Source organism: Athene cunicularia (assembly GCF_003259725.1).
Source record: "Athene cunicularia isolate RWA chromosome 9 unlocalized genomic scaffold, athCun1 chr9_part1, whole genome shotgun sequence".
Taxonomy (NCBI): domain Eukaryota; kingdom Metazoa; phylum Chordata; class Aves; order Strigiformes; family Strigidae; genus Athene; species Athene cunicularia.
Window position 1 is genome coordinate 8,755,037 of NW_020799110.1, and position 71,692 is coordinate 8,826,728.

The window sequence follows — 71,692 nt, forward strand, 5'->3', positions numbered from 1 at the left end:
ATGTAAAATAGTGTCTTCAGTACTTTAGGTTGTCTTCCACCAGCATAAACTTTCAGACATATCTAAAATGAATTATTATGAAGATTTACATGTCACAACCTATGTAAAATATTGTTCCTTCCAGAACTGGTTGTGTGCTCGATAGGATTAAATTCATCAGCACAAAGCCTCTCTTGGATCATGGTCAAGTGTTCTTTGAGCACCAAATAGGGACTTAATCCTTTTTACAGCTCTCTGCAAAGGTGACTTCTTCACACATGCCCCTGTTTTGCTGTGACCTTTTAGGCTGTTGAACAGTCTGTCCACTTCTTTCAAAGTTGCATGAAAGAATAGTCTGCCTGCGTTCTCCAGGAGAAATAACTGTTTTGTTAGTAACCACAACTGATTTGCTCAGATTCTACATTTAGCTCATATACTGAAAGTGTCAGATTGTTGTCACAGGCTGCTTATCAGAAATGGTTCAGTGGTCTCTTGGATTCCCTCCAGAAAAAGAGAGAATGGTCTCCAAGAAAACCAAATTGTAAACAAAGTTTCTGAGACCCTAGAGTGACAACATTATATTTTTATTTAGGCTGGGTACTTCTGGGATTCTCTTATAGAGGACACATCCATGTCTCCCTCATGGGAGGAGATAATGCAAAAGGATTTGAAATACAGGATAAAAGAGCAGACAGCAAAGGTATAATGGACCTTAGATAAACCTGTGAAAGAGTAGTGGAAATTAAAACAAAGGTAATACATTTTAAATACAACTGTATTTCATGAATATTTTGATTACCAGATTTGGAGTTCTCTTTTAACCACTTTATTACTTGTGAACATAATTACAGATATCTGCCCTGTTCTCAGTGCTGTGAATATTTCAAATTCAAAGGAGCTGTATTTTTTAAAAATAGAATCTCAGGTAGGTGTTATGGGGATCAGAAATGACATGGCTAAATAGTATATCCTCTGCAGCGCTAATCATTGTGATATCTAGATGCTGAAAGAATGACTTCATGGTATATGTTAAGTGTGAGGGGCAGATAGTCTGAACGCTTCAGGTTACATATGTGAATCTGGGTATGCTCAATGCGATTTTTTTTTTTTTTTTTTATCCTCTCAAGGTTAGGTAAAGCAACAGCTGTATAGTTTATTAATGTTCATCTTTCAGCTAAATCTGAAAAGCTGAAGCTTGTATGTGTTGGTTACCATTACAAAAAGTGGAAGAGACGGGTATTTTCTAAAGTCTTGGGGTAAAATGTCATTTTCTGCTTCTCTCTCCGTGTTCTGTTCCTCAGCTCCATGGCTTTGCTGGCCACTGTGCAAGTGCCAGTATTTGTTGGTGTCTGAGGCAGTTCTTCAGTTCTGGCTTTGGTTGTAGTGATACAAATGAGCATGTTTGAAAGGGTAGCATACAGGTATGGATGAGGGCTGTAGGTGAGCTGGAAGTTTAGATTCCTTCAAGTCCTACGGAAATACTCAGGGCCAGTCTTTGAAACAGGCCGGGGGGAATTAGCTGGGTTTGGAGTGGCACATTCAAGCCTGGTTTTGAGGCAGCGGTGGGAAGGGAGAGACTCGTCAGCCCCTATCTGGTCTGTGCCAGGTATCAAATGAGTAACTGCCCAGTGCTATTAGCCCTTCAGCTTCCTTTTCTGGAAGAGAATAAGGTGTATTAATCTGGTGCTGGTTAGGAAAGTATTAGAGATCATCTATGATCTCTGTCAGACTCGACCTCTGCTACTTGTTCCAGTCCGCAGGACTGGAGAGAGCCTAACTCGTGCCATGGCTGCTGTGGTGGGATGGGCAGCTTTGTGCTCACTGAGAGGGGCTTGGCTGGGCTCAGAGGTGGAGCAGAGCCTTGGAGAGAGGTAGGCCAGGCAGGAGAGAACTTGTTATACTGGGCTGAATATGTTCCAGGTGTGGCACCACATCAGGTGGTATCCTGTCAAAGCAATTGTTGCTATAACAGTCCTCAGTATGTCATTATGCACATATATGTGACTTGTTTCTGGATAGAATGATTTTTTTTTTTGTTTTTTTCATTTTCTTCTAAGGTGCCTATGGATGAGTTCATGTTCTTTGGGGAATTTAACATGAGATGTTCTGTACTATCCAATAGCACAAGCACGTTCACAATAGAAGGAAGGTCACAGTGCTGCTGAAAGACTCAATCTTTGTTATGCACCACCTATTCAAAGCCATACATGCTAGAGAGGGCTTTAAAAATCGATTCACCAAGGAACCAGATGACTGAAAGTCCTCCTGGCAGTCTGAATGATGTAGGAGATATCTGGGAGCAATCTCAAAATGGAACAAGACCCTGGTAACAACCAGCATCAATACCTAGCATTCGGGGGAGCAAAACATGATAGGACTTCTGCCAAGTTACCGAATGTCAGTATTTGTGATCGTTACCAGGAATATGTATCTTTATATTTCCTTTGTAGTGCCCTCATTTCCAAGCACTCTAATTGCATGAATAGAGAGATCCCTGAAGAATGTTCACAAAACGTTTATAAATTTTCTTGTTAGCCAGTTCTAAGAGCTGTAAGATCACTTGAGATCTGTTTTTCTCAGACAAGATTGCGATCAGTAGTAGAAGTTGTGTCTGAATCCCTGGACCATCAGCTCTGCAGCTCTTCTGTTTTGGACTTTTGTTCTTGCAATGAAATGGCAAAAAAAAACCCCAAAAAATCTATTTCAAACAAAGATATGCGCTCCATTATTTCTATGCTTTACAAATTCCTGCACCTACAAACCTCTGTGGATTGGGCACTCAAGCAGAACTTTTAAGACTAACTTCTAGACCTCCAATTTGGACACTCACTAATCTATAGTTGTAGAGTAACACATTTCAGTGAGTTTCTATAGGCTGTGATGTGATGTGGAAGCTTCTTAGCAAATTGATAATGTAAACACCATAATGTGCTATGAAAGCCATGTTTTAAGTGCTTGTCTGCAACTGTTTTTTTCTGCTTGCTGAGTCTTCTCCGTCCTGTTCAGTTCCTTCTGTGCTGTAACTATTTGTGTCATTCTTTTTAGGATTCAGAAGGAGGTCTCTATGTGTGCATGAACACGTTTCTGGGATTTGGAAGGGAACACATTGAAAGGCATTACCGGAAAACAGGACAGTGTGTATATTTGCATCTGAAACAACATGTGATAGAGGTGAGACTTCTGGCTTCCCAGCTAACTACCCCAGCAGTGCTTGGGTCTCTTGTGCTCCTTTAGGTAATGCATTTCAGACATAGACCAAAACTTGAAGGACAGAAATGAACATGTTCACATTTGGGGCTAGATATCGAGGTCAGGTGCTTGGATCCCAACCAATCCTATGGCTTCAGTTCTGAGACGAATCAAAATCCCTAAAAAGTCAGATCTTAAAGGCAACTTGTTGCCTGAGTTCCACTGATCTTTTTCACTACATGCTTCTGTGTATCTCATACATACTGTCTGCGAATTACGTGCATACTGTAGGTAACTAAATACTTTTCTGAAACCTGCCTTTGAAGTGCAGATTTACTGGTTTTGTCTCAATTTGGCTAGAAGCTTCTGAGATTTTTATTTTTTTTTTTCCATATCTGAGGTTTCATCTCAGGGTGACAGGACTTCTTTTCACCCTTAGATTTCTGTACAATTAAATCATGAGCCTTAATTCTGACCTGGCCTGGGTTCTAAAGCTTAGTTTAAATTAATGCCGGATTCTAGAGCCATACACTGCCCTCATTCAGCCTTACACCCCTCCCCACGTGGACGTATATGTACAAACTTCATGTTCACTGTTCTTCCATAATATCGCTGTGTATGAACAGTAATTTATAACCTGTGCTTCACAAACATCTGTTGGTGTGTGGTTTGTCTGACGTCTTTAAAGGGCTGTTAATGACTTCTGACCCAAGCTATATGGAAGGCACAGGGTTTGCTTATAGCTCACTCTCACATAAGCTCTCTCTTTTGGCAAGTTAGAGGGCCTAAAATAGCTGCTTGGAGTGGTTTAGAATACTTCACGTTTCTCATTCTACAGCAGTGTTTCTCCTGGGTGATGAAGGCCCTGATTTATGTAAAGTGCCCTGACCACTTATTTTATTTCCAGTAGATGACTATTCATATTTTATCAGAATTATAATGAGGTCGATTGCATGTCTCCCAGGCTGAAATTGTTAATGATGTTTGTTATACTGTAGAATTGTCCTTCCTTGTGAGGGTGGTAGCAACATTTTCCTTCACGCTGTTAACTGAGTTTTTGGAGAGCCTAGTCTTGTTTTAGCAACAGTTTATCTGAGTGAATTTAACACTCCTGAAAGATGATCTCTAGGACTAGAGACAGGTGGGCAGAAATCCTGTCAGCTTTCCTTGTATGCAACTTTCTTCCAGCATGTGACCTGGGAATTTTCAATATTAAGGTAAACCAGGGTTAAAATGAAGCCTCAAATTTTTTTTCTGGATAAAGATTAGGCAGCGGAACTCCAAAAGGGAGAAACAAGTATACCAACTGTTACTTGATGTTGCACACCCCTTCAACTGAACTAGTTCAGTAGTTCCTATTTTTCTCCTTGTGAGTCATGATACCGCAGAGGCATCTATGTTTGAAGGTGGTGACGCACTGGTGCGCTGGGACTTGTGGTAGGAAACCGTGTTTGACTATACAGTACAGGTGAAGATTTTGTCATCTAAGATGGCTCATAGATACCGTGACTGTTCACTTCTTACGTGCTATCTGTGTTTTCCTTTGAGCAGCGTGAAACATACACTGGAACAGTGCTATGAAGCATCTGGCACATGCTGCATTGTGGTTTTGTTTTTTTAAGCCAAGCTTTTGATCGTGTAGGATACAGTAAAGTCAAAGGCATTGGATATGCTATCTTAAGATCCTTTTAGCGAGGCTGCTATTCTTGCCTGTGGTTCCCTTGGCGTCATCCTTGCAGAATGCACTGCATTGCTGTAGAAATCCCTGTTTGCTTCTGAAGGTGTTTGGAATAAATATGTCATGTATCTTGTCACAATTGAATTAGAAAATAAGGGTCAGATCTTCATCCTGCTGGTTAAAGTAGAGCTAGAGTATCTGCCAGTGGCAGATTAGCACCAGAGGCTTCTGCTGATTCCTCAGAAATGTGTTCAAGTGCAAGTTATGGAGCACCCTCTGGTAAAATTCTTAGCTAAAGGAAGAAAATGTATTCTTTCTTTTTCTCAGAATTTCACTCTTCAGAATTTTTAAATCCACCACTTTCCTGTCGTGTATGACTTGTATACAACTGTCTGGGTAGTATTCAGCCCTGGGCAGAGCTTTAGCTTGGTGCTAGAGTGATAGCCCTGTTGAAAACTCTGGGCAGAGACCCATGAAATTTCCTACAGTGAGGGATATTCCTGGATATTATTCAGTGATGGTGCTGCTATTGAAAAAAGTGGCAGTGGCGCAGTTAAAGAGAACGTGGAATAGGCTACACTGACACCTTGTATGGGAAGCATCACAAACAGAATTTAATGCCACTAGTGATGCATTGTGTGGATTCCCATTTGCTGGGTGTGTCACATCTGTTAGAAGCCAGAATTGTTTTGTGAATGGGGAATGTTCTTAGTGATTTCTGACAGGTGGAGAAACAAGGAACAAAACCTGTCAGGTGCTGGGTTTTTCAGTAGTATTGTGCATCTGCAGCTCTAGTTCAGATGTATTCAGCAGTTTGGAAAATCAAGCTGAAATATTTAATGTCAGTCCAGCAGGCATAAACACTCCTTGGGAATTCTTTGGCTTTGAAATCTTTAGTCTTAATGACTTTCACAATACCCCACTTGGTGACATCAGAATTCAATTGGAGCTTCCTTGTATTGGAAACAACATTTTTTAGTTCTGAAGCTATAATCCTTGGAGTATGTGTAATTTATTCTTAATATATTTGTAATTGGGTATGTTGTATCTTGCTGTTTTTTTAAAATAGATTTGGATTCTTGACTACTTCCTGTCCACTTGTTAAATTCCAGTAGTATTAAGGAAAAAAGTGTTCTGCTTGTTATTTTCACTTCACTGAGGAATTTTTTGTGTGTTTTTAAATGCTGAAGTTGCAACCCTGACTCTCCCTTTCCCTAGGGCTTGTATATATGGATAATAGGTTCTGTTCTTGAGTGCAGCCAAGGAGTGTTAGTTAGCATCTGCTCTAAGAATGGAAAGCTTTCCTATGATGTGTAAGACCTCACTGATGATTCAAGCATTCTGTGTTGGCCAAAGCTTTATTTACATGGTGAAGGGAACCACCCAAAATATGTGACCCTTTCAGCTATGAAGGAGCAGAGACAAACATGAACTTTCCCTAGGCTGACAGGTTCTTGGCTGCTTTCTCTCCACCTGTTGTATCCCAATATTATTATTAAAAAAAAAAAAAAGTTGCCGAACAACCTTGCCAGTTACACTAACATTATACACTCCCTAATGCATCATGTTGGCAATACAGCTGCAGAGGCTTATTTGATTTAATTTGATTTAATTTAATGATGCCTGTTAATAAACAGCTTAAGAAGCAAGTGCATTGACTTTTGCATTTCCTCAACTACTAGCATTTTCCCTAGTAGTCTGAGGTATTTTGAACTGGGAAATAGTGCTTGAAACTTAATGTCACTTGGAAGTTACTGTTTTCTACTGTGGAGTTTAGATTAAAAAATAAAGAAAATCCCATGTAAAAAAATTGCTTGGGTGTTGTCAGATTTCCTTCATATTTTCTGTTATTAAGAAAACATGGTTATAACTTGGATAGATCTTAATGGAAGCAAGCATGGATCCTGATGGAAAGGGCATTTTTTTTTTTTTCTGTCTAGAAGAAAATTAGCTGAACTAATAGATCACAGGAAAGTGGTCATACTGGAATTAGTTATGAAAGATTGAATGTTTTATGCAGATAATAGACTTTTCTTCCCCTTCCTAATTCCATGTAGGAGATCTAGTGGTGAGAGGTCTGAGTGATGCTGGATATCCCTGTCTCATGGATAGAACAGCAGTCACCCACAGTGGCCATGACACATGCTCTGCTTAATTGTTAACAGAGCAAAGTGGGAAGGATTCAGATGGTGGCTTTCTCACTCCATGAGCGTAGTAAGCAATGATGAGTGGAGTCCCATTGTTGGAGGTGAATGAAGAGGATTTACAGTCTTGCTCAGGAAGCACTGTGATTCAATAGAAGGACCATGAACAGATGTGTGTCAGAAATGGTATGGGGCTATTGCTGATGTACTGTTGTCTCACCTGATGGATTTTTAATTGTTTCTTTCTCTCTTTCCAGAAGGTACCAGGGGCATCTGGTGGAGCTTTACCACAAAGGAGGAATGCTAAGCTATTTTTAGGTATTGTGAGCAGCTGCTTTCGTGCAGTCCTTTTCTGACCCTGTCTGCGTGTGTACTTGGGTTCTGTCCACCATTGTGTCTGGCTTTGGGGTTCCTTGTGGGTTTTCTTTTTCTGTTGGGTTATTTTTTTAACTTTTGGTGCTAGTTTTTAAAGTTGGTCCAGACAAATAAGTAATTCTTAGTAATTTTGGTGCATATTGAGATATACATACATGTATGTATACATGAAACATTTTAATCCGAGGTAGGGTCTCAACTGTTCTCAAACAGCTTAGGGTTTGATAGTAATTTTTTGACTAATTCTGTCCCTTCTCTCTGATTTCCACAAAGCACCCTTTTATTAAAATGTTTATCAGTGCTTAATGTCTAGATATAATAGGGCTTCAGTGTGGCACTGTTCTGCTCAGCAGCTGGTCATAGGAAGGGTTGTTATTGTTTCAATGTTGTTACACAGGTAAATGTTCTTAAGTGATATCATTGGTTCAGATTACCCAGAAAACCTGAGTGCCTCATAAATATGGATGAGGGGAATGTGATGCAAAGCCTATATGCTTCCTCCTTTCATTGCTTGTGGTATTTCTCTGATGCATCTATTATTTATCCTTTCTGTATTAATAGCAAATAGTGAATTTTTCTTCTGATAATGAAGAGGTTAAGTGTTTTCTTTACAATTGCCAGCTCCTATGGCTGAAGGGAAACAATAGCATGGCCTCCCTTTGGAATTGCTTTGATCTATGGGGATGTGTCCCTAAGAGGCCTTTGCAGATTGTGATCGATTAAATTGTTGTTAATGTCTGGAGTAAGTTTTGCAAGGAGGGCTTAGAGAGGAAAAAAGTCTTAAAATTAGTCATAAAAAAATAAAACTTCTTTTGTAGGAGGAGGCTTAAGTTGCGGATGTTGGTCTAAATGGCATTTACTGTCAGTTTATGTTGAAAATAACGTTTGTCACTAGATGCTTATGATTGATTCAAGATCAAAGCTGGCTGCAATACAGCAATGGTTGTACAGTGTTAACAGTGTGGGTGTAAACAAGAAGTACAAAAACACGGTCAAATTTTATTCTTGCTGATCTTCTGCATATATTTTGAGGTTTCTGTCACTGTGGTATGCTCGCACACAGTGTACGTGGCATAGTCTCTCTGACGTGCCATGTTGGAGTCCTCAAATTCCATCCTTGCACACGAGCATTTTGGAACTGCTGTACCGAATCTACTCAGTAGGAACAAGTGTCCTGGTCCCAGGGAGCTTCTGAAGGTGGTGCAGAGTCACTGGGGGATGTTCAGCACATGGAACTATCACCATTTAATCCAGCATTTCTGGTATGGAATGCATTTTTGAAAATGTATTTCATCTGGTCTGTTGTTCTACTGCAGTTCTCTTCGCAGCCCTTGCTGCCTGGGAGTAAAGTGGTACCAACACCCACATCCACCCCACCCCTCGCTGCTCTGATCCTTGAGATAGTAATTCAATGCATTCAAATGCTTTGTATCCACTTCTTTGGCTCAGCAGATTTTATTATTTTTTGGCCGTGCTTAAAGAACAAAGAATGATTCCTGTCCTTGTTCATAGCTGAGGAAATGAAAGCACAGAGAGGTCAGCTGATTCAATAATTTCTCATGCAGCAGAAATGATTAGCAGAATTTGGCATTTTATCTCTTAATCCAACATCATCTTTATTGGTTTGGAACTGCTGAACTCTATGTCTTTCCCATTGGGCATCTTGGGCACCTATGATAGTGGTTTGCACCAAACTGTCCATTATTAGCCCGTATACGTAGCCTGCCATTTAGGGTTTACCCTGTCAGACAAAAGTAGACACTAATCAGTGGGTAACTGACATGGCTGTGTTTCTAGGTGTCACTGAATAATTCTCTGAAGGCCCAGAGATTTAACAAAGCCAATGCAGTTTGGGTATTTGTTACATCTTATAATCCTCTTTGATGTAAAGCTATTAGAGATACTAAACCCTTTTCAATCTCCTTAGTATTAGGAAAACATCTTTGGATGCTCACAGATTACTTTCTGCTATCCAGCAAGTGCAAGAAGAAACACAGGCTGGGTGGGTTAGTCAACTCGAAACTTTAGCTTTCCCTAAACGTTAAAAGATCCTTAGCAAAGTGTGTGTGTGTGTGCATGTGCATGCGTGTATTAAGTTTTGGGCTCGGTTTATTTTGATTTTCTTTTGGAGAAGGTTGGAGGGTGTTGGCTGTGTTCTATGTAATCAGGAAGTATAATAACATTGTGCACTGAAATGTATGAATTGCCTTTAATCTAGATTGTTTAGATATTGCTCAGCAGTGTGGATATGGTAACTTCAGCTCAGACTGTGCAAGCTTGCAGGGAATTTGGGGTGACATTTAAAGCAGACTGTCTGCATCACAGTGCATGGAGTTGTATCCTCATTGCACTGTTATTTAGGGTAGCAAGTTTGAAGATACTTTGTGCTTGTCCATAGGCCTGGCTATTGAACAAAGAAGGTTTAGATCCAGGCTGTAAAATTGGAAGAAGTTAATTGATGGGGCAAGATGGTAGCTCCCCATGACTTCACAAGGCTCTCAGATAAGAAACCACTGCATTGTTGCCTTTGGTATGCAACCTCTTGTTTAAATCAGCCACAAGTATGGTAAGTGTGGTACCAGTTTTGGAAAAAAAAGACACAATGGGACCAGGAAAAGTATCATCACTAAATTTAATTTTCATATTAGCCCGTCTGGAAGAAAAAAAAATGGATCAGAATTGATAGATAAGTCTATAAATATGACAGAATGGAAAAGAACCATTGTGAATTTTCCAAAGTGAAGTAACGGCTCTCCCAGAATACTCCGGGACTGTGTAGTAGTCCCCCTATGTGTGTAGTGACTATGTAAATAGGAGCAATTCGATTGACAGGATGTACTATGATCTTCCTTACAAGATCCTGTTCAGAAGGGGTGGTAGAATATGAGGGAAGATCTTTGTATTGAAGGGATTTGAGGCCCAGTTTTTACAGCAGTTACCAGCAGAGTCTCCCTGGACCTGTTACTCCCAGGAGTTATCAGCAGAGTCCTTCATAATGTTCTAATTATGAAGAATTAATGCGCTCATAAATGGTCTGGAAAGGGATTGAAAAATGAGGAGATAGTTTTGTGGTTGATTTCAAATTATCTAAGAGATTAAGTCTAAAAGTCTTTTTTTAATGTGTTACTGAGTAACTAAACAATAAATGAAGTAAATGTTGAAAAATGCAAAGAAGACAAGAGAAGTGCTTTACCTGTGCATGCATAGTGATGTGGTCTAAATTAGCTATTACTGTTCAGAAAGGTGGTTCTGAGAGGTGGTGTGAATGGTTCTCTGAGAATGTCAGCTCAGTTGTCAGCAGCAGTGAAAGAGTCAATAGAATTTCAGGAGTAGAACAACGTTTTATATTTTGTTCTCTATTATTTTGCTTTATAAATAAGAAGTGAAACTCTTTTGAAAGAGAAAACACAGCTGCATGCAGTATCTTCCCCTGTCTGTCTCTCTCTCCAAAGCCATCCAGACAAACACACCCACGTTCACCCCACCCCTAGCAAACACAAAACCCCAGATGGATATCTGGAAGCTAGGAGGTACGCGCTGAGGGAGGAATCGCAGCATTTTTGCCTTATTCTGGTACCTTCTTCCTGGGCATCTCTTGGTCCATGGACTGTTCAGCCCGGACTCCAGGCTAAACAGAGTGGTGGTCATAAAACTTGTCTGTAGACAGATGTCCAGATCAGTTACCACGGCACTATCTGCCTGTGCAGTGTGAGCTCTGTTTTGAGCAAAGTCAGGGCTAACTTAGACCATCAATTAAAAGTGTTTTGAAGTAGTCGTATGAACAGCTCTGTCAGCAGATCTGTGAGGATGGTAATTGCTGGTGAGAAGAGGGTCAGTGAGGAGCAGTATCCATGACAGACAGCTGGTCTCAGAGAAGGCTTTGGAAAGGAAGAGAAAGCTTCCAGTTAGAGTCTGAGAGAACGTGTAAACTTGCTGAGCTTTTCCTGGATGGCACCTGCCTGCCTACAGCAGTGAATGCACTTATGGCTACCATTTCCAAGCGTAAAGACCATTCATGAGTGTGGCAGTACTGGATTTGACGACAGCTCCACATAAGCTCTCCTAGATCTTGCAGCAGCCAGTAGTAGAACCCTGTTTTCAGTAAGGATGTTTGTGTTTGGTAAGCTTCTGAAGAGGACTTTTACCAGAAGTGGTTTAAGTTTATATTTGTGTAAGTAACCACATACAGAGTATATATCAATGAATGGAAGGTTGTGATTTAAGAGGATTTGAGTGTTCCTGTCAATATTTTCAAATTTTAGCTGAGTAAAGTTGTTCATATTCACCAGCAGTAGCAGTAGAACCGATGAGATGATGAGTTGAACCTGTTGCTTTCTGGCTTTGCCATCTAAGCTTGAGCTGAGTGTAGAATGGTGAGCAGATAGTTTACACAAATAGAGTCTTAATAGTTTGCTGGTTTAGATAGAACTGTGGAAACTAGGCTAGATTAACAAAGGCTAATGCTGATAGCAAAATAGTTAAGAATTTGAATTTTGGTGTTTTAGCGTTGCTTGTTTAACAGGACTGTACCAGAAATCAGAGGGGTGAGGTCTATAGCTAGTAATAAGAACAGCATCCAACTGCTTTGGAGATAGAGTAAGCAATTTGAATGTTATTTTACAAGTAGTGAATAAGCCAAATGATACTAGTAGAAAGTTTTGCTTTTCCTTTTGCCACAAAGAACATTATGACTGTCATAGCTGATCTGCTGAGGTCAGTTTTAGATGTGCCTGAAGACAAATGAACTGAATAACTTACAGTTTGCAAAGTGACACTGCTGCAATTCACTATTATTTAGAGGCTTCAGGAAGAAATTATTTGAGTTAAAGACTCAGTCCTTCACTTCCAAGTCAGTACAAATTTGTCCATTGCTTTCAGTGAGCGCAGGGTCAAGCCCAGATTCCTAAACTGTCTTTCTAGGGTTTCAAAATTATTTGTAGGCTCACTAGCCAACATCCTCATTCAATTTTCGTTTGTATTCCCTTTCAAACACACACAGACACATCCATGTGCACAGGAAATCCTGTTTGGGGGTCCTGCCTGGAGTCTCCTTATGCCACTATTATTAGTGCAATCAGTTGGTAAGTTATCTAAATCTGTTCTGGGCACATCCACTCCTTTTTTCTGCCCTCTGGTGGGTTGGTTTACAGTACTATGTCTTCCACTTCCAGCTGCTGTTTTCAGTCAGTTCAGCAGCAATGCATTTCTCACCGTCACTAAAGTGATGCCTGTGAGCTGGAGTAAATTTACTCTACTGACCATTTGCCCAAAATAACTACGTCAGTTGAGCCTCTGTTTTAATACATCTGTTATTTTGCTTTGCCTGTCGTCCTGGCCTCCCAACACAACACTTATGACTTATGGACACTTTGGTTTAGTGACCACAGTGTTTAATTGGGGGTCTGAGGAGGCACCATAAAGCTGTTAGTCCACTAGAAGGGGGACAATGTCACATGGAGATTCACAATCAAGCTGTCAGTTCTTTAAAAAGATTACAAACTGGTTGGTTGTTTTGTGGTTCAGACTTACAACTGAGTAAACCGTTTTTTTTCCCCAGAGATTCTTCTACTCCGAGTGCATCTTGAAAGAACATCCTTGTCCAGGAAACAGCTTTGTATGAAGTGTAGTGCTTGAAAGTTCATATTTTTATGAATTATAAGTGAATTATTTGCAGTAATTTTTAATCAAATATGCTCCATTTGCAAGTCGGTTTCCCTCTGCTCTTCTTTCCTATAGTTACTCTTGTTCTTCTCTCAAATTCTCAAATTTAAAATCCAAGTCCAAAACTGCATGCAGACTGCACATAATGCCCAGTGGTAGGGGGTCAACCTCTGCCTTCCTTTAGTGTGGGCTTCATTGCCTTCTAAAATAACAGTTATCTGTTTTTATTGTATCTACGCTCATGCTTTCTTAGCTGTGTTGGCCCTTGCACAGGCATGGAAAAAATAATGCAGATAGAACTTCTTACTGAACTTAGCAACTATGGCTGTCAGCACATACAAGCCAAGATTTAAAAATATGAGTAGTGATTTTGGGGGTTTCAAGTGGATGTTGTTAAGTGGCCTGTCTGACAGTCAACAAAAGGGATTAATTTATATGGGTATCAGCTGTATCGAGGGGTTTCAGTCAGTGACCTTAGAAGTCCTTTCCACTCTTACATACTGGATTGGAACCTGGAGAAACTGCCTTCAGAGTGCTAATTGCCAGAAAGCACTGGCAGTCGTTTTAATTCCTATTCAGAGGGAGTAGGGGTGTGGAGTGGAAGTGTACCAGCTTTTATGTGGTCACCTTCAAAAGTGGAATTGCCGGTTAAATCATCATGTTGTTTTTTTTCCTGGAACTGTTATGAAGCTGTGTGTATCTTTCTTTAAAATAAGAAGTGTGATGCTGCCATATCAGCGTGTCAGACATCCAGAATGCCATGCTGACAGGCCGTCATTTTCTGCTTTTCTGGTAACGTGAATGGTATGAAACCTGAGAAGGTAAAAAGGAACTTTTCTTCCCTACCCATCGCCCACAAAAGTATGATGCTCCTACGTGTGTGAAGTCCTTAGATGGCAGCAGATGATTGCTAATGGAATACTCAGTCTTTCATCCCTGGATCACTAGTTCAAGTGCAGGTCAGGTCAGTAGCAGTAAAGTCACTACTATCTGGCTGTTGTTGTCGTCTAGCTTGTGAGATGAGTTGAAGTGCATGTCTGAATTTTGAACCCAGGCAACCATATAATTGCCGTTTCCATATAGCAGATTGTAAATACTATAAACTTAATGTCAGTATCATAAGAAAATGAAAATACCAGCAAGTCTTCCACATGTCTGCAGATAACAGTGGCTGGTGTGAGCTGTCCTCAGGTTCCCTCTGGTGGTTGAGTGACGTGTGTGACTTCAGGCCCTGGAAGAGGCATTTGCAGACTTTAAACCCTGTAGGAGAGTTTTTATCCTCTCTGAGGAACCTCTGTCATATTTAAGTGATGATCAGTACTTATGGTTTTATTATGCTGGCCATCATCAAATTTCTGGGCATTAAGTGAAGATTTTCTGTTATTCGTTGCCATATGTACCCTCAGAGTGGAGATACTCAAGTTTCTTTGCTTCATAAAGCACAAGAGCTTACTGTTGCAGACTGCATCTGTTGAGATTCAATCCTTTATCAAAACACAGAATTGTAATACAAGCTGGGAAAGAAGCCTGGAGTAAAGCAAGGTCGCTGGTTATTTCTATTATGCTGCAGTAAGGGAAGGGATCGTTATGAATTAATATTTTCTTTAGAAATGTCATGCTTTCAGTATAAGAAAAAGTTCTTGCTTGTGTGTCTGTATTCAGCTGATGAAAACGGGCTTTTGTTGTTGCTGCTGAGAAAGAGATCATGCTGCTGGAAGTCACTGACAGTGGGTGTTGTCACCCCTCAGGACTGGCTGGTACAGCAGGTGAACCAAGAATTGAATGGAAACTGGATTATGTTCCTCTCAAGAGGTAGTCTTTCCAGGTCAAGTTAAAATATCTTTTGGTGCTTGTTTTGTCGCTTAGGATGTTCAGGCAGTTACTGCCCACTGGGTAAATAGAGGGCTTAGTTTTCTGAATCTGGCCTCTGTCATCCTCACCTCTCCCCCAGATATACATTAGAGATTTCAGGCATTCCCTGGGTGCAGTGGTTGCTGCCAATGCTTGTTTAGTATCAAGTGACTCATTAAGCATATGCATGTACTTGGAGTGAAAATAAGAGGCAGCTTTAGCTACTGCTGATGCATTTACTTTCTTACTTGAACTTTATTCTCTAAGTGACTGTTTGGTACCGGAATACAGGAAATCCAGCATCTCCAGATGGGAGAAGTATCCAGAAGATCCCGTCCTTGCCCAGTCTATGCTTGCAATTGAATCTTGTGAAATGTCTTGACACAACATGCGTGTTTGGTCTCAACTTTTTCAGTTGGCCTGGAAAGAACTGAGCAAGATTTAACTCAGTCTTGTCACTATGGGATAATTATGTTTTTCATGAATCTAGAGATAAAAACACTAGCCATGTAGTTACTATGCCTTTGCCTGGCTTCTCTCTGGGTCCACTTGTTTCTGGACAAGCATTTTAGCTGATGTTTCTTGATCAAGGCTCATATTTAAGCAAAAAAAGTAAGTCATCCTTACACTGGAATAAGAATGTATGCAAACACTATGGAAGGCTTGATCTTCAAAGGGAAGCTGTATTAGTTAATAAGTTCATTTCACTGGTCACAGAGTGGAGTTAGCAAGAGGGGGATAATGCTGGTATAACTGTACTTGCTGTACTAACTTTCCTTTCATGGGAGGAAAGGCCACAGGTTCAAGATGGATGGGAGCCATAGCATGTTTCAGCCAGGTCTGTGATCTGGAAGATACGGGGGTTGAAACAGCAGTGCATTACTCCTGCCATTTCAGTGTGGGTAGTGTGAACTGGTCTCCATATTGTATAGCATTCCAAGATCCTGGGTAAAAGACACAGCAATATTGCATCCTGATTTTTGTCCAAAATGAGCAGAATTTTGTTAGCTGCTTCCCAGAGTGTGATGTCTGCAAATGTGCACTGCTTGGAGGGGGGCCAAATCAACTGCAAGTGTGACTGGGGATGAGATTAAGATGAAAATTTTGGTCCTCAGAATTTTCTCTTTCAGGATGGCCACATTTTAGTTTAGATCAGGATTTTACAAACCTCTCTAGCCAGAAGAAACTCCTGACAGTGTCAACTTGTAGGCTGATGCCAGGCAAGCAGTGCTTCCACAATTTAGGAACCTTTATTTTGGGACAATCTCCTAACATTCCCCATCTTGTTTTCCAGATCTAGAGACGAACAGTGATCTCAACAGTGATGACTTTGAATATGAAGATGAAGCAAAACTTGTTATATTTCCTGATCATTATGAAATCTCATTACCCAATATAGAAGAGTTACCTGCACTGGTCAGTGAGTGTATGCAAATGGTGATAGGAATTGTCTCCTGTTTCAGATTTTATCAAGCTGATGCTTTGTTTTCTTACGTATGGTGTTTGTTTTTACATAAAGATCTTTCTTAACCAGCTATAATAGAGAATCAGTAATTTTGAAAGTCTGGTTTGTCTTTGCTTCTTGGATTTTATTTTTTTACCTCCTCTATTCCCTCCCTTATTATGATGCCAGCTTGTCCCAGGGAAGCTTGCGTAGTACAGGTGCTTGCTCTCCTACTAAAATAATAACTGCAATCTAGAAAATTACATACATATTTAAGTATATAAATAGTCTTACTGATGTCCAGTTCTGCACATTGTTAGCAAAGGGCTGAATACCAAGTTCTGCCCAGTCACTGAGTTGTTAGGTTTTGATTGACATATGTTTGTCTTCCAGGTGACGATAGCTTGTGATGCACTTCTCAGTGCAAAATCACCCTACAGGAAGCAAGAGCCTGACTCCTGGGAAGAAGAGCTACAGGCATCTAAACATGCCAAAGCACTTGTACAGTTAGACAATGGTGTTAGAATTCCCCCCAGGTGAGGGTAATACGGTTTGTTCATTGTAGGCTCTCTAATACAGTCCAGAGTACCAGAACTAAAGCCATAAACTTGGCCAACAGTTCTCTTGCATGACTGCAGGCTGGGTGTGTGTGTTTGGTTTGACCTACCTTGGAAATACAGGACTGGTTCCTGCCTTATTTCTGTTGTTTTTTCCTGTTTTCTCTTGCAGCGGTTGGAAATGCTCAAAATGTGACCTGCGAGAGAATCTGTGGCTAAACCTGACAGATGGTTCTGTGCTGTGTGGAAAGTGGTTCTTTGATGGCAGTGGGGGGAACGGGCATGCGATGGAGCACTACAAGGAGACGGGTTATCCCCTGGCAGTGAAGCTGGGAACCATCACTCCTGATGGAGCAGGTCAGCCACCTGGCAGGTTCTGAGATGGGCTACCTGTTGTGCCTAAGACTAACAGTATATGTCCATTACCAAGTGAGTCTGTGCTTCTAGTGCAAATGTCTGAGTGTATGATACGGAAAGGAAACCCTGTGAGTCTGTGAATCTTGGTCAGAGTTGGAGGGAACGGCACACACTCCATTTGGAGAAAGCTCTTACCTTTTTTATCTGCTCTTCTCCTGTTTTACATTTGGTGTAAATCGTTTTTTGGCTTTGTATAATAGTAGATTTATAATAGAAGAATGATATTATTTTGAAACAGCAGAATCTGGAGAAACAGTATTTTTCAGTTTGCTAGGGCAAATTGTTCAGTCTTATGTAACACAGAAACAATAACAGGGTAATGACTTTTACAGTCAGAAAAGTCCATTTGTAACAGTGTGGGGTTTTTAATCATACTGGAAACTGTGCTATTTTTCCATATTGTTTTGGTAGTATCGTGTTAAATTTAACAAACGCTCGTTTTCATGGGGCTGCAGTGATGCTTATTTGTAAAATGCCTGATGATCTTGGGGCTGGGGAAGCTATAGATCTATTCTTGTTTGCCTATTTTCAGAGTGTGATGTTCTGCAGTGTTGCTGTGGCAAGGTTTATGGTGTGTGAGGATTAGATGAAATAAAACCATGAAAAGCTTAAAAAGTCATAAAAAAGGAGATCCTTTTCTGCAGCTGTACGGAGAAATAATAAATGGAAGAACACATAGTATGATTATATTGTGGTTTTAATGCTTATGACCATATGGATGAAAAAGAGCAGTTTAGAGTAGCCTGTTTTATAAACAGAACAAAACAGTTGAGAGGTTTTCCTTTTTAAGTCCTATTCAGTGTCAGGAAAAGGAGGCTATAGTCAGATTCAACCAGCTGTTCCACAGAGACATTGAGCAAAATTCATTCTTTTCTTTCCCAAACAGAATGTTGTTTCTTGCATGAGCCTCGTCTTGGATGATTTCTATCTGAATCTCTGTTACTGAAGGTGTTTAGGATTTGCCCAGCTGTGGGTTTCAACTGCATCTACGAAATTACAGAACATTTTTTAGTGGTTTTTCTTTTTTTTTTTTTTTTTGTTCTTATTTTTAACAGCAGTACTTGTTTCCTTATGGCTGTTGTCCTTCTGCCTCCCACCGATTAGCTGCTTCCTCTCTTACGTGGCCTTTGGCATAACAAAGGACAGGCTGTCATCCTTCCTTCCGAATGAGGGGCACCAGCTGTTCTCCACAGACCTTTGTTCTTCTGGATGATGTTTACTTGGTTTCCCTATAGAAAATACTTCCCCAGTCCTCCTTCTTTCCTTTTCAGTAATTATTCTCTCTCTGATCTGTATTGCAGTGGTAGTCATAACCTCTTGATAGGGCTGGATGACAGATGAGCTTCAGGAAAGAGGCTCCGTGGCTGATTGTGACGCAAAGGCTGTCTGGTTTCTGCTTCCCTGGGCTGGAGGTGAAGAGGTGATGGAAGAGGAGTAATAAGTGTTAGTCCCTCTGCTGACATAACTTATTCCTTTTTCACACCAGTAAGAAGGAGAAAGAGGTGGTGCCAGTATTCCACTTACACTTACCCTATGTGTACACAGAGGGAGCAGAGCAGAAAAGATTCTCCTTGAGAAATCTGTGTTGTATACATTATGAAAGATTTCTGGGTCATTAGCCCCATTTTGTAATGTTCTGTGAACAAGCAGATCTGGGGTCAGGGTGGCAATTAAACCAAACTTCTGTCTTCTGCTCTTGGATCTTGGACAGGATGCACGAGAGACTCAGAAAAGTTTGCTTCAACAGGTTGAGTACTACTCAGCAGACTGTGCTACCTGCTGCCTCTCTCTCGACAATGCCATTAGATTTCGTTTCAAGTCATTGTGAGGTTGTGTGTTTAGTTTAAGGAATGGATGAGGGGTTTGACAGTGGGAAGCCCTCTGAGAGGTACTTGAGTGATTTGCTTTGTGGATGCCAATCTCATTAATTGTCAGATACTTCCTTGGGGAGATCCTGAGCTACTTGTTTCTTCAGGAACAGCGTTGCTGTTGCCTGTTACCCTTTAAGTAGGAAGGAGTGATGTCTACACAGCCAGAACAGGTGTAGAGCTGTGGAAGAAAAGGAGGTACAGGTAGCATTGTCATTTTTCATACCGTAATAATGATTATTCTCTGTTTAATAAGATTCTGTGTTGTCTGGTTTGGATTTTTCTTGGTTCTTTTTGGTTTTTTTCCCCTCTTATGTTGCTTCCTTTTTCCTCTTTCCTGCTCTAATGATACCAGCTTCTGTGTGTCACGTTTGCTGACTTGTCTATGTTCCTTATCTACCAGAGTCCATATGACAGCACTACAGACCTGTGTTTGGGGGCTCTCATCTTCTCCTTAAATTTGCCGCTCTTTGATTTTTATTTTTTTAAATAAGTGAATTCTGTCTCTCTTACATGAATTTAAGTTGGCTACACAGCAGAAAGTACTAAAGTATATGACACAAGCTGGGCTTGAGCAAAAGATTAATGTGTTATGTTCTATTTCTGCTGCTCTGGGTCAGTAGTCCCAGATGGCTGCTCTCTCTTCAGTTGCCAGAGCTGAGGAAAAACAAAATCAAACTTCCACATTGAAAGTAGTCATCCAAGCTCAGTTGATGGGTAATCTCACTCCATTAGGTGTTTGAACTTTTCAGGATCTTCAGGCTGCACTGTGACCTCACCAGAAGACTATGAGAATGCTGTGATCTCTTGTGTGTATGAACAGTCGTGTCTTCTGGGCATGATTGGTACTACACAGGGAATTCCAGCAGATGGGCAGCTACAGCCTCATGCATGCCAGCGAGGTCATCAGGACCAGTGTTAATTCTGATGGATAATGTAAAGTCTAATGGCTAATCAGCAGCTGGCAGCAAAACTCAAAAACATAATTCCCTGGCTTGAGAGAGTTAATATTTTTCATAGGGCTGGTAAATTTTAGAAGTTGCTTTACGTCTTTGAGTTCTTGGCTAATCTTCAACCTATCATTTCAGTGTGGGTTTGGTACCAGCAGACTTCAGTGGACTGCCTTTTTGTTAGAGTCTTATCTAGGGGATGGGCTGAGTCAGAGCCAGGGTCTGCAGTTGTCAGGAGAGGGCAAGGTGAGGAACTTTCAGAAGTGGTATTTGTGCTGTGAACAACCTTTGTCTGGGTTCATGCTCTCTTCTCCAGAGTTTGTTTCATCTTTCTCCTGGCTAAGTTTTTCTCTGTCAGCCTCGAGCTGCTAATACGGGGTGAGGTCATTGTGGGAAACTTGGCTGAGAGAAGTGCAGGCAGACTGGCAGAGGGATTCTGGGTTTTGGTATGAGTAGAGACCAAAGCAGGGCAGTAGTCATGCACTACAGAGGAAGAGGCCAGAGACAAGAAAAGATGAAAGACCTGTTCAAGTCTTACTAGTGCATGTCTTATCACTCAGGTCCTTTTATGATGCTTGAAGCTTTATAGTTATTTGCTCAAATAGGCAAAACCAGCTCTGGACTCAGCTTCATTACAGGACGTGGTTGGCAAACGCTAAAACTGAGTTTTTCCTCTCTCAATCATTTTGTCCTTCTGTTGAACTTATTAAACTCAATTTCCTAAAGAAAATATCATCACTAGACATAGTGCTTCCCTCCACAGTTTGAACTTTACCTGGACAGAATGCTTATGGGCTTTTAATTAGTGCCATAAGGACCTATCATACAGCTAGAACTGAAATCTAGATCTCCCATACATGACCTCAGTCACAAAATCAGCCTTTCTCCCTAGCCACAAGATTAATCTTTGAAGTCCAGTCCAATGGAGTCCAATCTAATAAACACCTCTTTATTTCTAATAAAGAATTTCTCAGTTCTCCTTGCACCCCTGTGGGAAAAGGGCAGATGTGGATTCCTTAAACTACACTAGAAATCAAAATATCATTGACAGTAGTCAGTTGGCCCCATATGTGTCTGCCTGTATCTAGTAGCTCCACAAAAATTCAGAATCTCTTGTTGCCATGTTTAAAATGTGGATTGGCCACATATCTGCAAATTTTTCTTGCCCTATTCCTTGTTTTCCCTACAAATTTATTATTTTGGGGGGCAAAATAGTATGATCACTATAAATATTCTTAGGATTTAATACTTTTGAGGAGAGTAGTTGAGGTAATTGTGTTTAGAACATTTAAAATACTTACTGAGCCATATGGATGTCTATGCATTTTTCTGCTGGTTGTAGCCAAACTTGAAGAATATGATTAAGGCATCTTGTGTAGGCAATCCTGTCCTGAGAATGCAGTGTTGGTAAACAAAGAGAAGGGATAACATTTGATACTACAGCTTATTGGTTTCTCTCTGCTTTTGTAGATGTCTATTCCTTTGATGAAGAGGAGCCAGTTTTAGATCCACATATAGCAAAACACTTGGCACACTTTGGAATTGATATGCTGCAGATGCAAGTGGTAGGAAATCCATCTTTTATTTAGTTTGTTGTTTACTTGTTGTTTGTCTAGTTGGGGGTGGGAGAGAAACAGGAGGAGAATGATGCTTGTAGCTTATATTTGTGTGATTCCTTCAGACTGTTATGATAGTATTTAGTTTTGTAAAGTTCAGCCAGGCAATTTGTGTGTTATTTTCTGAAGTCCAAGATGAGTGAATCATTACTCTCAAATCCAAAAGTTGCCTTCCAAAAGAGTTCCTTTGTGGTGTTTTGTTTACATGTTTCACTTCTCATGTGTTATGTACTGTTTTCCTTCAAGATGAAAAACTCATGCAATTAGAGAAGACTATCTAGACTATTTAATTACAGTGAGCGAAGGAAAGCCTATTGCATGTGTAAATAGATATGAATCTTAAGCAAAAGTAAGCTAAGCAATGGATAAGTAAAAAGGTTGTTGAAAGGATCTTTATGTAAAGTTAAAAATTTCAGTTTAGGTCTTGTTCATAAATACATTACCAAATGAAAAATTACATTCTCTCAAGTCTAGAAAACAGTGTGGTCTATGGCATGGTACCTTAGAAAGGGACTGGGGCAAAAAGGGTCCTTCTGTTCCTGAACGTGTTGTGGGTCTGTATTAGTAGAGAAGTCCTTTTATTAATTTGTGTCTTAGTGGATGTTGATTCCAGTTCTGTTTAAATGATCTAAGAAGTCTGAATGGGATATGGTTATAACAGCAGGTGGGTTTTTTTTTCTCACTCAAGCCTAGTATCACTACCTCAGAACCGGTACATGAAAACTGTTAAAAATTAACATACCTGATACTGGTTTAGTCTTATTACATTGTCCAAGTGCAGAGAAAACTAATAGTAAGTCTAAAATGATAGGGAAGAGTTAAACTGCAGTTTCAGAGGCCTTCATGGTATTAATAATATTTTTGGCGTACTAATTTCCTTGACAGTATCATGAATAAAATGTCTATTTTATCCAGCAGTCTTTCTGGAAAACCTGTTTTACTTGGCAACCTTGAAAGCTTAGTCTCATCTGTTGCAAAGGTTTTGCCTCCAGTCTTCAGACCAGTCTGAAAAATTCTTAGTGAAGTGATGGAGTAGGGCTAGTAGCCGTAAATGACACTGTAGTGATCTGTACCTGCAAGCTGTGAACAGTCAATATATCTGCAAGTGGAAAGCTGAGTTGTAAAGGGGAGAAACATTAGCATCAAAAATTTTGGCTTTTCCCATTTTAAAAAAGGGAAGAGTTCTTGGATCTGCAGCTTTTCATGTTGTTTGTTTGGTAGGACCAGCTCCTACAGCAGCAGCTATTCCTGGCCGTTACAAATGGAATATGAAACCTGAAAAAATGCGGTATTTTGATGCTGAGGCTTGAGGTCACAGCCCTGAGAGATGTGAAGCTCCCAGCTGGGGCTGAGATCATAAGTAGGAACACTCAAAGTGCCAGTGGTCTGTGGTAAAGAGCTAAGATATGTACTGGAAGATGCTAACCTTCTGATCTTCTCCCCTACATGCAGGATTTACCCTCCTTTGCCCGTTGGTTTGGATCTTATTTTCTAGGGTATAGATCACAAAGTTGGTGATGATGATGGCAGCAGCAGCATTGTTGCAGAAGTTAAACATAAAAAAAAAATAAAAAAATCTTGTTGCTTTCAGACAGAGAATGGGCTAAGAGATAATGATATAAAACCAAGAGTCTCTGAATGGGAAGTGATTCAGGAAGCTGGTGTGAAACTCAAGCCCATGTATGGCCCAGGATACACGGGCATGAAGAACCTGGGAAATAGCTGCTACCTCAATGCTGTCATGCAGGCCATCTTCAGCATCCCAGAGTTCCAGCGCACGTAAGTAGCTTCAACCTAGTTCTTGTCACTAGCTGCTGCTGCATTCTTCAATCTGTTGTTTCTCTAAGAAAGGTGGTATTTTAATTTTTGTCTCACTTGCAAACAAGCCTCTTTCAGTCAGTTCAGTGGCTGCTTAGAGGATATAGTGGTTGTATTGTTCTGCTCTGGAAGAGGTTCGAAGGCAAAACCCAATCTGCCTTTGAAATCAGAACTTCAGTGGTGGGAAGTCATATGCCACCTTATAACATTTATTGCTTGATCTCTGCTTTTTATACATATATGTACATAGCTCTGTTTATCTTGGTATCATCAATATCACATTAGATTTCTTTGTACTGACCCGTGCCTTCGTATAGCTGCAGGAGTCATTCTATTGCTCCAGTGTCATTTGTGCAAAAACTGTACTGGTACAAACATATTAATATTGATCCATGCTGGTGAAAAGCAGTGCACCTTTTGCATGCAGGCCTGGCTAAAAGAGGGAAACTATCAGAGGCTTTTTTGAATTAAAGTTCAATTACCCCCCCCCCCCCCCTTATTTCATTAAAAGGGTAGTGTGAGCATATTCTTCCACTGAATAATTAAGAGAGTAAAAGGACAAAAGCACAACAGAAGAATATGACTGATAAAAACTGAACACATCACTCCAAGGAGAAGAGCCTTTTTATAAAGGACAGTCTGTGGTTTGCAATAAAATTCAGAGTGCTCTTTGATTCCACAGCAGTAGCAGTGTGTGTGCTGGAAGTAAGGCGTTTGGATTTTGGACAGCCTCCCAGGTTTTCATGTAGCAGTTGCCTTCTGGAGAAGAAGAGGGAGAAAACTTGTGTTTGTTTACTTCGTTAGCCATATGGAGTACAGTCTGTAGATTCATTAAATGCCAGCTTTTCTACCTCCATTTTTGAAAAATATCAAAATGGACTTTACTAAGGGAGATTGTTTTTCACAGCATGGTCTGTGAAGCTCTGAAGCACTTAGTATCAACAAAATAGTGGAGATGTTTGATGAAAGAGGGACCAGGCAGAAATTAGATGTGTTTTTTTCAACATGGCCATACCTACCTAGCCTGTTTTTTCTTGTGCTCATGGAAAGCAGTGTTCATGTACTGTTCTACTTCATGTTTCACTTTCCAAGAAACTGGCTAGAACAATCTATACCTCAGTGTTTATTGTCAGGAGTTAGCCTTTGTTTCTCTGAAGAAACTCAATAGAAACATTCTTTTTACATGTTTTGGTCCTGATACAAATTTGGAATTTATTTGGTGATGTTGGTTAGGAGTAGCAAGTACATTGGTTCTCAACACAGCTCTGTGATTTTTGAGTAACACCATCCTGCATCTATTTGAAGATCAAGTAATAGAATTTAAATTCCACATGAACACCACCACCATATCCTTCATAGCTAGAAGCTTCTATGAAAAATTTAAATGTCTGTTTCCTAATTTCTCTACTATTATTTTTCCATGATAGAAGCACACACTGGGGATAGATTAAGTCATTGCTATGATGCAAAATCTGTCGTCTTAGCACAGAGGAAGCCTGCTGATGTATCACAGGTGATATCTGTTGGGATATCCTTGAGTAAATCTAGCTGCAATATGTGAATATTTATTCTTTGTTCTTGCTGCCCAGGTATGTGGGAAACCTTCCACGAATATTTGACTACTCTCCTCTTGATCCAACACAAGATTTCAACACTCAGATGTAAGTGACACTTCTTATTGATTTACTTGGTCAAGTTAAATCGAGTCTAAATAACTTAATGGCAGGGCAAAAGAACACCACTGCCTGGGCTGGAAAGTGGGATATGGCACAAGGTAGAATGGAAAGATTTGCCTCCTAAGTTGCAGCTGATGGTGTTTCATCAGGGGATCAAAGACAGTAAACTTTTTTGCTTGGAATACAAATTTTCTTTTTTTTTCCTGTGTTTCTCACATGTTTGTTTCCACACCACTACTTTCTTCCCTACAGGGCTAAACTGGGACACGGCCTCCTTTCAGGCCAGTACTCTAAGCCACCCATGAAATCTGAGCTTATTGAGCAGGTGATGAAAGAAGAACACAAGGTATTTGACTGAGTTTGTGCAGCCTGGTAACTAGGTAAAAGTGATATCCTGAGAAAAGGGAACAGGTGCTGGGCATTGAAGAACACGTGTGGATCCAGCATGGGATGCTTAGCAAGGTGGAATGTGCAGGATTCTAGTCAGGAGTATATTAGTCAGGGGCTATTTGTGCAAAGCATTAAAGCAACCATTGGTTCTGCTAGTCAAGTATTCTGATGCTCCAGTGATGACTGCAAAAGTTCATAGAACTTGCAACTTATCTTTATCTTCTCTGACGAAAAAAAAAAAAAAGTTACCTAGAGAGTCCTGAGTATTTGGAAGCAAACTTCTAAACCCTCTTTAAATTTTGAAGTAGTATAAATAGCTAAAGAATTTTTCCGTTCCCTCTCTCTAGGCATACAAATCTGTTTTGTCAGTTTGGGAATGCTTTTTTTGTTTGGTGGCTTACCCCTGGTTCCCTCCGCCCCAGTAATACTGGTATACACACAGATAGTATTTTGTCATCCAGAGACTTGTACTGACATTTATAATAAGTGTAATTGCATAGGATTCTAGGCCTTCAGTGTTTCCAGGAAGTGTCTGACAATATCCCACCTGATTTCAGAAGAAGCTGTCTAGGTAATGCAAGATTAAGCGATGCTGGAGACTTTCCTGTAGATGAAGGAGAGGCTGTGCAGAGCTGTCTCCACTGGGCCTTTATTCAAGTATTTCACAGTACAGAAATCATGTGGAAGCATGTCTGTGCCAGTGGGGTCTATCCTGGAAACACAACAGTATATATGGTTTTGGATATAAATTGAAACTCTAATTGTTTAGCAACCTGGGGAGAACGATGTCTGTATCATGATTTATAATAATTCACAATAGCAAAAAATCCCATGGAATCATCTTTCTCAGAAAAGGCAGTTTCAGAACAAAGGTATACTGAGGGGCAAGTACTGTAAACTAACATGCTAGACACAAATGAGAGAGGAATTAGAGGATAAAATAATCTTTTTCCCCATGTTTATATAATACAGAGATTTATTTCTCTGTTATAGTGTTATCGGTGGGAGACAGTCCTTTTATTTTTACTGTAATTTGCAGTAAATTTGCAGCAAAACAGATACTGAGCTCACAATATCTAGCTAGTATCTAGCTTCGAGATCTCCAGTATTGGTTCTGTAATCTTCATATTGCCTTTGTGTTGTTCTTCTGCAACATCGGAGTTGCTTGTTTGTCTTAACACTGCAAAAATCGTTAAGGCATGTGTTGGCATCGTAACATCCATAGACCTATGTCTTCATCTGTCTGTGCTTTTTCCTCATCCAACATTGACTCTCACAATCATCAGAAAGCCTCTTATTCTTTGTCCAACAGTCTTTTGGTTTTAGCAGTGAGGATGATTTTTGATGAAGGTCTCACTGATCAGTTTGTATTAACGAGGTTAATGGGCACTGCCTGATTCACTGGTTTACCTTTTTACCTGTTCTTGATTGATTTTGTGAAAGCAAGCTCATGGTAGCTTAGTGGTGAGATGGAAAAGTTTTCTTCTCTTTTTGTAAGTGGGTTTAAGTTTCCATCAGCTTTTGGAGAGTGAGAAGATTAGTTTAGATTTTGCCTTTCTCCTGCTGCTTTTGTAATACCCTTTGTTTTCTCTAGAGTTATCCAATTAACAATTGTCTTAAGCAAAACATTAGTTGTTTGGGCAATGTTATCTACTCAAGTGAATCTGTTATTTTAGGTTTGTTTTACTATTCAAACTGTCTACCTTGAAACATCTTGTTTAGAGTGATGCTGGGAAAACTGACCTAGAATATATTTGTGTCCCTGCCAGCCTCTGTTATTGTGACCCTGAGCAGCATGTGGAGTGAAACCACAGACTCCACAAATGGGTATTTAGAAATGAAAGGTCAGCTAATAACCAATACTGAAAATACTATCTTAGAAAAGAGCTGTCTTTATGGGGGAAGGATCTCTGATATCAAGTTGTAGTTTTATACACAGCAGAACCCATGTGTGCTTCTGTCACAGAAGTGTAGTGATAGTTTCCATGGAAATACATATTTTCCTCTACCTTCATCTATCAGTTATTGATATAGGAATTTCTGCTTCTGAAATTAGAATGCCAGGGAGATTTTGGACAAAGATAGAGCATCTGGTACAGAGTAGTTTCCGTGATCTGAAAGTCCTACGTCTCACAAGTAATTGCTTTCTACAGTAGCTGTTCATTGTTTTGGCACAATGAATGAATCCTGCTTGTTGCCTTTAAGTAAAATTTTAAACTTATGTGTATCACTGTGACTAAGGAACACTGGAATAGATTTCAACAGACTCCTCACATTAAATTACCTATAATGACTGACCTGCTTTCTTAAATGCATACAGGATATGAATGAAGAATAATGTGCTGGAACTTCAGGGACTTCTCTGAACCCTTCAAATAAAGCTACACCTCCACGTTCAGCCCAGCAGCCACTGCTAACAATGAGATATTGAGAACTTTGTAGTGACAGATGGTATAAAAATTGTCAGGGACTAGTAGCCATCTGCTGGCATTTAACAATATTTGTGTTGTTCATCAGCTCAGATTAATAAAGTTGGTAGTTGCATGCATGAAAAGATTTCCTTATCAAGCAATTCATAGCATGCCTTAGGATTTGAAACAGCTTTCACTGCTTTTGTTCTTTGTTGTACTGAAGATTTATTTAGAAAAAAATAAATCAGGTATAGCTATTTTTTCCGTTCCCTCTCTCTAGGCATACAAATCTGTTTTGTCAGTTTGGGAATGCTTTTTTTGTTTGGTGGCTTACCCCTGGTTCCCTCCGCCCCAGTAATACTGGTATACACACAGATAGTATTTTGTCATCCAGAGACTTGTACTGACATTTATAATAATTGTAATTGCATAGGATTCTAGGCCTTCAGTGTTTTCAAGTGCTTCTGTTTTGTGTCTATAAAGTCATTTTTTCATTTTATTTTTATTCTTTTACTTTTTTTCCCCTCCTACATGCAAAGAAGTTCTCTAGCTTTCTTGGTCTTTGGAACTCATCCAGAGTTTTGGGGAGTTGTTGCCTGTAAAAGCACTCATATGAGATCTGCAGTGGTCCAGCACAGTCTATATTTAGCTAAACTCCTTTGCAACTGTTGATGGGTAAAGTATGCTAGGTATTCTATAAATATTCATGGTGCTGTGGAGCTAAAGTTTTTCACCACAGGGGTTTAGTCTGGAAATGGCAGCAGTTTTCTTGGGCCCACTTTAAAACCAGGCTGAAAGCCTAAAGGGTCATCAGCTAGGACTTGATTTTTGGTTTAGAGCTTCGCCATTTTTTCTGTTATTTTTCTTGTCCTTGGGGTGAAAGAGGTTTAGAAGGCAGGATCTGATCGTCTTCTATAGACTGTCACACATGGCATGTTTCTCTTCTGCCAGATCAAATGGCTGAGTAAAAAGTGTATAGGTGGAAACAAGGCTTGATTTCAAACTCATTGCCTTATACATCAGGGCAAATGGGCCACTTTGCCATATTCTTGCTTCTGACACAGAAAGATGCCTGGTATATAGTAATTTGAGCTGTTTTATGCATTCCTCTCCCCAGTCCTAAATTTGATGAAAGGCAGCTGAGGACACTGAAGTGATATATAACCCAAGATTCAGAAATCCCTAGAACATCTCTTCAAGCAATACTGAGACTCTGTCTCTTTAAAAGAGCCTTTAAAGAGCATCTTAGCCTAATGTGGTTGCTGATGTACTGCCAGCTATTGAAAAAGCATTAAAACTGAGAATCTGCTTCTGGTTTCAATGAGTCTAGGAATACCTTGCTCTGAAACCAAGAATAAAATTTTGATCTTTTAGTCTCTGTTTAATGTGCCTTCCATTTCATGCTGCTTTTCCTGTTTCTACATTGGTATAATAGCACAACAGTAGTAAAGAATGAGATTGGCTCAGTTTTTAACAGCTTATGACATATCCTAAGGGCTACAGTTTTGCTTGGATTGTCTTGAAAATTATTTGGTCTCATGGAGGATGAGGGAAAATCTGAGTAAAAGATTCCAACCCTTTCAAAAGTGTTGTTTAAAAGGCATCAGAGTGTTGTCTTGAGGATCCAATTTGGGTTGGTTGGGAAGGCTTCTTGACTTTCTCACCCTCTATACCACTCTAAAACTAGGACTCTCTTGGAAGCTAGAGATTTCCTAATTTAGGGTAGTTTGCTATGGATGAAACTGAATGGCTAAAGGCAGTATGTGATGATCCTTCAATATGACCCACACCTGCAAATTGCAAATTCATGTCTGTTCTTAACAACCCACCTGGGAGCGCATGCTGCACACGTTAGTTGTTCTCTGCTTGATTCTGTAGAGATCTCTGGAAAGGTTTTGTCCTGAGGAAAGCTGCTAGCTGATAGACCAAAGTGCTTCAATGCCCACATACTTTTTGGCAGAACAGGGTTCTGAAAGGAATATCAAATGTTAGGAAACAGCGTAAGCTTTTAGCCTTTCCGAAACTACTAACTTTTAGCAAACCTTCAGTAATTTTCTTTTAACTTGCAAATACCGTAGAAAAATCAGATACAGTGAATGCTGTAGGAGCTATGTCATAAAACATTTTCTAAACCCCCCAAATTTGTATTGAAAACCAGATGAAATGGAAACTATCATTTCTTTAGTGGCAGAAATGGGCCATAGATAGATCTAGTGGAGTGACTTTGGGATATTTGGTCCAGGAATGAATAAAAATCCTTCCTTAAAAGGTTTTTCTTTCTTTTATTTAGCCTCAACACAATGGAATATCTCCCCGAATGTTTAAGGCTTTTATAAGTAAAGGCCACCCAGAATTTTCCTCTAATAGACAACAAGACGCACAGGAATTTTTCCTACATCTTATAAATCTAGTAGAGGTGAGAAAATCTGAATTACTGCTTCTTTTCCTTGGTTATATTATGATATTATGAGGGCAGAGCTGTTGTATGAGTGGCTCTTTTTTTTATTATACCCTTCTTAGCCTTGGATATGTAGAAAATAGCACTAATTAAAGTATATTTTGGTTTGGAAACATCTGTTTCTTTGATTCTCCCTTCTCTTTACTTCAGACTCTTGCATGACCATACACGGGGCCAGTGCTGCTGCTAACTGCAAGAGATATAGAGAGGTCATGCACCACTGTACAGGCTATAAGATTGATAAACATGTGACTGTCCTTTTAAATTGAAGTTGGTTTTATAATTACAGGCTATCTGTCTGTTTACCATATTGTACTCTGTCTTGGAATATTAATGAATTGGGTATTATGATTATTATTATTATTCCAAATTTATATCATTGTTGGGAGCAAACTAATTACCATGTCCAGTTCTTTTACAAACGCCAGCTGTACATCATTGAATCATTATGGGAGGAAGAACTCCCCTGCTGAAAGCAAATATTCAGTGGACTAATAGTCACTTTCTGTATAAGATGTTCCACTGAGTCCCAGCTCAGTGCTCTGTGTAAAAGAATCACTACTGTGAATTTTAATGCTGTCTTTCTGAAAAGGAAATTTACAAATACCTGCAGTTTTAGATTTAGAGTATTTCTTTCTTGCCCATCCTTCCTCCCTCTTTTTCCCATTTTTGACAAGATTGAGGGTGTTTATTCACGTGTTACAGTCTAGATAAAGTTATTCACATTTGAATGCATTATGTTCCATGTCCCAAAATGCATGTACTGATTATAGGGTGGTTAGAAGATGTTTTTCTGGTTTTTGCCTGATAACAGACATTAACATGAACAATAAAGAGGAGGCATGTTATTTGTATGACATTTCCATCTGGATAATGAGCTACAAGTTGCTTGTTCTGTTTCAGTGCAGGTTTGGAGTGGTAGGAGCAATTCTATTTGCTGAAAGGACGCTCTGTGTTAAATACCTGAGCTTTCTTTGTTTAGTGTAACCTACCACCTTCCTTCCTTCTTCTGTTCACCTTGACTCAGTCAGATTCATTAGGTACATCCTCTGCAAGTTGTTATGTGCAGAAAGATACTGTTGTGTATGCAGACATTGTAGACTTCAGTGGGATTCTCTGTGGGTGCAAGAGTAATAAGACACAAGCTGAGCTGCCAGATCTGGGTGCGAGATTGGGGTCTTCGTGCTTGCCATCAACCAACCAGAAGCCTTTGGGTTCTCTGGTCATTTTAATGATCATCACTTAAATGATTGGATCTAATATTCCTTTCAGAGGAACCCTGTAGGTTCAGAGAACCCTAGCGATGTTTTCCGGTTCCTGGTGGAAGAACGCACACAATGCTGCCAGTCCCGAAAGGTCCGCTACACAGAGAGGGTGGACTATATCATGCAGTTACCTGTTGCCATGGAGGCAGCAACAAACAAAGGTAAAGAAACAAACTGGTCTGTTGACTGACCTTCTGGTGACTCTCTCAATCGTGAGGGTTTTGAAGTTCTCACCCCCATACAGTCTCTTTATATAGATAGAATGGTTCAAGGCCATGTGGCAAATCAAACCAATGAACTGATCAGGGGAAAGTTACTTGGTTTTCTGTAAAGGAGATCTTAAACACACATTAGTTGTGGCTTTACTGTCCCTGCTTATACTTTTAGGGATGAAGGATTCTACCTGGATACTCTTGGCAAGTTTTCAGACAGATTTATTCACAGACTGTGAGCTCACCGTTAAGTGTCACCACTCAGCAATATATCACCAAGAATGCTAGCAGTTTGTATGATAAAGATGTCAGAGATTTGTGATTTAAAACCTTAACCTGGATTTGACCCAGCCATGTGCTATACCACCTGTAGTACAATTTATTTACCCTTGGGTTTTGTGTGTGTGCACATCTGTGTGCCCAAAGATCTCCATTAGGATTGGATTTCCTTTGCCCTGGACAGTGAACTAGTATATAAAAACGTCTTAATTCTAAGAAAGGAATTGACCATACTAGCTAATGAATATCTTGTTAAAAACACACTCACAAAAAATAAATAATAAAAAGAAACCAAACAAAAAACCAAATCAGCTTTGTGTTCATTAGCAGCAGATTATAAGATCTAACACGATAATAGAGAATAGGAGTATAAGTTTGTTGTCTATAAAGCCAAAATACACAATTTGGATATTGTGGAATTTAGGAGAGGAGGGAAGGAGTGTGAAGTGGTGGACTTTGATTTAATATACAGGACTGTTTTTTTCACGCCTCTGAGCTACATACTTGTTTTTAAAGGAGAAAATGGCTGAGGAGGCTAGAAGACTTGGAAGCAGGAGTGGGAGGTACTGACAAATCTTGGCTGCCCCTGCAATCAATGGTGAAGAGTCTTACAGACTAACAATAAATATATGCTTGTGGTGGAAGTGAAGGGGACATCACAGGAACACTAGAAGGGGGATGAGCCTCCGGTTTCCTACATAATCTCAAAATTTAAAATACTTTAAAGCCATAAGGAAATATTCTGATTATTTGATCAGATCCTTTGGAATAGCACAAGACAGAGAATTCCATCTGCTGCTTTTCACCTAGCCCACAACTCCTTGAACTGGACAATATATTAAAAAGACCATTTTGACTTGAGAATTTAAGTTTTGGAGAACTTTGCATTCTTTGTTCATCAGTTTCAGACATGATTCTATTGCTTATGTTATTTCCAGGTAATGGCTCAGGAGATATATTTATGAATTTACCATATGGTGCTGCTCAACTTGCCAGTGTCAGGACTCTTTCTGTATCATACATAATCCTGGCTTGTCTAGAAAGTCAGATGACAGAGATAGACAGCAATAATTTTCCAAGTCAGATTGAGCTGATAAAGTGAGTAGCTGGTGTTACTATTAACACAGGATTCTGTCTGTCATGACAAGATTTTAATTGCCTGTTGCCCAGTATTTCCAGTTCTGTGGTTTCACCATGAACAGAAACCTTCAAAAACGAGTTGTGATTGTAAGTGTAGCTCCTGACCCCAATGCAGACAAAAAGATTTGATCTCTAGTTAAAGCCATGTAAAAGTTTTATTGATAAGTAAGTTTTTGCATTTCTCAAACTTGCAAAAATAAGACTGGTGAGGGACATCATAACCACAATGATGTTCATTTAGCTTTTAGTCATGTGTTTTTCTCAGATGAATTAATTGCCTATGAATTGAAGAGGCGAGAAGCAGAAGCCACAAGGAGACCTCCACCAGAGCTTGTTCGTGCCAAGATCCCATTTAGTGCGTGTCTGCAGGCCTTTTCTGAACCAAACAATGTAGAGGATTTCTGGAGCAGTGCCCTTCAAGCAAAATCTGCAGGAGTTAAGTAAGCGTGTGTCTGGCTGCCATTAAAAACCTATCTGGTAGTGCTCTGTGCTTACCTTGGTACCTGGGCATGATACAGAGAGAAATAGATAAAGGCATAGTGGATTCTGGCCTTGTATAAGTGTTGGGGCTCATAAATGTAATGTGCAGATCAAGCCTGACTGGAGTTGTGATGACTATTGAGCAGGAAATAAATTGGTCTCAACTGTCAAACTCCAAGAGGTGTTGCAATCTGGTTCTTAAGAGCTTGAACTTTAAATGCTTGTAGCTTAATTGTCTGCCCACGTGTTAAAGTCAGATCTTATGTATCAGCTAGTAATAGAGCTCTCTTTTGTGTGGTAAAGAGATATAGTCTGGATCTCTGTGCTTAGTCTCTTGATGTCCTCAGTTGACCAAAAATGCTGAAGGGCGTTGTGTGGCCGCAAAACAGGGTGAAGCAAATGAAGGCTCACAAGAAGTGAGAAAGTTCTTTAGATGGATGGAAATTTTTGCATTTTTAAAGTGCTATGTTGAAAACTGGTTTTATTATATTACTATGTTTTATGTTGTTTATTGTTTGTGTTTGGATTTCAGTGCATCACCTACAGTGTTTGGTTGCATCTGTTAAGTTTACTGTCACTTATATGGGGTCATGGTACAAGATGGACATATAAAACCAGGAACCTGTGTTGTGTGTTTATAATTGGGTAGATAAAAGAACCAAGAACATCTTGGGCTTAAAAAAGCATTAAGAAGACATAGGACGGCAAGTAGAGATCAGTGCAGTTTTCAGGGGCTGTATTTCTTGCTGAGAACAAGAGTTAGTTTCTTATCTGGTTCCATTTTTATGTTAGCAGCAAGGAATGGTTGGAAATTGGGCTCTGCAACTGGTTTTCTGTGGCTAGGTACTTTCTATTTTTAAGATCACTTAACACGTCAATGACTCATTGCTGTCTTAGCATACAGTTTCACTGACACTGTATTGAAAATTGGGAGACAAGTGCACATGGTGAAGAAAAATGCAGTAGAAGTCTAAAGGTTTTTTGTATTAACTGTGACCATGTTGGAAGAACATTCTAGTCCTTAAATAGATCCAGGGTTAATCTGTAATTTAGCTGTTCTTCATCCCTTAGGTCTTCAAAAGCATTGAAAGGTGAAGAATAGTTTGCTATTTAAAATTCAAAAGTTTCATGCCACAGATGATAAAGTTACTAAAATTGCAAGGTGGTGCTAACAAGAACTTAGAAAGTAGTTATTTATAGTATGGTAGGAAGGCCTTATATTTGTGATGCATTTACTGTATTTTACCCAGAGTTAGGTGAATTAGAAGAAAGGGTAGTGTGTATATGGAGGATACAGGGAAGGATGCAGGAGATTAAATGTGGGAAAAATGGGAGCATAGAGAAGGAGAATGTTACAGTGGGCTCAAGATTAAACTTTCCCTCTTCACTAAGTGGGCAAATATCAGGGATCCCCTTAAAATCAAGAGTCATCCTCTATTTTGATAACTGTTGTAGTAGCTCAATAAGAATATAATGTAGGCTTTCTATATAGCACTTTCATGTGAAAAACTACTAATGACATCTCTTTTATCTTTGCTGAATGAAATGCTTTATCAGCATATTTATCAGTTGGACTGATACATCGTGGACAATGCTACTGTTACAAGAAAGGGGCAGAATAAAAGACAGATTTAATTGTTACTCCATTCTGTCCAAGATACATTTTAAACCCATGTCCTGATGTTATAGCCAATATGTAATTAAAATTTATTTCCTGACATTCAACTTCAGGACAGCTTGAGTTAAGCAATTTTTATATTACTTGTAGCTAGTTGTTTTCTATAATCTTCCTACAAGCTGAATTATTTGCAAGTGTTTGGGCTGACATTCAGGGAGGGTATGAACATACAGAAAGCTACTACCATACTTTTTCACTGTACTTGAAAATTTTTTGGCTTATGTTTCTAAAATCCTTCACTATTGGTCTCTCTCAGGCCTAAAGTTACTCATCTCAGTGTGCCTGAGGTACGGAAATCTGTGCTCCTTGTGATTTTTCACTTTGTTTCAAAGAATTGTATTTCTTGTGCTTCCCAGGACTTCTCGTTTTGCTTCATTTCCTGAGTACTTAGTGGTGCAGATAAAGAAGTTCACATTTGGCCTTGATTGGATACCCAAAAAGCTTGGTATGTGCCTTTTATATTTACCTTTTTCTCATTCTATCCAAGATAATCTATAAGGTGTACAGACTGTGGTCTATAATGAGGACCTGGTTTGAGTCTCAGGTTTATACTGTGAAGATCCTAATTGAATCTTCTTTCTTTTTATGACAAATTAAACCAATCTGTCAGGTCTGTGGAGTGAAAATATCGTTTCATATAGTCAGACTCGAAGTTAAATTGTGCTTTAGTGTTGAATAACTGTTTTCAGGAGGAGAATCCTGTCTGTGTGTACCTTGAGTACCAGAGTCCCCTCTCTGAAGGGGATAGGTTGCACCATGGGGTCATTTTTCTGGATTCATAAGCTTAGCCTGTTTCTCTACCTTTGCAGATGTTTCTGTAGACATGCCAGATTTCCTAGATATCAGCCACCTTCGGGCCAGGGGTCTTCAGCCAGGAGAAGAGGAACTTCCAGACATTGCTCCTCCTATTGTCATTCCCGATGACTCAAAAGGTATTTACTGTCATATGCTCTGGTAATTCTCTCTTGTATTCCCTTTTCCATCTAGCACATACTGATTCTCTTTCATTTTCACCTTTTGGAGCTATGACCAAAAAACCCGCTCTGTGTTTCTGTAATTGAAGATTGTTACAACTCCCCACAGCCTTTTCTTCCTCCCTTCTAGACAACCCAGTTCTTCTAGCTTTTCTGCTTTGATGTTTTCAATATTTATGATTGATGCTGTTTCTCTGAGCTCTCTCCAAATAATTAATATTTTTATGAAATTGCTGTGCCCAAAGGTAGACATCATATTTTGTGAAATAGATTATTTCACTTGCTTTACTGGCTCTAGTCTCATACTTACCCTGCTGTGTGGTGCTTGCCTCTTTTGCAATAGTATAGTGCTGCTCAGTGGAGCACCTTGTGCTGCATTATGATCTCTTTATCCTGACCAGCAGAATGGTTCCATGCCTTCCATGTGCATGGACAGTTATCCTTACTTAAGGATGAAGTCCTTGTTGTTCATCTTTTTTGAATGTTGATTGGTATCTAGGACTTAAGTGGACAGAGGTGTGTGAAGACCTACGTTTATCAAAATCAGCTACTTGCAGAGACCATCTTCTGTCCATTCATTGACCTTCAGTGCATGTTCATAACTCTCTTTCAGTAAAGTCCCTGTGCACTTCCCAGGGCCTGGTGCTAAGGATTTGGTCTCAGACCCCTACTCTGAGTCTCTTGACAGGTGTCAGAAGTGGGGTGAAGCATTAATCCACTAATTTCTTATATTTGCATAACAGGTGTTACTAAACTGCTATTATCTTTTCAACACTTTTGTACTAATTTTGTACTAAAACCTGGTGATAAAGTAGTCTGGGTGGTACTGTAGTGAAATCAATCTCTTGGTTCTTGTGTACTGCCTTTTCTACAGTATGTGGTCTGTCCTGGTTGGAAGGAATTTTAAAATCTCTTGGTTACTGTAATTGTTTGCTGTAGGATTTTAGTGTTGCAGTTCTGAGCAGATGGTCTTCTGTTCAGTCACAGACTTTACTTGAATAACTTGAAACACTTTGGTTCAAGTTGGAACAACAAACACGCCATGTCTGCAAAACTGATTCATTCACAGTACAACACCTTGTAATACACAAAGGACTACAATTTAAGAAAACAGCTTTCCCGGCATAGATTAAGATTCAAAATCTTTCTAATTTTTAAATTACAAGAATTGTTAGGTTGCAGTAGGCCCTAGCAGCTGTGCATGCATGCGTAGTTCACTTCTCTGGGTGTATGTGGGCTGTACAGCCCATTAAATAAAGGCTCTGTCTCAGGGAGCTGATGGCAAACTGCTGACTAAAATATTTGTAGAGCAGAAAGAAAGAGGAGTGATTAATATGCTATGCTGCTTTTTTTTTCTTAAATACTGTTTCTTTTACACTAAAGTTAAGAAACAAGAATATTAGAATATCCTCCTTCCTCATTCTCTGGGTTTCTCTGTCTAATGAAATGGTTTATAGCAAGTAAAATCATGGTTTTATAGTGTGATTTTAGACCCAGGTTGTTGCAGTTTCATCCAGATGACTTAAGTTTGGGTGCCTCAGTATTTGAAAGGAAACCAGTAATGCAGCTACTCTCATGACATGATTGCCCCACTTGCTTGGATATTATAATGGGGCGGTATAATATCAAGCTGTATGTATGTTAAAGGAAGCTAGTACCTGAAATTGTGTGTCAGAACAAAGGCTATGGCAAAATTCAGTTCTCTAAAGGTTTTAATTTTGTCCCTTATCTGTAGGTTCCTTAAAAAGGTCTTTTTTTTTTTATCCCCCTGTTCAATGGACTGACTTAGTTTTAATGTAAATGCATGGGTGATGGTACCTTATTTATAACAAAACAAATTCTTAAGTTGATTTAGGTCAGCTATCAGCTATATTTACTACTGGTTTATAGTACCAGTGACACTTTGCTCTGAGCTGAGCTAGAGAAATTACTGGGTAGAAACATCCCTGGTCTAATTCATGGCAAAAACATCAAGGATGTAAGGATGAACATGCCCTGCCTGTGTGAGGTCAAATGTTTCTATTACTTTAAAAACATGGAATTGTTTTTCCCATATGAATTTACTTAGCCTTCATATAAGTCCTTTTTCCTGGCTTTTTTTTTTCCTTTCTTAATTTTCAGATCATATGACGAACCATTTCATGGAGTGTACGTATCTCGTTTTTCTGAGACTGGTATTTCAGCTGCTTAAAAATTTGTCGTGCTTTTGCTCAGCTAATGTCTTCATAGAGATGCATGAAGTATTGCCCTGCGTGCTTCTAAATAACAGCTGATTTTTGTAGTTGTTCAGCATTTACTTACAGTGTGCAGGACTCTCTAAGAATCTGTAGTAGCATCAGTGTAGCCAGAATATGAGCTGCTCCTCTATCTGCTGCTTATCAGCAGGATCTTGCAGTTCTGGGGGTCACAGCTGCTTGATCTTAGCTCCCTCTCTGGACCCTGATCTCAGCTGAAGCTGTTGGACCCTGTCATCCAGGGGTGAAATTTGACTGGAGGCTGCTAGATCTAGCAGCTGTTGCTTCTCTCACCTGCAAGATCCTGCCTTTGAGAGAGGTGATTGCTTTTGGCTGCCATTTCTAGCTAAGCACAGCACCTGACTTCTTCACCCCCTAAATCCAGTGCTGAGTTTTTTAATAAATAAAGTCCTGTAGGAATTCATCAAGGTTTAAAGATCTATATAGATTACTGTGACAAAAGATTATCAGTAAGTCCATAACAAGTACTATAATGCTTTATACAAGGCTGTTTCCTAATGGATGTGGGTTTGTTGTGGTACTAAAACAAGTGCAAGTGATATGTATTGTAATATTTGTCACCATGAATAAGAAATACTATACAATGGATGAAATTAGACTTTTATATTTTAGAAGGTCCTTTCTTGTAGCTCTAGATATTGATGAGTCTTCAGTTATGCAACTGGCAGAGATGGGTTTTCCTTTGGAAGCGTGTCGGAAAGCTGTGTACTATACAGGCAATCTGGGTGCTGAAGTTGCTTTCAACTGGATCATTGCACACATGGAAGAACCAGGTCAGTGACTGGAAGGTGTAAGTTAAACTCAACTCCTGGTTGTGTATGTTGGCAGTCAGTAGAAATTTTATAATGTGTGACAGAGAAACAACAGCCCCTTCCCCAGCCCAGGAAACCTGGAGGTGTGAGTGAATTTTCCTAAGCTGCTCCTGGGATATTCAGATCTTGACCATTTTGTGGCATCCTCAGCCTAGAAGAAGACAACAAACCTAAGCTCCAGCAGAAGTACACTCTCCTGTCCTCACTGATGGTGCGGGCCAGCTCTCTGTTTTCCACCCTTTGGCTAGGTCTGTGCTGCTAAGGGGAAAGTTGACTTGTGATCGAGTGTAAGTACAAAGAATCCTGTGGTCCGGATGCTTTTCTTCCATATCGGCCTTCTCTAGCTCAGCCTAGAGCATTCATGCTGTACTTGGAACTTGGGCTATCTACTGCTGGACAGGGCTGCTAGATGTTCTCCACTTCCTGTTTCATCCATGCAAAGTTTGGACTTGTGATTCAGCATGGAGTGTATCTGAGCACTCCCTTGCCAGGAAACTCCAGATTTGGTTGAGTGAGCTTTTGTGTTGCTTGTGTAAATGGGAATGAGTTTCACTCGGGCTTAACTGACATATTTCGGCTGTGGAATCAGTTCACTTTACATCTATACGTGTATGAGCTGGGTTGTCTACTTTCTGGTGGTATCATTGCTTCCATACCAATCTTTGCTGCTTTCCTGCAGTTGTTTCACTTCTGTGATGTGCCACATTGTTCCAGCCTGCTCAGTATGAGTTTATCCACCTAGATAGTTTGTAATGTGCACATTCATTTTGCTGTTTTTAATGCTTTCTGCCCATCTGAGTCCTAACTAGGCCAGTGAAATGAATTTACATTGATTTCAGGACTACTTTTGAGGTCCTGTTTGTTGTTTGTTTGTGTTTATTATTGACTTTCCAGTTCAGTGGAACAAAAGAACCAACTGAATGTTTGTTTGTCCCAGACTTTGCTGAGCCATTGGCCATACCTGCATTTGGAGAAGTTGCATCCAGTGGAGCAGCTGCGTTTGGAGCTGTTGGGCTAGATAACCAACCTCCCGAAGAGATGGTTGCAATTATCATTTCCATGGGCTTCCAAAGGAATCTAGCAATTCGAGCGCTGAAGGCAACAGTGAGTTCCATGAGTTATTGGTAGCACTTGGGTTTTGTTTCAAATTACGTGGTTTTGTATGTGTGCACGCTCAGATGCCTTTGAAACATGCGTATAAAAATCCACTAAGTGGATGATGCACATAGAACTATTCTGGCAAAGTGTGGGATGCCTGACTTGTCTGGGATAGAGTAGGGAAAGGCACGTGAATGCTAAAGTGTGGAGGTAAGTGAGGAAAACCTTATCTTCTTTTACCATCTGTTGAGAAACAACCTGGTTGCCTAAAGACTATGCATATTCAAGATGAGAACCCGGGGGCCAAGGGGATTAGTTGTGGGAGGGTTTCTTTTCTATCTGTCAAGCTTCTCCAGAGTGCTTGTTGAATACTATTTTCTGTGGAGGTAGAGTATGTATCTTACAAGTTTTAAGTGCTGTCAAACATGATCCTTACTCTGTTCAAAGACCAATGATTGGTAGCATGATGCTAGTTGTTGGGGGTGGGTTAAATATTAAATGCTAATAGCATGTATTAAAGGTTGCTTTTTTGCTTGTTTGGCTTGCAGAACAATAATTTGGAACGTGCACTAGAATGGATCTTCAGCCACCCTGACCTTGAGGAAGAAAGTGAGCCTGCTTTGGACATGATGGATATGGAGAACAATGCTAATGCCAATATCCTTGCAGAGACGGGGTCAGAGGGACCCAGGATCAAAGATGGGTCTGGAAGTAAGTTCTCCTTCAGCTTAGAACTGGCTATCATGTTGTTGTGTCACACCTACACCATACATAGAGCTCCTTTCTGTTCTGAAAATAGTTATTGGGGTTTTCTGGATGTGATCCAGACAATTTACTTCCAATCTTGCTTCTAGGGCTGAGTCCAGCTCTGTGGGGCTGCTAAGTTTTGTGGGCTGTCTTTGCTCAGAAAATTCTTTCCCTGCACTCAGTGACTATCCTTAGTCCAATTTTCTTGTTGCCACAGTGTATAAGTAAGTCTCTCCTGGCCTAGCTTTACTTTTTGTTTTGCTGCTGTAAGATAGAAAGACAAAGAAAAGCTAGAATGTTTAAATCTGTGGAGGCTGAGCATCCTAAAGATAACGCTGCTGTCACAGACCACCTGAGTTTCTGTCCTCCTGTGGTCTGATGGGAGATTTGATAATCCCTTCAACCAAGTTCCTTATTCTAAATATGGCAGGTATAGTTAGTATCCTGCATGTACTGCTTTGCTATTTTCTTTTGTCTTTTTCTTTGAGATCCTCAGTCATACTACTGCTAAATAAACCACAAGATGGGGCTAATGTACAGCAGTCAAAGTTGTGAAGTAGGCAAAGAACCTATTGTAAGTGTAAAAGCACTAGAGTAAAAAAGCTCAGCGGTGGTTCTAACATAACAATATCCCATAACATTTTTTGAAGGGTCTTTTGCGATCAATTCTAATAACTGTAGTATGTTGTAAACTTTTACCTCTGATCTTGACTGTAATAGTCGTAAAAAAAATTAATGGCCAATTTGACTTTTGTTTCTGTGGTTGCTGTTATTATATAAGAACATTCATTTCTTTGTTTCTAACATTATAAAGACCAATCTTAAGTCTCTAGGAGACATGGGAAACATTGATTATCGTTAGGTTAAAAAAAAAAAAGATTTGGAATAATTATTTTTTGTGGTACTTAGCCTTTATAGACTGAGACCATTTACTGAGTGCCTGAAATCCTGATAACCAACATGATACTGTAAAATGGCTCCAGAAAGCCCTCTCCACCAAAATCCAGGCCCCTGTCCTTATGCAATATCCTGAAAGAAGGTACCCTTTTACTTTTGGTGGTAATTTGGGTGAATGGCATGAATGGGTGGGGAGCAAGAACCAATGCTGAGTCCTCCAGAGACATTAAGCACAAAAATTGTCCTCGTGTTAAAGGAAGAGGTTTCTTTCCTGTCCTCTCTTTTATGGGCTGCTGAAATACAAACTTCTAGGTTTTATTTGATTTATAGGGGATCTGTGATCACACTCATAGATATAGCTAATGTGTGTGCAGAACGAACTCCTTATCTGACACTTTCTGTGCTGCTCTCTGTGAACTGGGAGTGAATCTGCAGTTTTCCCTTTCCTAGTAGGGGCTGTGATCACAGCCCTGCTGTATGAGCACAGATCTATGTGGGTTTGATTTGGATAGGTTTGATGTTCAACAGAGAATCTGACTGCTAGCTAAAGCCAGAATAATGCTGTAGTCTTAACAGAAACTGTTTGGGGATGCAGAGTCTGAGTTAGGAGTGCCTAGCTGCTTCTCCAGTATTAGAAAGAAAGTTTCCCTGGAGTCATATTGCAATGTTAGCAATAAAAGACTTATGGTGCCGTTTGTATTTCTTGAACAGAATACGAGCTGTTTGGGTTCATCAGCCACATGGGAACATCCACAATGAGTGGCCACTACGTTTGTCATCTCAAAAAAGAAGGAAGGTGAGTGGAATTGGGAGAGACACAAAGATGAGCAAAGGTTTTCTTTGAAGTGTGCATCTGTACAGAGCAGGGGGTGTGTTCATGGCAGACAAAATGTGTATGTTGTTGACATGTATACATTTCCCACTGAAGAATTTAAGATTGTTAACAGATTGTAGATGTGATGAGCCAGTTCTAATACCACTGAGGTCTGTGCTGAAACGTGCCATCAGTTCTCCTGTGCTTGCTGTTTCAAATCTCTTTGTTTTGGGGCATCAGTTCTGTATCTGAGCTTTCCCCAACTTCCTCTAATTCCCCATCAGTAGAAACCCATCAAACTAGCAAACTATTGCTAGTACTGCAGTGCTGATCTTGGCTGTGGTTTTGATATGCTTCTGTTCTTTGGCATCGGGACAGATTTTTCCTTCATTTGAACTGTAACTACACATTCCTCTGCATGTCCCTCTTCTTTCTCTTCACCAGTCGTAACTTCACCAGTAAACCTGCTTCAGCTTTCTCTGATAGTTTGTTCTTGTTGCAATGCCTAATTTTAGATTTTAAGCTCTCTGAATTTTGGGTCTGAGAAGTCCCTGATAAACTTGTGGTGATTTTTATACACGTGGAATGTAATCAATCTTGTTTTCATTTCAGATGGGTGATCTACAATGACCTTAGAGTCTGTGCCTCAGAACGACCTCCCAAAGACCTGGGCTACATTTATTTTTACCACAGGATACCAAGTTAGGCCTCAAATCTATTACCTGGCCTTAAGAAGCCATAAGCCTTTTTAACCTGCCCAAAAAAACATACAATAAAAATGAAAATCTAAAACCAACAAAAGACCCCTAACCCTTGGACTGCCAAAAAGAAAAGGAAAACATGGGTTATTTATAGTTTATTTAAAAACAATCATTTGATGCCGCCTTAAGTGTTAGAGGGAAAATTTCTATTAGGTGATGTATAGTACATTGTTTTAAATTTATACACTTTAAAGGATACCTTAAGACCATGCAGATTACTGGTGGAGTTTGCAGCTAGTATATGGAGAAAACAGAAGTTTCAGAGTTGAGCAAAAGTAGCCCAGTCCAGCCAGCTCCTGCCTGTACTGCCCATGCATCTGCTGAAGACCTCAAAGAAATATTTGCATCTTTGGTAACTGGGAGCCAGTGTTTTCAACCAGAGTCCAGACCCCTTAGAGAAATCATATTGCATATAAAGTTGGAGGGAGGGGGTACGTGAGTGTTCTTCAAAGCAGAATGTCATATCTGAGAGATTATTTTCGGTACAGTGAGAAAAGTTATATCTGTTGGAATTCAGGCTTACAGTATTTTGGTTTGCCTTTTTGATGCATAAACCTAAGAAACTTAACTGAGATGGAAGCAGTCTCCTGTCAGTGCCCTGTACATTTTCTGCCAAAGAGAAACAGCAGATTTTATTTTTACAGACATAGGTTTCTTCATCTTTGCTTGAATGTTTTGCAAGTTCTTCCAACAGATTCAGGATTACATATAGCTAAAAGAAGCAGACTTTCTGAATATGAAATTAAACACATACCCTCAGGAAAGGCAAGGCTATTGAGGCTATTATTTAAATTTTATTTTCTTATGAAGGACATAAAGAAGGAGTTATTGTCCCATTATATTTATTTCAGGGAAATCTGCATCTCGACCACTGACATTCCAGCTGAACTCCCTGAGCAAGTACTCACAGTGCAATTCTGCTTTCTACCAAAGATTGCTTAAATATTTTGTTCCATCCATAAGTGGGGGGTAATTGGTTAGTAAAACTGCTGATTTATTGATATGCCCCTCTCTCCTCCCTTTAAAAAAAAAAAAAACCAAAAACAAACAACCAAAAACCAAACCAACAACAGAAACCAAACAACAAAACCACCCACCTTGAAATTATGTTTCAGCTTTCTTAAAACATGCAAACGCACCAATAATCTGATCTGTTCAACAGACACCTTCTAAAAGGGGTTTTCTATCTATGGCAGGGATGAAGGGGTGGATAGGCAGAGGCTGGCCTTTCCTGTCTTTTTGGGTTTTTGGGTGTTGAGTTTGTGTCACAGTCAAGAATATATATGTGGGTTTTTAAATTGTATTTGTAAACACTAATTCTAGAAAAAACACAATGGTGAGTGTGAAACCTTTCATGATTCCAAAAAAACCCCAAAGGTTCACAGTGTTGGCCACTGCAGAGAGACTGTTGCTGGAGTTGCCTCAAATAATCTTACTGAGCCCTCAAAATACATTGGAACAGTCAAAAAAAAAAAAAAAAAAATCCTCCTTACAGAGTGCAAGAGAGGCAGGGAGGTGTAATTACATTTTCTCTGCAGTCAGGGCCTGAACGTTTAATAGCAAAATTCAGGCAGCTACACACTACAGAAGAGAACCCAAATTAAAAATCTGATTGAGTAGGGCATTTTATTTTTTCCAGCATTTGGGGAAAAATAGTTCTCCCTCTGGTCATATAGCCTCATGCAAAGCCAAAAACCACTGTTGTGTTTTGGGGTTTTTTTAATCAGTTTTTGATCTTAAGAGATTGAGAGAAATTCTAGTGCAATAATTCTGTAGCATGTAAATGGTGCCTAATTGCTGGGAAAGCTTCCTGCCCTTATTGACACAAAAGAACAGCATCCTAGCACATTAGTAAGTGGCTCCTGTGAGATCCAGCTGCCTTGTAATTATTAAGCCACCAGTTCTGGACAAAATAAAAGCTGTCAGTAATTGTTTTCCTTCTTCCAGGTTGTGTATTTCACCAGAAAATGCCAGATTTAAAAATGGGATCAGCAAATTATGCAGTGATACATCTATTTAAAGTGAAAGAACAAAACTTCCATATAACTATGTTGATGCTTTTTCATTCTGGCAGTAAAAAAAAGGACAAAAGGCCTCTCTTAAATTTTTTCTTTTTAATTTTTAATCTTTTTGAATGTCCAGTTATATTCCAAAGAAGTTCAACACAACAGCTTCCCTCTTGGCTCATGAACTTAAAGGGCTATTTAAAAACTAAAAAGATCTGGTGGCCACTGCCTTTTTATTTAGAAACCTTGGGTAAATAAAGGCCAACAGACTAGTTAGTCCCCGTGTTCATTATTAAACTGGAAACACGGCTGGTCTGGTAGGATTAAGGATGGAGCTTGGACACCATTTGTCTGGTACACCTAGAACTGGAATGGCCATGGGACTGGTTGATCTCAGTTAATAGGAGGCACACTTAGAAAGCTGGTGGGTGATAAACTGGAACTGGTAAATGAAAGGGGCGAGCCGTTTGCTGACTGTGATAGGTGAGCTGTGGCAGCTCGGGTTCTGAAATTCTTTTCAGTTCATCATTCTTGTGTACTGCCTGCCTAAACTACCAAGTGGGTCAGAAGTACAGGGAGCAGTTGAGGGGAAAGGCTTACGGATCTTCTAAAATTTAGCACCTGAAAATATGTTAAATTCTTCAGCTGTTTGAGGAATTATTTTATTATCTCACAAAGTAGTAGCTTCCCTCCCTTCTCAAATGGCCAGTGAAGTGATCTCACTTTTGCAATGAGATATGTGTGAAGAACATCATCAGTCTGGAGGAGCAGGATGTAAACTCCTGACACTTCAGCCTAATGTGGGGGAGAGTTTCATTTCGTTGTTTTCTTAAACTTCAGCATGCAGAAGCCACACTCAAACAGACTGTACTGAATAGATGACTAATTTATCAGGCTTTGCCTGCTAAAATTTGTATGCACTGGTTTGTGCTGGGCCAGGCCTCAGCGCACAAACTGGGCAGTGGCTGATGGGGAAACTCCGTGTGCCTGGGTACTGTAATAGCAGCTGGGGGTTAGGTGTGCTGAGAGCTTGACAAAAAAGGACGGAGGAAGAAAAATCACTGTGAGCTGTTTGAGACAATCTAACCCGAGAATTATGGGAAGCCAGGAGTTGGCAGCAAATAATGCTCTTATTTCTTGAACTGGTTTTTACTTTTTCATTACATTTAGGATAGGAAAGGGAAAGGAAGAAAAACTCAACAACTTGTTTTCCTTTTCATCGCTCATTCCTAGCAGCGTGCTGGATCCAGCAGACCCCTCACTGAGTCACAATCTTGTCTCCAGAACACATGTAGACACAGACTCCTATTTAATCTTCCTAGATAAAATACAATTAGGATAAAAATTTAATTTATTCAAAGCTATGGTTTTAAATCAAGTCTAGGTATTTCTGGACTCCTATCACTTGTAATTCTACTGTGTTCAGCGGCACTACTTCTGACTGACTTTGGTGTGTCTGAAAACCAGCATCAGTCCGGTTTGATTCAGGCAGCCTCCACTGGGTTGTTAGATTGTTTTAGAAGCACCTCCAATTGATTGCTTTTGCTCTTCATCCTGGCAGCAGCCATTTTTCTTTGCTGTTTTCATGCATTGAAAGACTATGCAAAATATCCAACTGGACATAACTTTTTATTCTTTTCCCATTGCCCTTCCTATCTTAATGGCTGAGATCAGTTTCTGATCTCTATTCACTATTCAGTGGTTTTACTGTTGCATCCTGGAAGTGTCTGTACTGGTTTACTTTGCACCATTCAGAGTTGTTTGCTTGAAGCACCGTTAACATTTTGGAGAGTAATTGTCTGAGATGAGAAAGGTTGTGAATGACACTGGTGTAATTGTTTTAAATTAAAAAGAAATATTCTCACATCTTGTGACTGTGTGGATTCTTACTTCTTTCTTTCCTGTCTGAACTGAAGAGGAATGGACTGAGTATGTTTTGATGCTGCCTCTTTTCTTACGCTTTGTGGTCACGTTTGGTGTTTTACTTAGAAAACCTGCACAAGGAACAAAGAGGTTTGTGAGTCTTGATTTCTTGTGACTCATGGCACTTCCATGGATTGGAAGAAAAAATAATCCCCCCGCCCTGAGTGTATATAAAATGTGACAAAAATAGAAAATAGGATTCTAATTAAGATTTTTTGTTTTGTTTTGTTTTTAACTTATAAGCCAGTTGATGTTCTTTGAACGCAAGAGTTGGCAATGTTCATGGGGAAGAATGTTGTCATTTCACCCCCAAATTCCTGCTTTATCTTGAGCTGTAATTACTCATATTTATTTAGAGATTTCACCTGCTGCTCAGTAAAGGAGAAGTCTTTTTCCTCATGCGTAAGGGCTTTACATAGCAGTGTGACCACTGGGAGGTTTTTGGTAGATGAAAGAATAGACCACAGAAGACTGAGGGGTAGCCACCCTTTCATCTCTTTATAGGATCATGGGACCAGAAACTGGAGGAGAGGTAAGAGGTAAACCTACCGGGCTGCAAGCGATACTACGTGACACAAAAGCAGAGGACACGTGAAGTGTTGAATTGTAAGAAAGGTAAAGATGGTTCAGCTCAGAAGTCCAAATTTAATGATCTGTTTTAGTTTCTTTTTTATCACAGATGTCCTTTGTGACTGTGGCAAATCACAGCACATTGCTCACACTGCTTGTAGCAACTGGAAGAGGTGTCAGAACGTGGCTCCTCGTGCAAGCTGAAGGGCTCTGTTCAGCCTTCGAGGAAGAATTTCCCATATAAGATTTGTACCTGCTAGCTTTTGTGGACTGCTTGTGGAGAGAGTATTGGATAACTGACACCACCACCCCTGGTCTCTGCTCCTCCCCACTAAAATGTGCCACAAGCATAACATGAATAAGGGCAGCACTGACAGCTGTGGTGAAGGACAAATGCCATAAAAATATTGAAGACTGCATGACTGACAGCTGGTGTGGAGTAGGTGATTATATTTTCAGACATCTTTACCATTATCCTTCCCAGTGATTTTCTGAGCAGTTTTGGATGTAAGATTTGGCACTTTTTTCCCCAAACACTGTCCTTGCCTTCAGGACTGCAGTGCTGTGTTCCTGGTCTGTGTGCACTACAGAGCACATAACTGATGGGCATTCCTGCTGCTGCTTTGTTGGTACATTGGAGCAGCAAGAACTAAACTAACCTTAACATCTCCTGAAAAACCACACCAGTGTCCAGAGCACCCATTGCATCCTAAGCGTTAGCGTGCTTCTAGTTTCTGTTCCCTTTTCTTGTTTGGTGGAATGTTCTGGTTAAAGCCATAGACAGACAGTTGGCTTTTCTGACAGAGCTTTCTTTGTACAGGCAAACTGGCTGTATGTTCTGGGTTCTTTTTTCTGGAGAACCCACATGTCCATCGAGAGTCTCTTCAGATCCATGCCAGCGCTGACCTGCTTTGCCGATAGCCCCCTGCTGTAACTCACAGCTTTCTTGCTGGTTGTCATCTCTTCTGTCCACAGCTGTGTGCGGGAGTTTTATGTCCCACTTACGTTAGTATGCCATAGCAAAAACTGTAAAACACCAATAGGCAACTCCCACTATGGTTTATGGGAAGATGCTCGAGTGACGATTTCAATCACTGGAAGTTAGCTTTGTTTTTTTCAGAAAGATTGTCTTTTAATATTACTTATAAGTTTGAGGTGTGCAGTTGCATGATCTTCAGGAAAAATTCTGATCTACTTCTTTTTTTTTCCCCTTTTTCCTCATACAGAGTGAATGCACAAAACCCTTTGGGCCAGGCCTCAGCTAGTACAAATTCCAGGTGTAAGTATAATTGATCAATATGTTGAAATAAAAATAACTCTGCCTCAGAGTAACAACGGATTTATGAAAAATGTTAATGAAAAAAGCATCTTGTGGGCTTAATTTTTAAGCAGAGAAGCATGTTCACATTGTAAACAACAGGATGGAAGACCTCATTTAAAAAATTCCTTTATTTCAGTTGGAGAAGTAGGTCCCTCCTTTCAGTTCAAGTAATTATAGTCAAGACTTTTCAAATTGAAAAGAGATTTTTGAAATATTTGAAGCCACAGACAAAGTTTATTTTTAAAACATATTTAAAAATTGCACAGTTATAAATACAGGTAAATAAATACAATTTAATATGTGGAAAAGAACCCAAGGAAGGCATGCTTCCATTACAGTACAAAAATACTACATTAAATGTGGTGCTCTGCAAATAGTCTTCTATGACTGTAATCGATTTAGCACATCCAATATGCACATCATTCATTTTTGAGGAAATAGATTATTTTAAACAGCAGTGCAAGGAAACATCAAATTAAAGCATCAGTAAACTACAGGTCTGTGTTTAATATTATACACAGCTGATAATGCACTAAGTATGCAGAGGCAAAGTTACCTGTAGTAAGAAACTAATTTTTTACTCTGTATGTACTTACACTCAGATTCTCAATCTGGGTCAGTATGGACCTTTGTAAGGGAATGTAAACATTCAGGTGTAGGGCTGAACTCCCACCTCCCATCCACCGCCCACCTCTCTGCGAAGCCTTGCACCTACACTTAACTATCAACACAAAAAGTTAAGTGGGCAATGTAAGTCTTTGCAGCAGCAGGGCTCTTCAGATGGCTCAGGCGAAAGTATCTGCCAACCCTATAATCTCTTCTTTCCTGTATGTTGGCTTAAAAATAAAGCCAAAAAAACTGAGGCAAGATTGCAAAGGTTTTCAAACAGTTTACAGCATATAGAAGCCACACAGAATGCCTCTCTAAACTATATAGTTTTATTTTACTTGATACGTTATACTCTGATATATAAAATATATTTATAAATGTTTTTTTTCTGAATTTACAATAGATTACTGATATTAAAAAGGCTATTTAAATTAAAGTTTTAGCCAATGTTGATGGCATTCTGTAAATGTGGAAGGGGAAAAAGATCAAAGCACAAAGTCTTGACCGTGCAAGCTTGCTCAGTGGGCTGTCACATGTGCAAGCATTTGCAAAGTTACAGCTTATTTTTAGGAAAATTTAGATTCCTTCTGTCTCTTTCCCATGCCTAATACCTATTACTTTGTGGGCTGAGGCTCTGAAACTTTCTGTGGATTCTGTGACATGCTTGTTTTTCATTTTGCCTAGATTCGTTCAAAGCGTCGAAGATCTCTTCATGCACGGCACTCCTTTTCTCTGATTTATTTCACCAGTCCAAAACCAGTAGAACTATAATGAAGGAATCTGATTTCTAACCTAGATGAGGTTTGAGTAGTAGATAATACTGTATTGCATACCCACCATTTTTTCTCAAAACGTGCAGTGCATTTTGTCTATCACTTTTTTTCTGTGAATACTCAGTACTTTATAAGCATTTATTACATAAATTCACTGTACAGACTGCTAAGCTGACGACACTGTGGTGACCAGAAATCTCACATCTTCAACTGTGCAGGTTATTTATGCGAAGTAAAGATTATGTCTCATTTTGCAGATGCATGTTTGGGCAAAAAAGATCTACAACCAAGTTATGCTTTACTCTAATTCTCACTGGCTCCATCAGGGGATGATTTAGCCTCAGGCTTTGCCTCTGTGGCTGCCAGTAATTGTATCAGTTATTACTTCTGTCATGGTGGCTTTTGTGTTAGGGAGGCCCCTGCTCTTTGGATGTTCCTAGGATCGCCTGGCTGAGCTGTTGGTGTTGCCAGGGTCCTCTTCATTTGACAGACAGGCCCAGGTTTTCTAAATTGGCTCATTAGCTCTTCCAGCTTAACATGATGTTCTGAGCTTTCAGCTGAGTTAAGTGTCTGCAGCTGAAATCAGTGGATGCAGCAGATACTCAGATCCTGGGAAGTTTTACATCTGCATATTTCAAACAGGACAGTCATACATGGAGCAGCCTTCAGAGCTAGGGAGGAAGTTAGAAAAGCCTGGCCGTGGTAAGTATGTGTGGAGTGAGACAATAGTTGTTTCACTGGCTCTGGGAATCTTTTTCTTTGGTGTGGTGCTATCTGGTTTATACTAGAGAAGAAAATGTTAAAGTCCAAGCATCCAGCTTCACCACGAAAGCTGTGCACGTTTCATTTCTTAATTCTTAAGAGTATACTAAAATGTCTGAAAAAGCTGTTAGTGCAGATGTCTAACAATTGAAGCAAACATGAAATCGATAACAAAGTGATTTCTAAGGATGGGATTTGAAAAGGGCTCTGCGTTTGGTCTAACCTGTTCCAAATAACACGCTCAACTCAGTTTTGAGTTTGGCAGATGCAAAGTACTTTTAAAATATCCCATAGAAGATACAATCAACAGTTTAAAAATACCCTATGTGTGGGCCTTTGCATGCGTTCTGTAAACATGTACTCAAGTAGCATTACTGCATGCTTTGTGTTAATGCTTCGCTGGGGTTGTTAATGTAGCTGCATGCAGTACCGGCATGTGAGGTTTTGTGTCATTTGAACCTCCCCAATATTTTTACAGGTGCTGTGATTTATCAGATCATAAGAAAATACCATTAGATGCAGATATGCATATGTGTTTACTTAAACTTCAAATCGATTCTTCAGCCTGACATAAACCAGTCTATTGCCACAAGGTTTCTAGAGTCATTACAGTTTAAAGTGGTCAGCAAGAAATGAGCCTATTGCTCTCATCGCAAAGCCTCACTATAAATAATCACTTTGATTTCAGGGCCTGTTTAGCAGCATGAGCAGTGGTGCCAGAGGCCAGCCCTCGTCCAGTAACTGAATCCATGCACATGAGCTGATCATGCAAAGTGCTGAGCACGCCTGTGAAGACTACAGACTTTGAGTGTTCAGCAGCTGGATGGATCAGACTTAGGTCATAATATTCATAAAGCTTCGCAGAGGAGAGGAACAGTCACAAGCTGGGGTTAGGAAAACATTTTTTAATCGCATAAAATAGAAAATAGAAAAAAAGACTCAAAAATTTGGAATCAATTACCTGGCAGTGATAAATCACCTCTGCAGAGAGGGGAGTAACAAGAAGGGGAAACAGAGGTGATGAGATGATGATAAACCATTGCAGCACTCTAATTTGGCATTACTCCATAGGTGCTGTACAGTTGTTACCCTGAAATGCCTCCAGGTCCCTTCTCTGCTGAAATTGCTAGTCTCTATGTGAAACTGCTTCTTTACTTAGACCTGAGCACCCCTGCGTTTGTGTGTTACCTTCCAATTTGCGTGAGTGGTGACCCCAGCCATGCAGTCTGTGAGGCATTGGCACTCCCCTGCTCTCGGGAAGTGCCGTCACATGGTGGCTGTTACTTGCCCATGTAACAAGTGGGCAAGCCAGGGATGGCAGGAGGTTTTGACTTGGTCGAGCTCACAGGGAGCACTGAGAACAGGACCCAGATTTCCTGTCTCTCACTCTCAGGCTCAATCTGCTACTGCTCAACAGCCGCCTTATTTATCCTACCTCATGCCTGGTTAGAAGTATGAGTAGATGAAGTTCCTCCTCAGGGTGTTAATATGCTGCAGCCTCCTCACATGTTTCCTCTTGCTGCTTCAGGCAAATATACATGCTTGCCACTGAATATTTAAGAAACACCACAAGGAGGTCAGATCAAAGCTGTATCTAATCCTGTCTTCTGCACTGACAGTGCTTGGCAGTGGGGGCTAAAGGAGGATGATAGAGTCAAGGATACTGAGGAAGTCCCCAGAAGTACCAAGAGCTGCTGACTCCGTTATAGTGAGGTGAGCTCAGCCACTGGCCACTCTCCCAGTGTGGCCAGTCCCACACTAGGCCAGAACTGGTGTCTAGCACAAGGAGATGTGTCACTGTCCCCTATAAGTCTGTCTGCTTTAGTCCTTCCCTCACGCAGTGCCTCGGTCAGTGGAAGGTGGTTACCTGGCCATGGGCGGTGTCTGAACCAGCAGAGAGCAGCTGGGGCAATCTCCAAGAGTGCCCACAACCTCTTGGGGGCGGTTTGCAGCCCGTGTCCCATCCGAGCAGAACTGCAGTGCTTGTGATGAACTGGGGGGCCCTTGGGAGGTAGAGTTCAGCACCAGTGGTTTGTCTCTAGGTTTATGCAGAAAACTTTTCTCGTACCAATCGCTTGGGGATGGACTGGTATGAGCAGATGACTTCAGTTTTCAGTAGTGCATCCCAGGATAAATCAAAAGCTACCTACTTAGTCTGTTCCTTTTTTGGGAGGCTAGGAATTGCATTAGGTTTTCCTAACAGAATTGCTGTTACTCGTCCACATGCTAGAGAAGAAGAGATTTAGTGAACTGCCATCACTATCAAATGTCCTCTGACTCTGAGAAGTCAAGCAGTTCAGGGTTTTTTTTATTTGAAAGGTATAAAAATAAAGCTCCTGAACAGCTAATTCCTCTGGATAAGTACTGATTATCCTACACCACAGCACAGAGGATATTCTAGAAGAACTTGTGTGATGGCAGGGCATCAAGCAAAATCTAAGCACATATGCCTTTGCTTTACAGCCTCTTCTCAAAGCTGCCTCCCCTCTCTTTTATCACTTTCCAGATTCAATTGCACTGCACCTTCTGCTCTGCCTTATCAATAAAGAGCTGTCATCACACATCGCTGTCACAGCAAAAGAGCAAACTGTTGTCAGCAGATATGCATACAGCAGCCCACTTAGCTAAAATGACATTCACAGTCAGTCCTTGAAAACGAATCCTTAGAGAAAGTTGCAGGAATCAGTTATGAAATGCTTGATAGATAAATAGGGATATATATGTAAACAATGAATTAATAAAGCATTATTAAAAAATTCCTGTAGCTGTTTCAGCATCCCTGTTCTGTGGGAGTGAGGGGTAAGCCTTTTACTTTTTTAATGAGAATTGATTATTTTTATTTAACAAACTATAGTTAATGATTAGATGCAGTGATTATACTGTCCTACATGGAATTTTCCTTTAAGTGGTTGCTCAAAATAACAAACAGCTGCAAGAAACTTTATGTTTGTACTAGTGAAACTTCCAATTCCCATAGAGCTTCTTCCTCTGTGATCTGTGCAGTTGGATTTTTCTTCTAGCTGATTGAGCTGGATTTTTCTTTTAATGCTGTTTACGGGAAAGGTGCTATTTGTTCTACTTTAACACATTTCAGTCGCTACCTTGCCCATTGAATTCCTGACCACAGTAGCCACCCAATTACACTTTTTATCTTTCACTATTTTGGAAAAATATTACAAATGTGAGCAACTGAAAATTACCTCTTTAAAAATTTCTATTCCTGTCTTTGATTGACACATTCACCTTGGGCTAAATGTGTTTGACTGTAGCTAAATCATTCCATTCATCATGTGTCAGGGTACTGTCCCCAGTACTGTTCTCCATTCATCCAATCAGGGAAAATTAAGATGGTGTGTGTATATATAGATATAGAGATATATATATACATTTTTAGCAGCTACAAATACTGATGTTATCTAAGGATTTTGTCTGCTCTCATGGAGGTCACTGGGACTTTTGCTACTGCTTGCCATAACAGCAGGATCAAATCTTAGTCTCAGTCTGACAAACATTACATAGACCAATTTTTTTCAGGGAACGTTTTCCCTTGAGCTTGGTCTGCAGGCATTAACTCCTATGAAAACTTTTATTTATTTGCAGTAACGATCTGTGGCTTATTATGCTCTGAAATGACATAATTCACATACAACATGTATGTGCATGCACATGCATGTATGTAGTACCTGATGGATGCATAATAGAATAATCTTTCTAACAGATATTGCAGTTTATACGATATTTGCATTTTTTAAACAGAAGAATATTGAAAACCCTCTCGTCACATTTCAGGAAATTATATTTGGTCCTTTATACCAACAAGGCTATCCTGTACATTCTGTTGGTAGTAACTAAAATAACAGCATAGCGCTATTTTACAAAAAGAAAGATTAAAGTGCATAAGTACATAGATAGGTGCAGACCCTGCTATGAACTCCTCTGAAGCAGACATACTCTGTCCAAGATCAGGGATAGCTGGTTTAAACAGCAACAATTCTAGTGCAAATTACCACTTTTGCTGGCAACACTTGGCCTTCCCATATGTACATGGCCTAATCCCATAGACCTCTGTGTACAATGTTCCTCTTAACATTGCACGTGGTTTACAACTCGATGAGCCTGCAGAATTGGGCCCAAATTAATCAAACTACCTTCAGAAGCAAAAATTTTCTTGACTGCCAACTAATAAAAATATTCAAACCAAAATACATCCATTTTACATGCATCTATTTTCAGAGATACGTTAAAAATGGACCTTGAGAAGACTTCAACAAAGAAACCAAAGGATGGGGCATCCACGTTGTAGGGCAAAGGGATGTCAACATAGTGCAGTGAGCTACTAAGCAGGTTCCTTGGATGCATTGCTTGCCATTCTAATGTGCAATAACAATTATCTAGGTTTGTTCTTAATATATTTTCCTTTGTATAGCTGTGTATATATAGAGAGATATAGCTTGCATGGGATGAAGATTCTTCAGAAATGGCTACTTCATATAGTTCAGGGCTTTGTCAGATCAGTTGCAGCTCATTTCAGTCCTTTGAGTTTGAATTTATTTACAATATCTTGTGCTTTTGAACTTTTCCTTTTTGAATAATGTCCGAGAGAATTTCCCTACTGCTCTACAGCCATGATCTTTTGGAAAATGTGGTCAATTTGCAATGACTAATAAAAGAGTTCTCTGTTTCCTAATACAATTTAATCATTTTTGTGGATACCTTTTATTACGGCTCTAGATTAAAGGCCCTTAACAGAATGTCTAGATCACCTACATTGGCAGCTTGAAATAGTTCTGGCTGGTCCATCATAGACAGAGCAATTCGAAGTGCTGCCCAAATATTGCCTGATAGAGCAGGATGGGGAACCTGTTGTTGATTCCTGCTCTTTCTTTGCAAACTGAGAGCAGTGAGAAAATTGCTGACAGCCTCTCTGTAGGGGAGAAGAAAAAAGAAACAAGCAATATAATTTGCTTAACAACTAAGTAAAACTTTCTAAAGTTCTATGCTAGACTCCAGTATATTATTTTATAATGCAGTTCATTGGTCTCTTTGTGTTATTCTTGCTTGATTTTCTTTAACAATGGATGTAGCTTGGAGTAATGCAGAGCTCAGTCTATTCATACATCTGGGGATACTGTCTTCACTGCTGTGTAGCTCCCCTTCATCTTAACTGTGTTAAGCTGACAGTTGGGACCCTGGAATATCACCCTTGATTCCTGAAGGATGTATCAAAAGTGTTTTTGACAGCATTAGCTACTTGAAGCAGTTTAATTGGTTTCCCTTCCAAAGACAGGCTCTTGTTTTTTCTTTTAGAAAAGCTTGTAAGCACAGGACTAGGTTTACGTGTGAGAACAATTCCACTGATTATAATAAGAGTACTTGCACTTAGAGCTAAAAAATTGCTTAAGCAGCTTGCTGAATGGGGGATTTATTTTCTTTTGATAGACATTCAGTAGTTCTGTTGTGCAGAACTTGTGGAATAAGAAAAGTGTCATTGCTTTGTTATACTTTGTAAAAAATAATAACAAAATTTTACAATAGCTGAGATTATGTAGCTATGTTCTGACTTATTTTTTTTCTTAAATAGCTTGAGCTAGAAAATGAATTTTCACTTGGTAGTTATGATCCCTGATTTTTTTGTATACACATTTTTGTAACTTACCTGTATGCCCCTAGGTTTATGCAGCTTATCCCCAAGTTGTATCTGGACCTAATGAAGCCAGGTTGTATTTCTAAAGCACGTGTGTAGGCCTCAACAGCTTCTTCACTGCGATCCCCATTTGCCAAGGTTGCTCCAAGACGGTTCCATAATGTATAGTCCTGGTGAGAAAGTGAGTTTTCTACTGTAGGTGTCAAAAAGGGACATAATAGTTCTTTTTTTTTTCCTTGAAAAGTAAGGAGGACTGCAGAAAATAATAGTATTATTAAATAATTATTAAAATAATTGTATCTTCTCTTAATTGACACAAAATGCGAGGTTCTGACTCACGATTACAGACAACTTTATATAACTCGTACAACTAATCAAGCACACAGCTAGAAATTGGACATGTATAAATCTGCTTCTAAAAGGGACTGTCTTGTAATTAACATTTCTATTTCAGGTATTAAAATTTTAATGGCTGAAGTGACATCTCATTAATATTAGCCTGATCAAGAGGGGAGAAAGAAAATGGTCTGTAAAGCTAAATTCTTAAAAATGTAAAAGCATAAAATGTACCTCTGGCCGAACAGTTAATGCAGCACTAAATGCATCTATTGCTCTGTTAAATTCTCCATTCAGGTGGAAAAGAACTCCAAGTCCCGTCTGCAAGTCAGGGTCTATCATATCACCATTCTGGTGAGCAGCCTCCAAGTACAAATCCTTTACTTCTTCAAGTAATGAGCTAGACAAGGGTGAAAAATAATGTAAAGTTCCATCTTACTGTTCTTTACAAATATTGCAATATTGATGGCATAGCCAGAAATCAAAATCCCTGTAGTGGATGTACCAGAAGTGATATACTCCTAAACTTGAAAATAAGCTTCTTCAACTTCATCATGGCAAAAATCTACTTCCAAGTGCTGTTGTAAACTCATGCCTGGAATAAAAAAGTTCACCCGTATAAAGAGAGCAAGTCCTTTGAGGAGCAGCTGAGGGAACTGGGGTTGTTTGGCCTGGAGAAAAGGAGGCAGAGGGGCGACCTTATTGCTCTCTACAACTACCTGAAAGGAGGTTGTGGTGAGGTGGGTGTTGGTCTCTTCTCCCAAGTAACAAGCGATAGGATAAGAGGAAATGGCCTCAAGTTGTGCCAGCGTAGGTGTAGATTGGGTATTAGGAAGGAAGTTCTTCACTGAAAATGTTGTCAAGCACTGGAACAGGCTGCCCAGGGAAGCGGCTGAGTCACCAACCCTGGAGGTATTTAAAAGACGTGCAGATGTGGCGCTCAGGGACATGGTTTAGTGGTGGGATTGGCAGTGCTAGGTTACCAGTTGGACTTGATGACCTTAAAGGTCTTTTCCAACCCAAATTGTTCTATGATTCTATGAAGTCAAAGTGCAGCTGTGAACCCAAGTGAGATAACATGAAGGCTTATTAAAATTGGATGAGTTTCTCAGACATAAGAGTTCTTTACTGGCAAAAATAGTCACTCTTAAGAGGCACAGATCAAGTTACTAGCTAAGACCTCTGACAGAAGATGCCAAAATTTGAGACTTCTGTACCCTCTGTAGGCTTCGTAAAACCTTTGCACTGACAACACCAGATGTCAGCGGGATGAGGCCAAAGTAGCATAATACACTTAGCAATTAAGTAGAACTTGCATATTTTATTTTTCCTTGTACTAAATTATCTTGCCAACCCATGGCTTGTTAGTGATAAGGGTAAAGCATGAGGCCTGTCTTCAAAATGACAGGCAGTGAGATAGCATTTTAGTTCTAATAATCATGTTTATGCCTTTAATGACTTTATCACACATCTTGCAGTTCAGAGATGCTTTATCAGCCTCATGAAATCATGACAAAGGACTGCCAACTCATGATTTTTTTTGTTGTTTAAAATGGCTGCTAGCTCCCGTTACAGTATGCTAGGCTGAAGTCAGATAAAATGACTACACTGTCTCTTTGGTTAGAACCAGAATGGCTCTTAAACAAGCAGATGCTATTTCCCAATGTTTTTAGTGAACTGAAGCCATGTCCCACTGCAAAATGGCAATCATTCCTTGACTCAACTGGCTTGGCTCTATAGGTAATATGGTGAACAGTAGGAAGAACACACATGTAGAGCAGGATACAGGCTTGGTATTGATTTGGAAGCAGCTGAAGAATGAGGATGAGGGATGTGGGAATACAGAGGCAGCAGACAGGGTCAGAGGAAAGTGATGGGAGTTGAGAGGAAGCATCTCTCTAGCTGTGGTGTGTGTGTGTTTGTTTTTAACTTCCAGGGATGGCACAAGATAAAGCCTTCAGTCACTAAACCAAATGTCCTGTGTTAGCTTCCCACTCCTGCCACTAAACACTTCGAGTCTTCCATCACAGGGAACAGGCTGGACTTCTACAGAGTAAGGGAGCAGCACAGTACGCACCATCATTTCTAGTGATGTCCTTAAAATTTCCACCATCAGGATTTACACTGCGTTTACCTTTCATCTGATGTCTTAGACATTCTCCTGGCAAGTGCTGGGGACCCTTTTTTGCTTTTCACTATATACTTGTATTTCGGATTTTGCTTTATCCAGTTTCTTAGGGCTTGGTAGGCTTCTTGTTGATGGCCAGTGTTAGTATAACTTACAGCCAGGGCCATCAGAGCTTTTAAGTTGTTCGGCTGTAGTTCCAAGCACCTAGGCAGAAAATAAAAATATATTGAGGTAATTTTTTTACCAAACACAAATCTTGAATTATTCCAAAATAATCTGTGTAAAAAAAAATCACTCACACAAGTGAGATCTACCCAATGATACTTATAAAGAAGGGACTTTGTCTTATTTTACAGTGCTAAGTGCATTATGCATATGTATACACACACACATATATATATATACTCGTTGCTGTGCATACACATATGTACATAAACGTACACATACAAGTTTTGTTTTCATCCTTCTAGTTATGACTAAATATGGGTAGATTAATTTTTATAGTATCTGTCTACTAAACAAAGAGAAGTTTTGTGTAAATTCAAGCAAAAAGTTTAATATGGTTTTGCAGCTATACGGAAAAGTATTTTGAAAACAAAATTTCTTCCATCCCTATGAATCTTCTCAGCCATCCCGAATTCCCAGTTTTTCTTTGATAAAGCTAGAGCCAATCAACTCAATTAGTCTTTCTATGGTTATATACTATTAATTGAAACCAGAATCTAGTCTACCTTGTGAACATCATTGTTGCATGTTTCAAAACTGTGGGGATGAGCAAGCCTTGGATTTCTATCCAGGTAAGCGAATAAGTTACATTTAATAAGTTAAGAGTTTCCTTAGGTGAAATGACATGAAGGTTAACATTGCTAATGCATTTGAATATGGAGAGGGTACTTGTTCCAAATGGAAACATGAAAACCCACTACAGATAGATAATAATAATGCTGATGTTTTGGAATTGACATTTTACACACAAGCAGACAGTGATCTTCACATCTCTGTCAACCTAAAAATGTTGTCAGTTTAGTATTTAGCAGCTGTGGAGAGTTTGTTCCAATTAAGAAAACCTCTTTATTAAAGAACAGACTACAGAAAATATGCCAAGTAGCTAAAATATCAGAAAGGCACTTTATTTGCATTATGCCTCATTTATGTGCATCAGGCCATGTAGCTTTTCTTTTGTGCAACTATGTAAATTACTAGATTAAATACTGAATTTATTTGGTAAAACAGAAATATTAATCACTAGTTATCCCTCTGAAGTCACTGGGAAGATTTCCATATCTATGTCAATGCTTTACTTAGTTGAATAAATGCTTCATGTTACAAGGTAAGAATGGCGTTAGGTATACCTGGGCCGCCATTACCTAATACTCATCAGACCCTTTATTTAGCAATTATCTTCATCTACCTTTGGAGGGCGACAATGGCTGCCTGCTCATTTTCATTCTCTGCCTGTGTTATGCCCAGGAACTGCCAGGCCTGCAAAAATAATCAATCATTGTGTTATTTTGTTATATATACCCAACTGCAAGCAGAGTTACAACTAATATCACTGTTAAGCAGCGGGGTGAATCAAAATAGCACATCTGTCCAGCACTAACTACATTTTTTTTCTATGGTGTGCATACCAACAGTACAAATCAATGCGGTTTTGAGTGTCTTTGGTCCTGATAATATTTATATCAATGAATGCAAAGGTATTCTGTTGGTGCATGATCACATGGTGATTTCTTAAATATGAGTTACTGTACATTTTAAATATTGCTAGAATTTTATGGAAAACAGTAAAGAAGAATTATTAAGTTGTACATGTTTCTAGATGGCCTGGGGATTCTCTCTGCTTTTCAGAATACTGCTGCTTAATTTAATGTAGCAATAGAATCAAAGAGACCTAAATACACTATAAATATTTTCCATGTTTCACAGAAAATAGACTTTAAATATATAGTCATTGAAAACATATTACCAAAATGGATATACCTTTAATAAATTTATCAACATTCTTGTTGAATCAAAAAAAATCTTTTCAATAGCAGTGTTTAAAAAATAGTTTGAAAACATCAGGAAAAGAAGGAAAGTTTTGAAATATTGTCTCTTTTGAATGCTTTTAGATGACAACTTGGAAATGCTATGATTTCAAAAATATATACTCATTTTATGAACAGCTCACCTTTATCTATTTCAAGGCACATGCTATTCCAAAACCACCATTAGTGTTCAATCAGTCAGTCATGACTAGCAAAGGTTTGGGCCCCGAAATCATTCCATCATTGCATGCTAAAGGGATTCCCCTTTTCCTTTATCAGTGAAAGGCACATGAGTGAGTACCTCTGCATCGTTGGGTTCTTGTAGAATGGCAGCCTCCAGGTATAAAATTGTAACTGGCAGGTCACCTTCTTTCATTTTTTTCAGTCCTTCCTCGAAAGCACCAGGCCAGTCTTTGAAGGGATTGTCAGTATGGAAATAATAACCCTGGAGGAGAGAGATAATGGACCCATGATGAAGCACAGTTGCAAGGAATGGCAACTATAAAATGTCTCACTATTTTCCAGCTGGATGTAAACATCCTTTGTTCTGTGAAAGCAGTATGAGCTCCCCCAGGAAATTTCAATGACAAAATGTGTTAAAGAATCAGCATCACTGGATGTTTGTGTTTCTGCTTGCTTTATTTTTACTTTAGCCCTGCAATTATACTTACTGGTACTCATGTTGGGCTCTCCTGCTCCCATCCAAGATAACAGCAACAACTCCCACTGACTGCAGTAACATCAGAACTGAACCTAGTGCAAGCCCAGTACATCCAATTGGGTGGGAAAGAGCACACACATCAGGCGGATGACTCCCTGCAGTGCTTGTAACCTGATGTGTGTTCTGTTAATACCCTGAATTCTTCAATTAACCTTCAAATTACAGAACAGTGTTGCAAGCAGGTTTATTTTAGAATTTCTTTAAATTTTTCCTTTTTCTCTTCCTGCCACTGCAGTGTAAGGGATGCATGCTAATATGAGCTGCATAATATAAATCAAATTAAAACTTGCAACGGAGGGAATGAAGAAAAGAGACAGAATCTCTCTCATTTCTATTCACAACAGTGTTTGAATGTGCCAGCCCAGATTTTTTTATTTGGTTCTGTTCCATAAGCACCCATCTTCAAAAGTGCCCATAATCCAGCAGTTTGCTTCGTGATCCTTTCAGCTCAATTCAGGCAGTGTGCAAGTCTAAATGTATTCTCTCTATGGTAAGGTCTTTTAAATCTACCCTGCTCACAAAGAGGATGAGCTCTTTTGGGTAAAATTAGCTTCCATGTCCAGAGTTTTCTTGGGTTCCCTTGAATAGCTGAGGCTCATCTCAGAAGTTTCACAGGAACGATGTACTGTATTAAAAAACTTTGTGTTACCTTCTCGATGGTTGAGATGGTGACTTGCCCTGGTACTTCCTGGTTCTCTGAAATCCAGTTTCTGCGAGCCATTTCTTCCCATTCTGCTTGCATTTTATCCCAGAACTCTGTGTCTGACTAGAAGAAAAAGAGGAAAATAGGGAAGAAAAATAACAACAATAAACATAAAATAAAATGGTAAGCTTTTAATTTCTTTCTACTAGTAGTCTGAGTCCGGCAGTTTTGCTGAGCAGTATTAATTCTGTTAGTAATCACACTGACTGAAATACTGCAGCTCACATTTGGAATTCCATATAATTAAATTTCATCTCTTATATTGGAATGTATTTCATCAACAGAAAACTCTGTTTCAGAGGCCATGGATGTTCTGTTTGAAGGAGGATTTGCAGCAGCTTACACTGCATTTTACTGATGCTAACAGCAAATTATTGCTTAAAATTTGAAAGAAATGAATACTGCTAGTCCCTGGCCAAAGAAAAAAAAAGAAGAAATCAACTAAGCATACGTGCTAAAGAATAACATTAGATGAAACAGTTTAAAAGAGAACAAGCATCCTACTTTGGTATATTCAGCATCATTTTCAACTATGTAAAAGAGTAATGGCAAAGCTTAGATAGAGGGTGTTTGCACAAGAGAGTTAATACAAATGGGGTTTTTTGACCTAGCGGAGAAATTAACATTGCATTATATACTGTGCTGGTGAGAGGGATCTAGAAAAGATTATAAAACTGTACAGTAAGATTAACATTCAGCTCAAAGACAAGAGGAAAAATGCATATACAAGAGAAACGATGAAACAAGAATGAGATTTTGGATGTGTAACGACCAGAACGAGGGAACCACTGTGGCTACTAGAAAATGATGCCAAGAAACAGAAATAAGATTTAAAAAAAAAAAAAAAAAAAAAGAAAAAAAAAGAGGGGAGAATCCAAACTAATTTTTTTCAGCCTCCACGCATTAGTCATAAGTCTGAAAAGCAGTTCCATAGCAGGATATATGCTCAGCACTACGAGCCTTTGCAAAATTCTCCAGTTCCTACAAAGTCATGCCAGAACGTCAGTGAACTGACGCTACTGAGGGCACAGTTTCTCAGGTTATTTATGTCAAAGACAACAACACAAATAATTCTGTTGAGGTTTAGACAGAACTATTTGGGAGTGAGGTGCTAATCAAAATTAACTGAAGGTACTATGGTCCAGATAGTTTTGTCTGAATCTTCATTACAAGACTGACTGCTTTGCTACCGCTCCACAGCCAGGCATGATTTGCAAAAATGGAACTTAATCTGTGATTGTATGACTTGCTACAACCTTCCTTAGGTACTGGGAAAAAGGAAAGCACAAACTATTATGATATGTAGAATAAGTCAGCAATGAGAACATTTGAGACTAGGTGTGGAGGACGGGCACTGGCTAGCATTAAGGGCAGCTGCTGTAAATCATAAGGCTCTTTACAAATGGCAAGGTGCATTCCCTCTCTAGAAATCTAACAGGCATTGCCCTTTGGCTCTTACTGTAGCGTGTGCCTCCTTCCAGGAGACTTTCTTCCACGAGACTTGGAATTGTCTGAATTATGCGGTTATTGGGGTCTGTGAGGGTACCTGCTATGTTCCTCTTTGGACTAGGAAACAAGTATGAAGCATTCCCTGGTGGAGAGGAGATTTGACTCTTTGTGATAGAAGTGAACAGAACTTGACAACTCTTATACAACAACTTTCGAGGTTTCAAAATTTGCTTTTAATTCCAAATTGGAGGAAATACAGTCTTTTAAATAGTGAGATTGTGATGAAATGTCCGTGTAGGCTTTGAAAAGGTTAGGCTAATGAATCGGATCACTCCCTCTCTTATTCTTATCAGCCATGACCAGAGGCACTTGAATCCCTTAAGCTATCCTGTTCAACAGATGTCTCTACTGTTTTGCATTCAGTGCAAATCTGCACTGCATTGAAGAAAAAATTACTTTCCCAAGTTTTTACTAGCAGTTATTTTGAGATTGAGGATGAGGTAAAGGAGTGGAAATTTCCCTTTCCTACAGATTAATATTAATAAAACTACTGAAAAATAAGTAGTAATGCCCTTTTAAACAGATTATTAAACTAATTATATATATGATGTTTATATTAGAATTTTTGCTTGTAGTTTTCCCGCAAAAATACCCTATGAATCAATGGTTTGGAAACATATCAAATCACATTTCTGCGGATCATAAGCAAGCATATAAGTGGTTTTAGGTCTTAAGTTCAAACTCTGATGCTTAATTACATATTTATAAATTTCCCAGAAGTTCACCATGTGCCTACCCCACTTAAAAAGCCAATGAATTGCTATGCATTCAAGTAGCCATGCTTAATGTCTGTCTGTGGTGAGCAAAGATGGTGGAAAAATGTATTGAGGAGAAGACCTGCTTTGCTGTAATGCCTCTCAGCTCATCACATGCTACTTGGACATAGGGCAGGACCCAACTCTTATTTTGAAACTATAAGCAAAGATTTTCTCGGTTGGGCCAAATGGGCTTAAGTCCCAGCTACAGCTTTCGAAGTACATCCAGCATGTGAGGTTTCTAAAACTGGTGTGGCAAAGCTGCGCTGAGCAACTGCATCATGCACAATTATGGCACCTGATAAAATGCTCTAATATTGCTGTGACAAGTAACAGTTTGAGCAGTTTAATGTCCTTGAGGAAGAGGACCATAAATATTACAGTCTTTGTTAAAGGCCCAAGTCTATTTCAGCTGTCATTGGTAGCAGTTTTTTCACTGATTTCAGCGGCAGGAGGGTTAAATTAATATTGACTGTTTCTGAAGGTCTGGCTTTGGATCAAGACTCCTAGATTTAATTTTAACTCTATTTGCGATGTGACTGGTGTCAATTACCTCATTTCAATTTTTTTTGCTACCTTAATGCTGGTGAATTATTTTGGACTTACCAAAAGTTTTCAGACAGTTGAACACATTTAACACGTTCGCAGATCATCTGCAGCAGTTAAATAGAATGACAACCAGGAAAAATGTTCATACCATCTGACTACTTCCAAGCAGAATATTCTGCATTTTGTCAAAGAGGCTATTTTTACTCTTAGTATTTAAAAATATGCTGAAGCAGTTAAACAAATGGGAGGCAAAATATTTCCAGGCTTTTTACTTCCTATGATACAGTGACAGGGGGTGGATGGTGTACTTTCTGTATATTCCTGGCTAATTTCTAAAATTACCAATTTTTGTAACTTTTGGAATAGAATTTTGCCTGTCCTGTACTGCCAAAAATTAATTTGAAATGTTCCTTCTTGACCAATGCATAAAAAAGAAAGTTTCTGTGGTTGTTCTTTCTCCAAATTACTGCATCAGCATACTCTTCAATGTGAAGGACACAGTAAGTTAAATTTATGTGCTAATGACATTAGATTTCCTTAGCTGATATCTTCTCAAAACAAAATTTTAAATACACCTTTTTAGTAAAGTTTAGAGACAAAAAAAAAAAAAAAGTATATCAAGGCAAAGATTCCCTTTGTGATTTCAGAGAGTACCAAATAAAATGCATCTGAATGACTCAAGCTCCTACATCCCAAATGAAAATGTGGTTTGGGCAGTCTTAGGCACATCCAAAAGGGATGTCAAACTAGTGAGGCAGGAATACCATAGGTACAGAAAGGATTCTAAATGGTATTCATAGGAAACACAAAGCTGATAATTCTGGACTATGTTTTCCTAGGCTAGAATAAATTAATCCCATCTTCTTCCTACTATTATCACATAATTTGGCTGTAATATGTTCTGATGCTTCATAACAGTGTATTATACAGCAGATGGCTCATGTGACATTGTGTTGTAAATAAAAAATTGCTGAGAAGGACAGCTCAAGATTTCTTTTGTGTAACCTCACAAAACAGTGTGGCATCTGCAGTTTAATCTCTACATCAGGGAAACATGGAATAAGAAAATATAAAACCTGCTTTTTTTCTATCTCTGAGGCATTTCTCAGTTGGAACTTTTTGCACTTTCTTGGTTTCATTTTCATTTATTCTAACTCATTACCAATAGGATGGTGGATGATAAAACACAGATTTTAACAGAATATAGGTACAGGATGGATCTGAAGCCCCATGCTGGCATTTTAAAAATTCAAAACTACCAATTTGGGGTAAAACAGCGCTGATAATTAGAAAGATTATGTTAAAACGTATTTGGTATGGCATTTGGAAAACATGAAGACTTCTAGCTATTTGTGCTTCCCTCATGTATAGCAAAGGGATGAGGCAAAAATCAAATCCAGTTTCCAGAATGACAGAAAAGGTAGTGAAGTCTGCAAGCACCCACTCACTGCAAGTGAATCTGGATCCTCTCTAGTAAAAAACCTAATTTACCTCTTTATTCTTAAAAATTCTCCAATGGTATAGACATCTTTAAGCCTTCTTAAGAAAGAATTACCTCACAGATCTTCATTAATCTCAAAGCCTGACATCTTAAAACCATTCCCAAAGCTCTAAAGTGAATACTGGGTGGAGGATAAAGTTTGGTATCTTCATTTACTGAATTGTTAATTAATTCCTTTCAAACTAGGCCACAAAAAACCTGAGATTTTTGATCAGTTTTCTGGCTAATCTTACCACTTGGAGCTTTCCCAGCTGAAGAATATTACAGAAACATCCAAAACCTAAAAAATGAATTTGTGAACTGTATCTATTCTCCTCTTAAGAAAGCACTAATCTTTCTAAGATGGGCTGCAATTTATTTCAATCACTCTAGCTTTCTTACCACTTCATTTTAGCTAGGATGAAAATTCAACTCTTTTCATGTGCAAATGGAATAACTGCTCTATAAGGTCTTGAAGAATCCTGTCCTTTACATTTAAACTACCAAGTTTCTGTTTTAAGCAGAAAGAATAACTTAAAACTGCCAGCTACACAGTTAGGGAAACATTTAATTAGATGCTTTTGAGACTCTATTAAAGCATTGTAACAGCCTGTCTTTGTTGCCTTAGAATGACCTTTTAATATGCAGGGATTTTTTTACAATATATTCTCCTCCTTACTTTACTCTGTAAAGTAATTCATTAATGTCTTGTCATCTGTTGTTGGCCTCAACTCTTTTTTCTTTCTGCTGAATGGGAACTCCCCATCACACATTGTTTCTGGCAATTGCAAGAGTACTGACACCATTTGCTTAACCACTAACTGTAAAGCAGAGAGATTCATCAGATTCCCTGTGTCACAGCCACAGATTACAACCCAGCATGTCCCACCTTAGAGATCAGTCTGCAGTGCAGTCAGGAACATCGAGAGCATTTTAAACAGTAGCAATTTGAAAGCAAGTCTCTCCTTTCATGCCAGGACCAAACGTCTATGATGTGTGACATCAAAAAATCTATTGTGCATCACCAGCAGTTGTTTATAAAGGTTCTATTTGATCCAGAAAAAAAACAATCCACTCAGAAAATACAAGAAAAGTGCATTTGGTGTATAGTTTATGAAACAGCTGACTTACTGATTGTGTCCATTTTTTCTTGTATGTTGAGACAAGAAGTTTTTTGTGCGCAATAAGATCCTAAGAAGCTATGGTAGAAACCATTCACTTACCTTAGCATACCATGAAAATACCATACAAATCATATTAATTTCTTAAATAAGAAATTGTTTCTAGCTAGAAGGCAGCATATGATTAACTCTAGAAAACTCATCATTTCTCTGCTTTAAGTTCCAGCTTTCTTCTATACTTGTGCTGCAAGATGAATAAGAAATTCATAGAGTATTAGCTGAAAATGAAAACAATAAATGAAGTAATACCTCAACAGCTGCCTTTGCTCTTTCAAATTCCTCCTCCAAAGAGTGATTTCTGGAGAGAAGAGGCCCTCCCCAACGCTGCTCCTTAGTTGATCGTGCCTAAAAAATAACAGAATAAATCAGAAGGGCATGCCACATTTCTGAGTTATTTTCTTAATTGTCTAGAGCCCCAAATAGCCTTTTTCTTGGGCAAAACTAGTTGTGTCCCTGCATGAATTCTGCTGAATTCCTTTAGACTGTAGCAAGCGATCATTCCTCATGGGTCACAGAGTAATTTATCTCTTCTAGACATTTCACTCAAAATGTGTGAAAGCTAAAAAAGACATCCAAGAAAAGACAATGTAAGAGTTGGGCTACAAAGGGAAGAGCTGACTATTTCATATAAGACTTTTAACTTTTCCTGTATTATGAGTGTGGCAATGCATTCCACCCACTGTGCTCTGAAAGACATCTCATTTTCTCTATACATTTTGTATTTTTCTTTTAGGTTCTGTTTTGGGATCACATTGGAGAGCCAGGTTTGCTATGAATTTTCCCTATCAGCAGCTCTCTTTTCTGTGCCTTACTATGAGTCAATCCCATTGGAAGTACAGAACAAGTTTCTCCCTGTTCTTTTGTTTTAAATAATTTTATTTATTTATTTTTTTTTTTACAAAAGGCACAGTATAAAACCAAACAGTATTCAGTGATGGCGTAGAAAAGCACAAAGTGGCCTAATCTTGCTAAACAGAGCTCTGACTGCTAATCCCTTCCCTCGTGTTTGTCAGAGGTTAAACTCATTAGCCATTTGCCTGACCATGGTCCCAATTGCATTAATTTACATGATTATATTTCTGATGACTGTACTTGTAATATTCAATGGCAATGAGAGCCACATTGCTAAAAGACTAATTTTGCTCACTTCGGACTCATTGGGCTGTATCTGGAAGTGTTGAAATGTGCACTGCTGGGATGAAACATCCAAAACTTGCCTGGGGTTTCATATAAGTAATGGGCAATGCATGGTTGAACATGTACATTTGTGTGTGTACACGCACATTTTTTTTTTATCTAGAAAGATGTCATTCGTTTGTCAATCTAGCTCTAAAGTTTCTGGTTTGTTCCCGAGTCTTTGGTGTCTCAGGTAGAGACGGATAAATGAAATATACATTGGGTGGCTGATAGACGTGCGGTTAGAGAAGAATGATACAGCACAGTTTCTGTGAGAAGCACACGGTGGTGGGGGCACTGTGTGCATTCTCCTGTGTTGGCTTCTGGACCTTGCTGCAAGTGACAGAAAGCACAGAGCGTGAGGAAAGGTTGACTCTGAGGATCTATTTCTGCTTTCATGTCTACTACCTCTGGTCCAGGTCGTTTGGAAAATATTTTTTTCCTTTGGTAAGATCAGGAAGAGGCTGTCACTGAAAAGATACCAAAACCTAATCCTATACACAAAATAGTTATTTTACTGATTAATAGAATTTAGGGCAGAAGAAATAACTGGTTTGTCTATTTCACCTGACAGTATTTGTCACTCAGCATCTGCAGGATGGAACTGATGTTCTGCAGAGAATAAATTGAGGTTGTCTGAAATATATGTCTTTGAGGAAGGTGCTTGGATTTAATTTAAAGATATCAAGAGACCTTAATTTTATCACTTTGTTTGCAAGTTTGTTTAATTGCCCTCCTTCTTTCTCTTATTGATTTAAATTTCAGTTTCCAACTATCACTTCTTATTCTTTTTCCAATAGTTTAAAGCACTTTTTAGTGTCCCTGATTTTCTCTGTGGAAAGATAGTGATGACTTTAATCAGGTTTTAATTGTGTTTTAAATGATATACAGAGATTGAGATCTTAAATTATCTCATTATGAGACATTTTCTTCAGATTTCAACCTTTTTTGTTTCTCTTTTACTCTCCCTCTTATTTTTTTATAGCTTTATTTTTTCATAGCCATACAGACAACCAAAGTGAACCCTATGTTCCAGTACCTGTCTTGCCATTTCTCTGTACAGAAATCAGGTGATCTCCTATCTCCCACTAATTATGCCTGCTTCTGCACACTTTCCTTGCCACAGTACTGCACAGGGAACATGGATGTTGACATCCTTGTACACTCTGAGTCTTTTCAAATTGACTTCCAGCGTAGTGTTGTAAGTAGAGCCTGCACTCTCGTTCTGAAATGTATGATTTTTCCAGTGACTGTATTGGATTATGTATTTATACAGATGTCTTGTTCGCCAGCTCATTTTTTATTACTCCCTTATTTCCTTTTTTTTTCCCATCGCACTGTTGCACGATATGCAAATTTTATCAGGAATGGTTTGCATATTTATTTTCCGATCAATAAAACTGAAGATGATGTTTTCTCTTTGGAATCACAGAAGAACCCCCATGTGATTATAATTCCTAGTAAATAAATACTGTTCTTGAGATCTTACGTTAGCCAGTTTTAATCTGTTTAACAGCTGCTTTATTCATATTGTATGGTGCTAATTTTAAAATCAGAATATGGTATATTAATTCAAACATCTAGCAGAATATCAAACAGCAACATTTATCAACCTGACCTGT

The 71,692-nt window shown here is 39.3% G+C and overlaps 2 protein-coding genes across 9 annotated transcripts in view; one reads left to right on the forward strand and one right to left on the reverse strand.

Annotated features, from left to right (window-relative positions):
- Positions 1 to 3,030: 3,030 nt before the first annotated feature.
- On the forward strand, positions 3,031 to 47,401 carry USP13 (ubiquitin specific peptidase 13). Of its 2 annotated transcripts, XM_026855213.1 has the most exons (20): positions 3,031 to 3,150; positions 7,248 to 7,308; positions 16,172 to 16,293; positions 16,715 to 16,857; positions 17,051 to 17,235; positions 21,584 to 21,678; positions 23,321 to 23,508; positions 25,137 to 25,208; positions 25,476 to 25,569; positions 30,315 to 30,440; positions 31,755 to 31,908; positions 33,644 to 33,818; positions 35,893 to 35,981; positions 36,346 to 36,468; positions 38,632 to 38,658; positions 39,395 to 39,538; positions 40,515 to 40,681; positions 41,224 to 41,386; positions 43,031 to 43,115; positions 43,746 to 47,401. In XM_026855213.1, the coding sequence occupies exons 1-20, from the start codon at positions 3,052 to 3,054 to the stop codon at positions 43,837 to 43,839; spliced, it is 2,406 nt and encodes an 801-aa protein (XP_026711014.1). In that variant the 5' UTR covers positions 3,031 to 3,051; the 3' UTR covers positions 43,840 to 47,401. The 2 variants fall into 2 exon arrangements, with proteins under 2 accessions (XP_026711014.1, XP_026711015.1); XM_026855214.1 differs by lacking the exon at positions 38,632 to 38,658 and having other exon boundaries at positions 43,746 to 43,895.
- Positions 47,402 to 49,928: 2,527 nt separating this feature from the next.
- Positions 49,929 to 71,692, reverse strand: part of PEX5L (peroxisomal biogenesis factor 5 like) — a 115,228-nt gene continuing 93,464 nt past the window's right edge. For all 7 annotated transcript variants that reach the window (XM_026854818.1, XM_026854816.1, XM_026854820.1 and 4 more), the window contains 8 exons: positions 69,144 to 69,239; positions 63,367 to 63,483; positions 62,298 to 62,441; positions 61,378 to 61,448; positions 59,973 to 60,170; positions 58,073 to 58,238; positions 57,515 to 57,672; positions 49,929 to 56,782 (listed from right to left, as the gene is read on the reverse strand). In XM_026854818.1, coding sequence (XP_026710619.1) covers positions 56,578 to 56,782; positions 57,515 to 57,672; positions 58,073 to 58,238; positions 59,973 to 60,170; positions 61,378 to 61,448; positions 62,298 to 62,441; positions 63,367 to 63,483; positions 69,144 to 69,239 — 1,155 coding nt within the window. In that variant the 3' untranslated portion in view covers positions 49,929 to 56,577. The remainder of the gene's footprint in view (positions 56,783 to 57,514; positions 57,673 to 58,072; positions 58,239 to 59,972; positions 60,171 to 61,377; positions 61,449 to 62,297; positions 62,442 to 63,366; positions 63,484 to 69,143; positions 69,240 to 71,692) is intronic.

Excerpts from the sequence above, each read along its gene's own strand:
- USP13 (XM_026855213.1), top strand. The coding sequence starts at position 3,052 with ATGAACACGTTTCTGGGATTTGGAAGGGAACACATTGAAAGGCATTAC. Across the intron at positions 25,209-25,475 it reads CAAGATTTCAACACTCAGAT|GGCTAAACTGGGACACGGCC; the intron begins GTAAGTGACACT and ends TCTTCCCTACAG. Across the intron at positions 35,982-36,345 it reads TTGGATACCCAAAAAGCTTG|ATGTTTCTGTAGACATGCCA; the intron begins GTATGTGCCTTT and ends CTACCTTTGCAG.